The sequence below is a fragment of the Vulpes vulpes genome, chromosome X (genome assembly GCF_048418805.1).
Source record: "Vulpes vulpes isolate BD-2025 chromosome X, VulVul3, whole genome shotgun sequence".
NCBI lineage: Eukaryota > Metazoa > Chordata > Mammalia > Carnivora > Canidae > Vulpes > Vulpes vulpes.
In genome coordinates this window covers 120485459-120552067 of record NC_132796.1, presented here as the reverse complement: position 1 = coordinate 120552067, position 66609 = coordinate 120485459, and the positions used below count along the sequence as shown (strand labels likewise).

Genomic DNA, 66609 nt, shown 5'->3' with positions numbered 1-66609 from the left:
GCAGATGTGGAAGGCTTCCATCCTTCCTTTTGACAGATGTTCTGCGCGCGTCTGTTCTCTCCCAGGCCCTGGGAATACAGTCCTAAGCAAAAGACCCAGGCCCTGCCCTCGTCCAGCTCGCAGGTCCGGTGACGGAGACACGTAGCAAACGACCCCTGACGGTTAGGCTCGTGTACAATGACGCCCCCTGTAAAGGGAAAGCACAGATGTCAAGAAAGGAGGGAGGAGGGCCAGACCCAGTTGCAGGGGAGGTCCGGGAAGGGTTGATGAGGGGTGCATGGGAGCTGAGATCTGACAGCTTGAGGGTGACATCCCAGGGGCTGGGGGCCGTGCACCAGCTCGCTGCACTCCGGGGATGCTCCATCACGGGTGTTCTTGACACCAGCCAGTGTGGGAGTCCGGGTTGGAGGGTTGGAGGGCAGGCCTCGCAGAAGGAAGAGCGCCCCCCACCCCCACGAGCTGTTGTTGTCTTCACACCGCTCAGTTGCCATTGGTCTCCGGGGACAGATTGCTTGGGAGGGCGGGGCAAACACCAGAGGAAGGTGAGGTGAGCTGGGACCTCTCAGGAATTCCTAGGAATGAAATGCGAGGTCCTTTTAGCCCCCAAATGGTACCCTGATTCGGCGACGAATGTCCAGACTGCGAGGGGCATAGAGCCCACTCACCTGGCCGGGGAGCTGAGCGCCAGAGCCTGGCCCCGGAGGGGACAAAGAGGCTCTGGGTCGCTTGGCGCTGCCCTCCCCTGCGCTGCTTTCACCATCGGTAGGGAAGGGAGCAGCCACCACCGCCACCGGCCACCTCTGGCTCCTCTTCACCCAGCTCCACCCTGCCCTGGAAGGAGCACTCCCGTTCAGTAATCCCCCCGGAAGGCGCGAGGGCTGTGGCCCTGGCCCTTCCCTGAGCACTGCTGGGGCGGGGGCAGGGGCTGGAGGACTGTGTGTGGGTGCGGCCGAATCGGGGAGAGGGCCGCCGGAGGAAGGATGCCTTCTCCAAACGGAGAGCAGAGGGGGCCATGGGGATGCAGGGCAGGTGCACCCCGGGGAGGCTGCCCCGCGCCCACCGCCCCTGGGAAGTCGCTGGCAGCACAGAAATGCCATTTGTCACCCCCTCCCAGGCCCGCTCCCTGCTCTGAGCCCTCGCTGACTTCTGCCTAGACTGGTTCAGGAGGTGCCAGCCTGGCCGGGCGCTTTCTGTGTGCCACCCGCCCTCTGCCTGGCCTCCCCGCAGCAGCCCGAGGGAAGCCCCACCGTGTGGCCCAGCTGCTGGGGCTCCTCTTTCCCTCGGTGACCCGCTGCACGTCCTCCCCTGACCACGGGCCTCTCGCACGACTCCGCTTTCCCCCTGCAGCCACACTGCTTCCAACAGCCTTCTCTGTTCTCTTGGCCGGAACACTCTTCCCAAGTGGCCCCGTGGCCCCTCTGTCACCTGCTCACTTCCTGGCCACCTGTTCTAAGAGAACTCCCCCCCCCCCCACCTGCCGCTCTGACCTCACCTTGCTGTTTGCCTCCTCAGCGCCCCTTGCTCCTGGACATTCTAGTGTGTATGTGTCCACTTGTGATCTTTTTTTTTAAAAAAAAAATATTTTATTTATTTATTCATGAGAGACACAGAGAGGGAGGCAGAGACCCAGGCAGAGGGAGAAGCAGGCTCCATGCCGGGAGCCCGATATGGGACTCCATCCTGGGACCCCAGGATCATGCCCTGGGCCAAAGGCAGGCGCTAAACCGCTGAGCCACCCAAGGATCCCCGTCTGTTTTTTTTAAAGATATTTATTTATTGGAGAGAGAGGGAGAGAGAGCATGTGCATGTGTGCCTGAGCGAGAGGAGGGGCAGAGGAAGCCAGAGAGGCAGCCCCCCCTGCCCCCGCCGTGAGTGCAGAGCCCAACTCAGGGCTCGGTCCCAGGACCCCGAGAGCATGACCTGAGCTGAACTCAGACACTTAACCAAGGGAGCCACCCAGGCGCCCCCGTCCACTTGTGGTCTGCACCCCCAATCCCATCCCAACTTCATGGGCACAAGCCGCTGGTCGGCCCTCTTTGCCGCTGTGTCTCCTCATCTAGAACATGCCCCGCCAGACTGGGTGTGTCATCAACAGTCTGCAAGATGGGGAAAGCAATCAGTGTGCCTCCCTGGGGACGTGGATGGGGCTAGTAAGCAGGTGACCTGTTTGCCGGAAGTCCAGACAGTGCATTATTCCCCGGGATCCCCCGTGTGCACCTGGGCACCCAGTGGGCGGCAGAAGTGTTTGTAGCAGGTTGCTTAAACCTGCCATTCAGGCGGTTCTTTGCTTTGGTGGGGAAAGCAGTGTTGCCAAATCGAGCCAGCGATAAGGTGTCAAAAGCCAGCAGTGTGGGGGCCCCGGGTGTGGCTGTCTCTGGCGGGGGGTGGGGGTGCCCTGTGGATGGGTGATGCGGAGTGGAAACGGGGGACAGAAAACAGGCCAGCCCTGTCTGTCCCTTCGCTTGCCAGCTCCAACCAGCCTGCTCCGGCCATCGGCCCTCACTGTGGGGCTGCCCTTTCTCCTTGGGGGGCCGGGGGCAGGGTTCCCAGCTACTAAGGCCACGAGTTCGCTGCGGGTTCGGCAGGGTGCCATGGCAGCCTCGCCCCTGCGCGGCCCTGTGTGTATTTGCAGGAGAGGCCACCCTGCCTGGGGTCGTGGGCACCCGAAAGGCAGGAAGTGGCAGGGCAAACAGCTCAGGGGCTTTCCAGGAACCAGGGAGTGATGGGAAGCCGAACTGAAAGGCACCTAGCCGGGGACAGGGCAACGCGGGGCTGGGGCCACTCTGGGTTCCCGCCGCCACCACAGGCCCCAGCCCTCCCTCTGCCCCTGGAACTGCAGCCTTCCCGTCTTCCCCGGCTGGGTCCGGCCCGGCCCGTTAGCCGTAGCCCAGAGCTCCCTTTCCCCGAGGGCTGTGCCCAGCACGCGTCCCCGGCCTCGGGCCTGGTCCTCGGCCGGTCGTGGGCCTGAGCCGCCGTCCCCCGCAGAGATGCGCTGGCAGCTGAGCGAGCAGCTGCGCTGCCTGGAGCTGCAGGGCGAGCTGCGGCGGGAGCTGCTGCAGGAGCTGGCCGAGTTCATGCGGCGGCGCGCCGAGGTGGAGCTGGAGTACTCCCGGGGCCTGGACAAGCTGGCCGAGCGCTTCTCCGGCCGGGGCGGCCGCCTCGGGGGCAGCAGCCGCGAGCACCAGAGCTTCCGGTAGGTGCTCGCGGGGCAGGGTGGCCCGGCAGGCTGCGGGGCCCCGCTCCGGCCCTGAGCGCCCCTCTGCCCCAGGAAGGAGCCGTCCCTCCTGTCGCCCTTGCACTGCTGGGCCGTGTTGCTGCAGCAGACGCGGCAGCAGAGCCGGGAGAGCGCGACCCTCAGCGAGGTGCTGGCCGGACCCCTGGCCCAGCGCCTGAGTCACATCGCAGAGGATGTGGGCCGCATAGTCAAGAGGGTAAGGCCGCCTTCGCCCTGGGCGCGGGAGGCGTGCACGGCGTCGGGGTCCAGGGAGGCCCGTGGGTGTCGGGCACAGGGAGCTGGCGGAGCCTCGAGGGCCGATGGGTGGCAGCGGGGGCAGCCGCACTGGGGCTCACGCTCGGCCTCCTCGTCAGAGTAAGGATCTGGAGCAACAGCTGCAGGACGAGCTGCTGGAGGTGGTGTCGGAGCTTCAGACGGTGAGGACAGGGCCCGCCCACCCCAGCCCGCCCCAGCCGAGGGAGGCCATCCCATCCCGGCTCCCCAAACTCCCCAAGGCCGGTGCACGGACCGGACCGGACGAGGGGACGAGACTGAGTGCCTGGGAGAGGCCTGGGTGGGGGCACGGCAAGCACAGCCCCTCCCCCTGCTCTGGGCACGCGGTGGGGATGGGCCAGCTGTTGGCTCCGAGCCCCAGATGCGCTGGGGAGGAGGGGGCGGGCTGGCTGCGGCCTTGGCCTTCAGGAGGGCGGCCTGGCCCGGGTGTTCCCTGCAGGCCAAGAAGACGTACCAGGTGTACCACATGGAGAGCGTGAATGCTGAGGCCAAGCTCCGGGAAGCCGAGCGGCAGGAGGAGAAGCGGGCGGGCCGCAGTGCTGCCTCTGCCGTCGCTGCCGCCGCTGCTGCCGCTGCCGCAACCGCCACCGCCACCGAGGCAGGGCCCCTGCGCAAGAGCTCCCTCAAGAAGGGAGGACGGCTGGTGGAAAAGGTGGGCCTGGAGGGCACCTGTCTTCGAAGGTTCTGGTTCCAGCCTTTGTCCCTGGAATCCCCAGCCCTCGCCGGGGCCTGCTGGGAGATGGGGCTTGGAGGCAGAAGGCAGGGCTGGGGAGAGGAGAGCCACGGCCCTCTGGTAAGGCTGGGCCTAGTCAACTCTACTGGCTTTGGAGGGCTCCCCAAGTGGGGTGGGTGATGCGACGGGAGGGGGTGTGTGTGGTGAAACAGTCTCCCCGCCCCCCCCCCCCACTCCTACATGCTCGTAGCTCTCCCCCAGCTGGCCAGAGTGAAGAGAACTTCCGTGCTCCCAAGTTAGGAAGCCTTCCCCGCCCCCCGCCACCCCTGCCTCACGCAGTGCTGTCAGGTGTCAGAGGGGCAGCAAGGCGCATAGGATGGGTGATTGGGTGATGTGCACGGAGAGGAGGCTGGAGGTTGCCCCCAGAGGTTGGGGAGGTACCAAGCCAGGAGGAGTTGATGCAGAACTGGGGCTGTCGGCCCAGGTTGGGGGGTGTGTGTCTGTGGCAGGGTGCGGCAAAGTGGGGCAAGGGAAGAAGACATTGGGACTTCTGGGCCATGTGGTGGGAGGGGCCTGTGGGACATCGGCTGCAGGTGTCCCCGTGGAGGTGGAGATTCTGTGGAAGGCCGCAGATGAGGGCTGGCCTGCTGGCCGAGTAGGTGACCCTGCTGTACTTGTGTGGCCTTGAGCAGCGTCAGGCCAAGTTCTTGGAGCACAAACTCAAGTGCACAAAGGCGCGCAACGAGTACCTGCTCAGCCTGGCCAGTGTCAATGCTGCTGTCAGCAACTACTACCTGCGTGACGTCTTGGACCTCATGGACGTGAGTACTGGGTGGGCGGGCAGGGGCTTGGGCCCGTACTCTGGGGGCCCACTCGAGCCACGTGCTTGCCTCCTCCCCAGTGCTGCGACACAGGATTCCACTTAGCCCTGGGGCAGGTGCTCCGGAGCTACACGGCTGCTGAGAGCCGGACCCAAGCCTCCCAGATGCAGGGCCTGGGCAGCCTGGAAGAGGCCGTGGAGGCCCTGGATCCTCCAGGGGACAAGGCCAAGGTGTTGGAGGTGCATGCAGTCGCCTTCTGCCCCCCACTGCGTTTTGACTACCACCCCCATGAAGGAGATGAGGTGAGGGTCACTGCCCCGGCCCCTAATGCCCCAGGCATTGGCACAAAGGTCTTTGCAGCTCTCTGGCCTTCATTGTAACCCTCCTTAAGTCCAATGAATGCCACTTTGCAAAGGAGTGGAGACTCCTGAAAGCAGCTTATTTCTCCGACCCTCATTCAATGGCCTGGAGGCGAATGAGGCTCTCTAGAAGTTTCTCCACTGGCATTTGAAACAAGCAACCTGCAGTACTGCCAATGAATGCACCCCTCCCCCACCACCGCAAACACAGTAAAAATACCGCCAGGTGGACGCCAGATAGTAGGTGGGCATCTAGCTGTTCATACATTTTTCATCCAAATGTTCTGCATGTTTAGACATTTCATCATGCCAAGTTGAAGGGAAATAAACCATACAAGCAGTAGAATGTAGCTGGCATCCTTTTACTTGTTTACAATTATTCCTTTACTTTTCCCAGTTTGTCCACATGGGCATTGTGAGTGGACAGGGGTTTCATGGAGCTTTTAACTTTTTAATCTATATTTTGTTTTTTTTTTTTAGCTTTTTCTTTTTTCTTTTTTTTTTAAGATTTTATTTATTTATTCATGAGAGACACAGAGAGAGAGGCAGAGATGCAGGCAGAGGGAGAAGCAGGCTCCATGCAGGGAGCCCGACATGGGCCTGGATCCCGGGTCTCCAGGATCACGCCCTGGGCTGCAGGCGGCCCTAAACTGCTGCGCCACCAGGGCTGCCCTTTTTTTTTAAGATTTATTTATTTATTCATGAGAGAGAGAGAGAGAGGCAGGGAGAGAAGCATTAATCTATTATTTTGATCCGAGTCATATTTGAAAGAGTCAAGTGTTACTCAAGGCTCACGATGGCACATGGCAGTTCTCTGATTCACCTTTTCTGTTCTCGATTCCGCTCCTCACAAACGCTACTTCCCAGTCTCCTAGCTGCTGCTTCTGGTGCTTCCCTCCCTGGGTTCAAATTGCACAGCACGTGGCTAGTTGCTTTTCAACTGACTTCCTTCCACCCAGGGCTAACCCTAGAGCAGCCTGGCCCCCGGCTCATCGCCCTGCCCTCCGTCCAGCGCCCCAGGCAATCTGTGACTTCTCTTGTCTGAAAATGCCTGGATTCTAGCCTTCAAATTGATTGATAGTTTAGCTGGATATCGAATTCAGAGTTGAAAATCAGTTTCCCTTTCTACCTTAAAGGCATCGCTCCAATGCCCTTCTGATTTCTGATCCTTTGTGTGCGACCTGCACATTTTCTCCCTAAAGTTTTCAGGAGTCTCTTTCCTGCCTGGTGAAATTTTATGATGATGCTCCTCGGGAGATCCTTTTTCCTTCATGATGCTGGGCAGCCAGTGGGCATTGTCTGGAGTGGTGTGGCCCTAGGTTTGGGAATCATATTATTGCTTTATTTCCTCCTCTTAATTTTCTTTTCTCTCACTTTTAGGGATTCTTATAATTGGATGTTGGACCTCATGGATTGATTCTCTAATTTTCCTCTTTTCCCTTTCCTATTCCCTCACCTCTAGGCCTTTTAGTTCTGCTTTTTTAGAGATTTCTTCAACTATCTCTTTCAACCCTTTGTTGAATATTCTAAAAAATTTACTTTCGTAGTTTTTGTTTCTGAGAGTTCGGTTTTGTTTTCCAGATTCCTATTTAAAATGATGCTTTGGGGGTCCCTGCCTGGGTGGCTCAGTCAGTTAAGCATCTGCTTTGCCTCAGGTCAAGATCCTGAGATCCTGGGAGGGAGCCCCACGTGGGCTCCCTCCTCAGTGAGGAGTCTGCTTCTCCCTCCACCTCTGCTGTCCCCCATGCTCATTCTCTCTCTCTCAAATAAATAAATAAAAATCCTAAAATAACCCTTTGTTCTTGTTTTGTGGACATATCATCTCAAATCATTCTGAAATGTTCATTTTTGTTTTCTGGACATTTTTCTCTGCTCCCTGCATTTTCTAGTTTCTTTGCAGTTAAAAAAGAAAGAAAGAAAAGCTTGCTTTCACCTTTCTCTTTCATTTTAGAGCTTCCCTCAAATGGCTGGCAATTCTTGGCCATCAGGTCATATTTCAGAGGAGGCGCTGAGTGGTGGATTAGATATCCGATGCGCTTGAGCAGAACTTGTCAACAGGGGACTTCCCCTCGGGGACTTGGACCACTGCTTTGAGGAAGACCCCCATGGTGGGGAGCGTGGGGCATCCTGGTAAAAGGGTGCTAGAAAGGACTAGTAGGACCTGGGCTGAGGCTAGAGGATTTGGGGGAGGGACCCGGCTCCGGCTCTGGCCTAGATACTGTGGGGAAGCAGGGGTAACTCTGATTGGATGTCTTCATAAATCTTGTCTAGAAGGCAGGAGGTGGGGGGTGGGGGATGAGGGAGGCTAAAGCAGCAGTCACTCCTGTTACCTGAACAGGGGGAGGTTTGGTTATTTTTGTGGCTTGGATAAAGTTCTTGTTTTTGTCTTCACCTCTCATGGCCACCGAGTGACCTTGTCTGATGCTGATGCTCTGTGACATTCCTTATGTTCAGTATGATAACACCAAGTCCCGTCTGGACAGCTCCAGATGGCAGCGGCTGCTTGCTTCCATCGCGTCAGTAGGAATTTGTTTCTCCTTCTTTAGCTGTGACTAGTGTCCCCAAGTCCAGAAGCCCTCTGATTTATCCTTTCCAGAGGCTACATCTCTAGTTTTCTGCTAACTGTATGGGTTGAGGGGAGGTTCTTCTAATGTTAGTGTTCCCTAGGACCTGGAGAGGCTTTTTTTTTATGATTCTGGTAAAGCATATATAAGATTTACCATTTTAACTCTATATGTACAGTTGATTGTGTGTGTGTGTGTGTGTGTGTGTGTGTAGGGTTTCTTTGTTTTTTTTTTTTTTTAGTAATTTCTGTAGCCAATGTGGGGCTGGAACTCAAGACCCCAAGACCAAGAGTCACATGCTCGGATCACTGAGCCAAACAGGTGCCCCCATTTTAGCCATTTTTACCATTTTTAAGTGTGATGTTCGGTGGCATTAAGCACATTCACACTGTTGTGGAACCCTCCGTCTCCAGGACTCTTCCATCTTCCCAGACTGAAACTCTGTCCCCAGGAGACACTCACGGCCCCTCCCTTTCCCGCAGCCCCCCAGCGCCCACCAACCTACTTCCTGTCTCTATGAATCTATATCAAGACTACTCTGGGTCACTCATATGAGTGGAATCATCTGTGATTTGCTGGTTTTGCTCGGCATAGTGTCCTCGGGGTTTATCCAAGTTGTAGCCTGCGAGAGGATCTCCTTCCTATTTTTTTTTTTTTTAAGATTTTATTGAGTCACCATGTACCTCAGTGCTCTGAATGCAATCTGAAATGGCCTTATGTGCTTCTCTATTGCCTGGGCCGCACTCCTGGCACTAGCCTCCCCGAGCACAGGGATCACGTCTGTCTGTCTTTTTTTTTTTTTTTTTAAGATTTTATTTATTTATTCATGAGAGAAAGAGAGAGAGGCAGAGAGAAAAGCAGGCTCCCTGTGGGGAGCCCAATATAGGACTCAATCCCAGGACCCCGGGATCACGACCTTAGCCAAAGGCAGATGCTCAACTGCTGAGCCACCCGGGCACCTCGATCTCCTTCTTTTTAAGGCTGAATAACGTTCCGGTGTCTGGACAGAGCACATTTTGCTTATCCACTCATCCCTTGATGGGCACTTGGGTTGCTTCCCGCTTTGGGCTGCTGTGAACACGAGTGTGCAAATCTCTCTTTGAGCCCCTGCTTTCACTTCTTTGGAGGATACACCCAGCAGTGGCATTGCCGGCTCGTGTGGCAGGTGTAGGTGCGGTTTTTGGAGGAGCTACAGTATCGTTTCCCGGACAGACTTGAGCTGCTCCCGTCCCCCTGCGTCCCCCTGCGTCGCCGTGACCTGGGCCTTCCCGCACCCCTGTAGGTGGGGCCTGCAGAGAACAGAGGGGGTGTGTTTAGCCTGCCGTGGATAAGCCACGTCTTCACTCTCAATTTTCACCTGATGCCAGGGTTCTCTGGATCCCTAAATGTTCAGAGGAGACGAATTTCTCAATTCTGGGGGCCTTCTCCCCCATCCTCCACTCTGCCCCCTCCCCCCCCCCGCCAAGCCACTCACGTTTTGCCTCGGGAATCTATTTCTGCCTGATGAGAGGGGGCCGTTCTTCTGTCTCAGGCCCCAGTCCTCCTGATTATGTTTTCAAAAATAATCAACAGCGTTGTTGAGGTCTGAATCACCTGCCGTGTAATTCGCCAAGTTGAAGCGCACCATCCGATGTGTTTTGCAGTATTCGCCGAGTTATGCAACCATCACCATGAGCTCGTGGCAAAACATGTCCAACCCCCCGAAAGAAACCCTGGGCCCGTGAAGCAGCCCCTGCGCACCCCCTGCCTCAGCCCCCGGCACCCGCTTGTCTCCTTTCTGTGTCTCGCTTTGCCTCTCCTGGACCTTCCGTGGCAATGGGATCGTGTGATGTGTGCCTTCTGTGGCCGGCTCCTTTCACTGAGCAGAATGTTTTCTAGGTCCCCCCCGCCCCCCGTGTAGCGCCCATCAGCCGGGGGGCCACTCGTTTTTGTGGCTGAGTGACATCCCCTCGTACGGACGTGCTGCTCTTGCTTTTCCACTCATCATCCACTAGACACTCGGCTCGCTTCCGTCCCCAGGCCCTTATGAGTAGCGCTGCCGTGGGTGTCGGGGCGCGAGTGTCAGTGGGTGAGAAGTGCTGGGGTCCCGCGTGGGGCCGCCCCCCGCCATGCGCCCCCGCCTGTGGCCTGGGCTCAGCCTCGGCGCCCTGCATGCTGTCCCGCACAGGTGGCCGAGATCCGGGTGGAGATGGAGCTGCGGGACGAGATTTTGCCCAGAGCCCAGAATATCCAGAGCCGCCTGGACCGGCAGACCATCGAGACGGAGGAGGTATGAGCGCCCGGCTCCGGGCAGGGACACGGACCTGGACCCCTGGAGCCAGGGGGCCGCGGCCTCCATGCCCCCTTCCTCCACGACTAGGCCTTCTTGTCCCTCGCTCCTGCCCCATTTCTTCCGGCCCTGGTGCTGCCCTCTCTCCAGGTGAGCAAGACTCTGAAGGCCACACTGCAGGCCCTGCTGGAGGTGGTGGCATCAGAAGATGGGGACGTGCTCGACTCCCTCCAAGCCAGCCCCTCCACCGAGTCCCTCAAGTCCACCAGCTCAGACCCGGGGGCTCGGCAGGCTGGCCGGAGACGAGGCCAGCAGCAGGAGACCGAGACTTTCTACATCATGGTGGGAAAGGGGGGTGGGGCGGGGGGCAGCCCACAGGGAGGGGCCAGAGCTGGGATTAAAACTTTGGACTCTTCTCGGGGCTTCACAGAAGCTGCAGGAGTACCTGAGCGGACGGAGCATCCTTGCCAAGCTGCAGGCCAAGCATGAGAAACTGCAGGAGGCCATTGAGCGAGGTGGGCCCTGCCTCTGGCCCTCGACCCTCCTGCGTGGGGACCCCATGCGGCCCATGCTCCTCTCTGCCCGGAGAGCTTGGCGGGCATGCTGGCAATACCCCAGCAAGGGTCCCGGCCGCTACCCTGTGAGCCCGGCCCCTTGGCGCTGCTCAGGGCGGTGCTCACCTCCTGGCCTGAAAAGCTCACCAATGTTTTCTACGCCCCAGGTGACAAGGAGGAGCGGGAGGTGTCTTGGTGAGTGCGTCGTGCAGGGCCGGTGTGCTCTTTTTTTTTTTTTTTTAATTTATTCATGAGAGACACACACACAGAGAGAGAGAGAGGCAGAGACACAGGCAGAGGGAGAGAAGCACGTGGGACTCGATCCCGGGTCTCCAGGATCACACCCCGGGCTGAAGGCGGCGCTAAACATGCCTGCTCCCCTCAGAGCCAACTTCCGTTCACCACAGGACCCAGTACACACAGAGAAAACTGCAGAAGAGCCGCCACCCCCGCCCCAGCTCCCAGTATAACCAGAAACTCTTCGGGGGAGACATGGAGAAGTTTATCCAGGTACTGGCTTTGCCTCATGCTCCAGCTGAGTGCGGGCGCTCCCCCGCATTTTGGTTTCTGTCCAGCCCGGTGCCTGTGACCCCAGTGTCGCCTCCATTGCCAACAACTGGTCAATCGTCCCTTCCTGGATGGGCCTTTGTCAGGTCTCCTCTGATGGAAGGGAACGTCCTTAGCTAGTAACAGGCATCTAGAGCAAGCCTCAGGCAGGCGCATGTGCGACGTGGAACCCACAAGCCCCGCTTCTGGCTGACGTGGTGTGGGGGGGTGGTCCTAGAGGTCAGGGTGCGGGGGGCGAGAAAGGTCCGAGAAGAAATAGCGCTAGCCTTTGTTATGAAGCGACTATGCAGTCCGTCCGTATTCAAAAGAGCCAACGGACGATTTAAATGAACAAATTTGAGATTTGCAGTGTCACTCGATTCGAGGTCAACACGCAGAAGTTGCTTGCAGTAGGCAGACAGCAAACAATGTCAGGCGCTGCCTAAACTGGCGGATGTCACAAACCACACGCCAACCTCGTTGCCGATACCCATGGCTTATAAGAGAAAGATACAAGGGAGCGAGTGACAAGGAGGGACAGTGAGTGAACCCCCTCTGTCCGCAGAGCTCAGGCCAGCCCGTGCCCCTGGTGGTGGAGAGCTGCGTCCGCTTCATCAACCTCAATGGTAAGCCAGACCCGGGCCCTCCTGCTGCCGGCCTGGCCCTCGGCCCTGGCACCGGCCCCGGACCGCCTGGAGAGGGGACCGGCACCCACCGGCTCTCATCCTCCCTCAGGCCTGCAGCACGAGGGCATCTTCCGGGTGTCGGGCGCCCAGCCCCGGGTCTCAGAAATCCGTGAAGCCTTCGAGAGAGGTAGGGACAGGCAGGATGGGGCAGGGGCAGGGGCGGGGGCATCGCCAGAGCCGGCGTGATCGCCTCCTGCGCCCCGTGCCGCCCTCAGGGGAGGACCCACTGGTGGAGGGTTGTACGGCCCACGACCTGGACTCGGTGGCAGGGGTGCTGAAGCTCTACTTCCGGAGCCTGGATCCCCCGCTCTTCCCACCGGACCTGTTCAAAGAGCTGCTGGCTTCGGCCGGTGAGGCCGGGGCCTGAGGCTGGCCGGGTGGGCGGGGCCGCTTCCCTGTGGCCGTGGCCACACTCACGGGCTTCTCTCCCCACGGGGGGCGGCCCCGGGGCCGCAGAGCTGGAGGCCGTGGCTGAGCGGGTGGAGCACGTTAGCCGCCTCCTGGCCCAGCTGCCCGGACCGGTGCTGGTGGTCCTGCGCTACCTCTTTGCCTTCCTCAACCAGTGAGTGCTTCTTGGGGGCCACGGGGGGCTGGCGCTGGGGGTGCAGGGGACTCCAGCTGGGGAGTCCCCTGCCTGTGACCCGCGTGTGCCCGCAGCCTGGCTCAGTACAGCGATGAGAACATGATGGATCCCTACAACCTGGCCGTGTGCTTTGGGCCGACCCTGCTGCCCGTGCCCGCCGGCCAGGACCCAGTGGCCTTGCAGGGTCGGGTGAACCAGCTGGTACAGACTCTCATCGTGCAGCCCGCGCGGGTTTTCCCACCCCCGACCCTGCTGCCCGGCCCCATCTATGAGAAGTGCATGGCACCGCCTTCCACCGGCTGCTTGGGGTATGCCCGTTGCGTGCCAGGGTGGGGGGTCCAGCAGGGGGAGCCCTCTCGTCTACTCAGATGCTTCGCTCTGACCTCAGGGACGCCCAGCTGGAGGGCCTGGTTGGGGAGAACGAGCCGGAGCTGGAAGCCGGGACCTTGGCCCAGGAGGATGGTGAGGGGGGAGAGGAGGGCCCCGACCTGTCCCCGCCCTGGGTGCCCACTCCCCCTCCCAGCTCGGACCCCCTTCTCTCCCCAGACCTGGACGGCGGCGTGGAGGCCGTGGCCTGCTTTTCCTACACGGGCCGCACGGCCCAGGAGCTGAGCTTCCAGCGCGGCGATGTGCTGCGGCTGTACGAGCGGGCGTCGGGCGACTGGTGGCGGGGCGAGTGCGCGGGCGCCCGGGGGCTCATTCCCCACAAGTACATCACGCTGCCCGTGGGGTGAGTGAGCTGCTTCTCGTTCACCCGGGCCTCTGGCCCTTCCCCTGCCCGAGTCCTAGCCTCCCTAGGCCTGGGCGCCCCAGACCCCTTCTGGCCAGCACTGGGCCCGCCGGCCCCCAGAGCCTGGCCCCGGAAGGCGCGCTTTCAGCAGGCTGTCCCTCTGACCCTAGTGCAGAGAAGCACTCGGCGGGCCAGGGGCCACAGGTCGCAGCGGAGCCGGTGAGCAGTCCAGAGGTCCTCCTGGCCGTGGAACTTGGCCATCGGTGAGCGAGGGGGAGACTCATTTTGGTGGCCCCACTTGCCCACCTCGGCCTGAGCACTGCTGCTGGGGAGTGAAACCCGTCCCAGGGAGCAGGTGCTGGGCCAGGTCACAAGGGGTGGGCTCTGACTTTGGCCACGTGCAGAGGGGCCCAGGTGGGGGAGAGCCGTCCAGGTGAGGGACCCGCTGGGCCGGCCTCGCTCTTCCCCCTACCTTGGCCGTGCCCTGGCCCGGGAGGGGCCCCTGTGGGCTCACTGTCTGTACCCTGCAGGCCAGAGCCATGCACTCCGCCTGAGGCCCCCCTGGGCATACCCGGGGGGCCCTTCGGGCCCAGACGACACTGCTTGGTCCCCACCTCCCCGGAGCGATACGTGGAGGTAGACAAGGTGAGAGCCGGGACTGGCTGTGTGGCAGGTGATGGGGGCGGGGGGACACCTCTCCCGGGGAGTCTGCGTCACTTTAGAAACCAGACTTTTTTCTCCTGATGCTCGGGTCTGCCCTTCCTGGCTCCACACCTGCTGGCTGAGCCCAGCCCAGGGAGGGGCAGGCCAGTAAGGGGGTGAGGCCAGAGGGGAAGGATGAGCCCAGAAGCGGGGTTGAGGGGCCCACGGGGGCTCGTGCGGTTGGGCTTCACGTTCTGGACTGGGGAGTGGCAAGTGGGACTCGCAGGCAGGCATGGCATCTAGAGCCAGGGCGGGTGACAGGCAGTCACCCAGCAGGCGCTTGGTGCCCGAGGAGGATGAAAGGGACCGGGGGAAGAGATGCCGGAGTGGGTGGCCGCCTGGGAAGCCCGGCAGGGTGCTGGTTCTCAGCGCGGGAGACCGTGGGTGTTGAACATGGCCCCGGCCAGGGGGCACCCTGGGGAGACCCGGCTCCCTACTCTGGGGAGCGCGCCCACCTGTGGGCTCCCAGTGAGCACCGCTGGGCTAAGACAGAAGCCGTGGGGACATGCGCCAGGGAGAGAGCCCAAGAGCACGCGGTGTGCCGGTGGAGGCCCAGTGGCCGGGCCGGGAGTCGGGGACCAGGGGGCGAGCTAGGTCACATGGCCGTTAATGCCAGAGAAGCCGGAGTCAGGCGTAGGGGAGGGGTGGGCAGCCAGGACATGGAAGGGGGGCGCGGGCAGCAGGCAGGGCCAGGTGGGGTGCGGGTGGACGCCGACCCGTGAGGCTCCAGCACAGTGGTGTTCCCGGGGGTCGGGAGGTGGCTGTGACCTCAGCCAGGGAGAGAGTAGGTAGGAGGAGAGAGGGGACCTGGGACTCAGCCAGAGGGGCCCCCACGTCAGGGCTGGGCTGAGAATTGCCATCCCCAGAGGTGGCTGTGACCCCCCCCTCGCCAAAAGCGGCAGGAGGGAAACCAGGCAGGGAGGAGGGGCGGCGGCTTCGGGACCGGTGGGGAGGAGGGGTGTGGTGACAGGAAGGTGGCCAAGGACCTCGGTTGTGGAATGAGAACGAGTTCCAGCGGACGCTTGGGCAGCAGAGGGAGGAAGGCCCCACGTGTGGCTCGGGTGGCGACAGCCTGACCGGAGGGTGGGAGAGGGGGCTCTGCAGATGCTGTCCCTCGTCTTCTGTCCTCTAGGCCGTGGCACAGACCATGGACTCCGTGTTTAAGGAGCTCCTGGGAAAGACCTCCGCCCGCCAGGGCACGGGGCCCACGTCCACCGGATCCCCCGGCCCCGGGCCCTGCAGCCTGAAGCCTCCGGCCTCCGGCCGCCTGGGCAGGAGCAAAGGCTTCTCCCGCAGCTCCGGGGCCCCGGCGTCCCCCTCGGCGTCCCATCCCCAGGGCCTGGACTCTCCCCTTAAGCACTGAGGCACTGCCGGCCGCTCTGCAGCCCCCCACCCCGACGTGGCCACCTGTGGCGTCTCCCTGGCCCTGTGTGGCCGGCGCCGGGCTCCTGCTCTTGCCCCTTCGCAGAGGAGGAGACGGCTGCCCCGACGTGCCCCTGCCTGCCCCGACCCTGGCTTTGCTGTGAGGGCTTGGCGGTGGCTGCCGGGCACTGGGTGCCAGCCCGGTGGCGGCCGGCAGGTGCTGGCTGCCATTTATAAAGGCCTGCGTGTTGACCCCCGTGCAAGCCAGTCCTCTGTCTCGGGGGGCAGGCGGGGGCACCGCCAGATGCGGGGCGCTCGGCAAAGGCGGCAGGGGTCTCGGCACACGGCCGTCCGAGTGGGGGCCGTGCGGCCTGCTGAGCCGCACGCAGGGCCTGGTGTCCGGTGGGGGTCCGAGGATGCCGTTGCACGCTGCCGACAAGCGCCCTTACCCTGATCCAAGGAGACCCGCTGGGTGGAAAAAGAGCTGGATCTTTTATTAGGGACAGAGTGAGAGGGGAGGGCAGAGGGGGAGCAGAGAGGCCCCCTACCCCTTTCCTTCCTCCCGGGCTCCGGGGAGCCTCCATGTCAGGGGCAGGCACCCGCTGCGTGGAGGCCTTGTGCACCCCCCGGACGTGGCCCCCGGCTGCTGCCCTAGCGCCCCCACGCCCGGCCCCAAGGAGCTGACCTCTGGCTCCTAGTCCTGGAGCCCCCTCCCAGAGGGTCTCCTCCCCCCCAGGGGTCCGAGGGCCAGCCCCAGGTAGGCAGCCGGGCCTCGCAGAGCCTCTGGAAGGAAGGCGCCCCTTGGCTCCTCAGGAGGAAGTGTCCTTGGCCAGGAAGGAGCTGGCCGTGGCGCAGGACTCCTCTTGGGGCCCCGGGCTGGGTGGGGCCCGACTCCGGGCCCAGCAGAACAGGCTGCGCAGCTCGGAGGAGACGCTGCTGCTGAAGAAGGCGTAGATCCAGGGGTTGGTGCAGCTGTTGAGGCTGGCCAGCAACATAAGCAGCACGAAGGGGGCCCCTGTGGGCAGGGAGAGTCCGGGCTGGGGCTGAGGGTGTCCGTGCAGAGGTGCAGTGACCCCGTCTGCTCACTGGGGTGTATGTCTGCGGGGTGAAGGCGCATGCACGGCCCAGCCCGAAGGTCCCCCACCGCCCTAGCCGCAGCCACACCCACCTTCCAGGGGCGCCTGCGGGTCCCACGCTGCCCACAGCTGCACGAGGAAGAAGGGCGCCCAGCACAACACGTAGACGATCACAATGACCAGCGTCATCCTCACCGTCTTGGCCATGGCTGCGGACACCCGGGCCCCCTCGCTGGGGCTGCCGGTCCGGTGCCCTCCACGGCACCCCCCAGCCCTCTCTGCTGGCCCCGGCACCAGGCTGGCGTGAATCTCCCGGAAGATGAGCACCTGGCAGGCCGCGATGCCCAGGGCAGGTGCCACAAAGACCATTAGGGCGATCCAGGTGACATAGGCTCGGAGGCCCCAGGGCTCAGCGAAGTGGGCCCAGCAGTCAAGGACCCCACTGCCATTTCCCACGTCACGCTGGGCAAAGATGAAGAGCTGGGGCAGGCTGAGAATGAGCGAGAAGGCCCAGGCCACCAGCACCGGCCGGTTCCAGCGAGCTCCACCTCCGTGGCGGTATGCCAGCATGGGGCGGCAGATGGCGCGGTGGCGGTCCAGCGTCATGGCCAGGATCATGTAGGAGGAGGCATACATGCCCACCATCTGCAGGTACTTGACTGCCCGGCACAGGGCATCAGGCCCACGGAAGCGGTCCGTGGCATCCCACGCCAGCTGGGGCAGTACTTGGAACAGAGCCACAGCCAGGTCGGCCAGGCACAAGTGGCCAATGAAGACGTGCATGGGTGCCCAGCGACCCCGCCGGACCCGGCGCGCCAGGGCCCCCAGCACCAGGCCGTTGCTCAGGGCCACAGCCACGAAGACCGTGGAGAGCAGGGCTAGCTCGGCCTGGACAAGCAGCGGGTCCCGGGTGTCCAGCAGCTCCCTGCTGCCGTTGCCAGCTGGAGTAGGTGGAAAGAGGGTCCGGGGCACAGCTGGGCGGGTGGAGGAAGAGGCCCCGTTAGGGTATGTGCTCTGCGGGGGGCCCTGGGCCCACGGGCAGAGCCAGTGGCTGAGCCGCGTCAACCTGGGCCCCCCGCTTCCCTGTCGCCTCCCAGGCCCCGGCTCGAAGCGGAGCGCTCACCACTCCTGGCCCGTGGGGGGGGCAGCCCCCCCCATGAGCACGCAGGGCCGTGCCCGCGCCTCCCCACGCTGGCAGCCCCGACAGGGAGGGTGAAGGAGTCTCCAAAAGGGGGGCTTCTCTGCTTCTGCAAGCCCGCTCGGCCTACCTGGCTCGTCCCCGAGGAGGGATTGGTGGGGGGACGGGTTCGGCCCGGGGGCTGGAACCTTACCCGAGGTGGTGGATGCCATGAGCATGGTGGGGCCGGGGCAGGTGTCTCGAGCGCCTGGGGGACACAGGGCATCGGGCTCAGCCTCCCAACCGAGGGGCCTAGTCTCTCGACAGGCGCCCCTAGAGACTAGGTGCCAGGGTGGCGGGGTGCCTGTGTGTGTGGGTCCCAGCGGTGGGGAGGCACGCTCGGTCAGATGGAGGTCGGTGAGGTCATGGATCCCGGGCCCCGCTGTGCTCCCCAGTACCGAGCAGGTTAAGATAGAAAGGAGCCGTCGCACACACGCGTGAGCGTGTCCTAGGACCCACGTCGCAGCCCGCAGATCCGGAGCACACGTCCAGACTGCCTCCCCCCACGCACCCTCGCACAGCCCTGGAGAGGCGGCCGGTGGAGGGCTGGGCTGGGCAGGAGAGGCCACTGTCCCCGGGGCCCCCCGAAGCCCCTTACCTGGCTCGGCTCTCTGGGCTCCGGGCAGCTGGGCAGTGGCGGCTGCGAAGGTGGCCCAGGAGCTCAGATCTGCTCCCCATCCCCTGCCCCGCCCCAGCCCGGCCTCTGGGAGTGACCTGCCCAGGAGGGGACTTCCTCTCCCTCCCTGCCCCCACGTGCCTCTCCTGGCCTCCTGCCTGGGGCACCGGGAAGTAGGCTCCTGGCCTCCTGCGCTGCCCTTCCTGTCCGGGCCCTCCCGGGTCTGTCCCCAGGACGCCTTGCCCCCCACTCCCGGGTGCCTGAGCCCTCCCAGGCTGGTCCCCGGCTAGGCCTGGCTGTGACCAGCAGGCAGCCAACACCCCCAGCCGCTGCCTGTCCCCCCACTCCGTCCCCGCGGGGTCCACCTTACTGGGAGGTCAGGTCCGGCGGGGTTCTGGGAGATCGCTCAGCTCAGCAGCTCTGCTGTATAAGTGGGGAAACTAAGGCCAGAGATGGCTGAGGCTGACGAAGGCCACGCAGCTTCTTGGTGGCACGGCGCGACTCCTTTCCCAGCCAGGTTCCTTGTGTCCCTGCTGGGCCCCGGGGAGGAAGGGGTGAGAGCTCGTGGAATCCCCACTATGTGAGTGCTGGTGCCCGCCCCTCCTCAATTAGGGCCACCGGAGATGAGGGACAGGAAGGGAGGGGGTGGGGCGGGTTCAAGCCAGGGCTTAATGCACCCCTGTGACAGCCAGCTTCCTCCCCAGGATCCTGTGGGAGCCAGGGACACCCCCACCCTCTTCCTCCCCCCCCACCTGCAGCTACCTGCCCTAGGAGGAGGGGGCGCTGCAGGCCTCTGTCTCCCTCCCGCACCGCTGGACGGCCACAGGGGCGCACGCACTCGGCACCCACACAGGCACGGATGGCTCACGTCCGGGCACGCGTGTGGAGGGGCTTCCCTCCGGGGGCTCCAGGGCGGGGCCTGCAGCCCACCCTCTCCCTGCCGTCCCGGGCGCCCTCTTCCAGCCGACCCTGCTCTCACCGCAGAGCCTGGCCTCGCTCCGCCAAGGCTGGTGCAGCCCAGCCCCGCGCCGTGGCCCGCTCGCCTCGAGTGCCAGGCCCTGGGCCCACTTGGCCCTGTTTTCCTGTTTGTCCGTCTTCTCTAATGACCTGCAAGGCTGGAGGCCAAGACAGCTTCGCGCTGACCAGGCCCAAGTATGGCCAAGACTTGGGCCTCGCCTTCCTGGCCAGAGAGCCTGGGGGGGCAGCTGGGGGGGGCGGCGTCTCGCACACTCAGCACGCACCCACCCCTGCAGGGGGCACACGTACCGCATCCACACGTGCTGCACATTCACTACAATCACACACACACACATGCTACCCCCCTGCACAGTGCACACGCATATTCCAGTGGTTTCCGCTGCACCATTCGGACGCAGGTTGCAGAATGCTGACACCCGGCATCGGAACCCTCAGTCACACCTCCTGAGACCTAGAGAATCGTCACTCTCCCCTGTAACCACACTGCCATTATTAACCTAGCAGCGTGGAAACAACTTTCTTTCTTTTTGTTTTTTTAAAGATTTTATTTATTCATGAGAGACCCAGAGAGAGAGGCAGAGACCCAGGCAGAGGGAGAAGCGGGCTCCCTGTGGGGGACCCGGTGGGGGACTTGATCCCGGGACCCCGGGGTCACGCCCTGAACTGAAGGCAGATGCTCAACCGCTGAGCCCCCGGGCATCCTTAGGAACCACTTTCTGCCACTGTCCGGGTGGACAGGAATGGTCGGAAAGGGAGCTCCTGGGAAGACTCTAAAACCGATTATTCAAGGGAAAGTTTTGAGCCGCTGGTAAAAAGTCACAGCACACCCAGCAGCCTTTGTCACGCCGCCCCCCCCCATGCTAGATGGGACCTCCCTCGTCTGCCCGGGAAACTGAGGCACCCGCGTGCCACACGTGCTCGCCTTGCCCCTCTACAGCTGCGTGACCCTGGACAGCCTAGGCCCAGCTCCACTGGGGTCTCTGAAACGAGGAGCCCCCCACTGAAGGCTGCCGGGGACAGGACGGGCGAAGGCCTGGAGACGAGCCCACGGAAGAGCCCGCTTTCACGGCGCCGGGGGCCCGGCCGGAAGCCAGAGGCCGAGCCCCCGCACGGCGTCCCCGCCCAGGTCCCAGCGGAGAGCTGGCATCTGTCGCTGGCCCTGCTCCCCACACTCCTTGTTTCCTGTTGCTGAGCCCGGGGCAACCTCTGCGGGAAGCCCCTGCCCTCCTCGGTGCTGTGTCCCAGAGGCAAGGGGAGGCGGTGACGCCCAAGGCCACCACATGCTCCAGGGACACTGGGCACGCGGAGCGGCTGCTGGCGACTCCCGGAGGAACCAAGAGGCCACCAAGGCAAGAGAGAGGCTGGGGCCTTTGCCCAGAGCCCCCGGGCCTGGGGGGCCCACGGTGCAGGCGCAGGTGCGCGTGGGCGCTGGGCCAGGCCTGCTGAGTCATACCGCCTGCGGCGAGGAGCTGATCAGAGGTGACAGGCCTGTCGCAGGCCCCCCCCGCCACCCCCAGGGGACTAAAATGGGGCTGGGCAGCAGTTCATGGGAAAGAAGGCTGACGGGCGCACTCACCGGCAGGGCCACGGGGGGGGCTCGTGAACAGGACACGGCCGGGGGCCGCTCCTCCCCGAGACACGCAGGTGGCCGGGGACCCCGGAGACGGCAGAGAGGGATCCCCGACCAGAGTTTCGGGGGGTGGCCAGAGGCACCCGCACTCCCTGCAGGGAGCACCGGAGGCTGGTTGGGAAAGGCCAGAGCAAGGGCCAGGGCGCAGGTCGGAGCACACCCCCCGAGACGAGCCTGCGCGGCAGAGGACACGAGGCCTGGGGGGGCACCGAGCATCCCAGGCGCCAGCACCAGGGCAGGGCATCAGAGGCCACCCTGTCTTCCCCTAGCAGTGGCTCTCTGTCCCCACAACCCCTGGCTCAGGGCCCCCGGGGGCTCGGGCGGTGACGCGTCTGCCTTCAGCTCAGGTCATGGTCCCGGGTCCTGGGATCCAGCCCGTTCTCCCTCTCGCCCCTGCTACTGTCCTCTCTCTCCCTCAAATTAATACATAAAATCTTAAAAAAAAAAAAAAAGACCCTTTGCTCAGCGAACAGCAAGTGCCGCAGGCCCCGGAAGGAGCCAGTCCCTGCCCCTGCGCAGGGCCCTGTGCGGGTCTGGGCCGAGCGGGCTGCGCGGGGAGGCATCGCCCAGCGGAGAAATGGTGACGCCGCTAGCGGGTGGATGCCACGGCGAGGAGACATTTGTCGGGCTCCTGAACACACGCTTGAGGGACATTTCGGGGAAGAGAGAGGAAGAGGAGGCAGCCAGACGCATGGAGAAGAGGTGATAGAGCCAGGAGAGGATCTGCCCAGGAGGCTGGGGGCAGAGGTGGGCACCTGACGGGAGGGGCGCGAGCAGAGCCGCTGGGGGGTATCGGGCGAGGGGGGGGCCCGGCTGCGCGTCCCTCCCAGTGGGGTCCTCGCTGCAGACGGCCGGTGCTGCATGGCAGCCAGACTGAAGTGATGAGCAAGGAGCGGAATGAGGAGAGCCTGATGTCAACCAAACACCCAGGAGGGGCTCCAGTGGGGTGACAGGGCACTGGGGCACAGGGTGGGACCCAAAGGGGCAAAAATACATTGAATAAAAACGTGTGTGTGATATAAAAAAATACACAAAAAATGTGTGTGTGTGCGCGCGCAGGGACGTGCATGCGCCAACGCTGACAGCAAGACGGGGTGTCCACTCACCTGAGGTCCAAATTCGAGTAAATAATACTTTTGAAAATTAGGCAAAGCCTGCTTGCAAGCTTTGGGAGGGAGGAGACTGGTCCTTGGATTAGGACCCCGAAGCTTGGGAGCGGGGGGTCCCCAGCAGCCACTGGGAGCATCCTCTCTCCTGGGCTGAGGACCCGGGGGCAGAGGCCGGGGAGCTGTTGACGGCTGTGCCCCCAGATGACCGGGAGGTCCTCATCTGGCGGGAAGGCAGCCTGACAGAGGCGCCTCCTTTTTGGTCAGGGTTGTCCCGGCCTGCGGTCGAAAGGGCCACCGCCACGCGCCCGCCTTCCTCCTGCCAGCCGTCCATGCACGGCTGCGGCTGGGGCCACTTCAGCGTTGCTCAGCGCTTCCACTATTCTTTTTTTCCCTTTTTTAAAAAAGATTTTTATTTATTCATTCATGAGAGACACAGACACAGAGAGAGGGACAGAGACCCAGGCCGAGGGAGAAGCAGGCCCCACGCAGGGAGCCCGACGCGGGACTCGATCCTGGGACTCCAGGGTCAGGCCGTGGACCGAAGGCGGCGCCAAACCGCTGGGCCACCCGGGCTGCCCGCTTCCACTCTTCTTACGGCCACCACCTAGGCAATGATTTCTCTCCTTGTCCCGCCTGACTTCTTAAAATCAGACTTTTTGAAGTATGATTCGTAGCCAGGAAAATGCACAAATTGTTTCATGAGATCTGGCCCGCGTCTACGGAGGCGTGCCCACCAGCATAATCATGATGCGGAACATTTGCCTCTCTCCAGAAAGTTGCCTCGTGGCTCTTTGCCATCTCCTTTCCCCACCTGGAGCCTGGCAACCACCATCCATCACTATACATTGGTCTTTTCTCGAATTTTCTATAAATAGAGTCATAGACTATGTAGTATTTTGTGCCTGACGTCTTTTACTTAGCAGAATGCCTTTGAGTTCACATCTGCTGGTGTGTGTATTAGGATTTTGTTCCTCTCGTGTGCTAAGTAGGGTTCTGTTGTGGGGATGGGCCACAGATAATTGATTCCCTTACTAGTTGCTGAACACACGGGTTGTTTCTAGTTTGAGGCCGTTATGAATAAGGCTACTCTGAATCTTGAGTACAGGCCTTCGTGTGTGCGTGTTGTACGTCCTCAGCACTGAGGCTGCTAGCTCTGTTGCTTTGCAGCTGTGCCACCACTTGCCTCTTTATTTTTTAATTTTTAAAAGATTTTTATTAATTTATTAATGAGAGACCCAGAGAGAGAGAGAGGCAGAGACACAGGCAGAGGGAGGAGCAGGCTCCATGCAGGGCGCCCGACGTGGGACTCGATCCTGGGTCTCTAGGATCACGCCCTGGGCCGAAGGCAGGCGCTAAACCACTGAGCCACCCAGGGATCCCCCTTCTTCTTTTTTTTTTTTTAAGCACATACATTTATGTAAGTTTTACAAGACACAGGAACCCTTGTAAATAAAGGAAGACTTGAAGAAATGGTGAAACCACATGCTTCTTTATTTTTTTCTTTAAAGATTTTATTTATTTATTTATTTATTTATTTATTTATTTATTTGAGGTGGGAGGAGGGATTGCATGAGCAGTGGGAGGGGCGGGTACAGGGACAAGCACACTCTGTACTGAGCTCGGTCTCATGACCCTGGTATCACGACCCGAGCCAAAATCAAGAGTGAGCCGCTCAATTGACTGAGCCCCCCAGGAACCCCTGCCAATGGTACTTTTAATGTCATAATTTCTGGGCACCTGGGGGGCTCAGTAGTTGAGCGCCTGCCTTTGGCTCAGGTCATGATCTCAGGGTTCTGGGATCGAGTCCCACATCGGGCTCCCCGCAGGGAGCCTGCTTCTCCCTCTGCCTGTGTCTCTGCCTCTGTCTCTGTGTCTCTCATGAATAAATAAAATCTTAAAAAAAAAATAAATGTCATAATTTGTGATTGGTTGTTGCTAGTACATAGAAATACCACTGATTTTTGCATATTGACTGTTTATCCCGTGACTTTGCTAAACCTACTCAACAGTTCTGTTGGTTTCTGTAGATTTCTTAGGATTTTTTTTTACAGGGATAACAATGTCATCTTGAATAAAAACACATTTATTTCTAATCTATGTGCCTCTATATCTTTTCCTTGCCTTATCACACTAGCTAGGATCTCCAGTGAGTAAAAGTGATGAAAGATATCCTTTGTTCCTGATCAAAACAGAAAGGCAGTGAGTGTGTCACCATTAAATATGATGTTAGCTGTGGGTTTTTCATAGATGCCCTTTATCAGGCTGAGGAAGTTTCCCTCTATTCGTACTTTACTGAGAACTTTTATCACAAGTAGGCATTGAATTTAGTCAAATATTTTTCCTGAATCTATTAAGATGATCATGTGCTTTTTCATTTTTGTTGTTGCTCTGTTTTTTTTTTTTTTAATTTTATTTATTTATCCATGAGAGACACAGAGAGAGGCAGAGACACAGGCAGAGGGAGAAGCAGGCTCCATGCAGGGAGCCCGACGTGGGCCTCGATCTCGGGTCCCAGGATCACGCCCCGGGCCGAAGGCAGCGCTAAACCGCTGCGCCACCCGGGCTGCCCTGTTGTTAATATGTTACTCTGTTAATATGGTTGATTACCTGGCATAAGTTTTTCCCGGTGTTCCCTTATTATCCTTTTAATATTTGTAATGTGTAGTGATAGCTTCCCTTTCATTTTTCTTCTCTCTTTCATTTCTTGATATTGGTAATTTGTATCTTCTCTCCATTTTTTCTGATCAGACTGGCTAGAGGTTTATCAATTTCATTAATCTTTTCAAAGACAGCTTTTGGTTTCATTTATTTACTATATTGTTTTCCTGTTTTCTATTTTTTTAAAGATTTTATTTATTTATTCATGAGAGACACAGAGAGAGGCAGAGACCCAGGCAGAGGGAGAAGCAGGCTCCCTGTGAGGAGCCCAATGTGGGACTCGATCCCAGGACCCCGGATCATGATCTGAGCTAAAGGCAGATGCTTAACCACTGAGCCACCCAGGTGCCCCAGAATGTATATTTTCTTGTTATTTTCTTGATTTATAAATATCAATTAAGTCACTTTGGTTGATAGTGTTGTTCAAATCTACATTCTTGGGGCAGCCCGGGTGGCTCAGTGGTTTAGCGCTGCCTTCGGCCCAGGGCGTGATCCTGGAGACCCGGGATCGAATCCCACATCGGGCTCCCTGCGTGGAGCCTGCTTCTCCCTCTGCCTGTGTCTCTGCCTCTCTCTCTGTGTCTCTCATGAATAAATAAAATATTTTTAAAAAATCTACATTCTTATTGACTTTTTCCCTCTCTGTTTTACTAATTATTGAGAAAGGGATGTTTTAGTCTCCAACTATGTTTGGAGATTTGCCTATTTCTTTTTCCTTTTAAAGATTTTATTTATTTATTTCTGAGAGAGAAAGAGCGAGGACACACAAGCATGAGCAGGAGGAGGGGCAGAGGGAGAAACAGATTCCCTGCTGAGCAGGGAGCCGGGCGTGGAACTCGATGCCAGGACCCTGGGGTCTTGACCTGACCCAAAGGCGGGTCATATTTAACATTATTTATGTTTTTCTGACATAAATATTTAGAATTAAAATTTAAGATTATTATGTCTTTTTGATTGTTCCTCTTTATCTCCGGTAATATTCTTTGTCTTGAATTCAACTCTGATATGAATATCGTCATACCAGCTTTCTCATGCTGAGTTGGCGTCATGTATCTTTTTCCATCCTTTTACTTTCAACTTCCCTGTGTCTTTATGCTAACGGTTGGCTTCTTCTTCTTCTTCTTCTTTTTTTTTTAACTGTAGGCTTCTTGCAGTAACATAGAGCCATTTTATGTGGCCCGACAGTCTCCGCCTTTTAACCGGGGTGTGTGGCAGACCGTGTTTGTCAAAGGCATCCCCGACAATATCTACTATTCTTCTGTTCTGGGACCTTGCCATTTTGCCATCAGAAGGTGGAATTTGGGGCATCTGGCTGGCTCAGTCGGTGGAGCACGCGACTATGGACCTTGGGGTTGTGGGTCCGAGCCTCACTTGGGTGTTGGGATGACTTAAAATCTTTTTTTTTTTTTTGATGATTTAAAATCTTAAAAAAAAAAACAGGTGGAATTAAGCCTCCCTCTCCCTATAATTCGCAAGCTTGTGACTTGTTTGTCATCAACGTAACATGATGTGAGTGATGCTGCTGGATCTCTGAGGCTGGGTCAGAAAACGGGGTGCAGCTCCTGCCTCGTTAGCAGCCTTTAGCCACCGCAGTCCAACCTCCCCGAGGCTGCCGGGCTGTGAAGAGGCCCACGGTAGGCCTCGTGAGAGACTGCACGCAAGGGCTCTGAGACGTGAAGAGACGGAGATGCCCAGGCAGCTCTAAGGTGCCCGGCTCCGCGCCGTCCCGGCTTCAGCTACCGCGACCACAAGAAACACTCAGGCAGGGCTGCCCGGGTTTAGCCCTTCCTCAATTCTTCTTCTTTTTTTTTTTTTTTAAGATTTATTTATTTATTTATTTATTTATTTATTTATTTATTTATGATAGAGAGAGAGAGAGAGAGAGGCAGAGACACAGGAGGAGGGAGAAGCAGGCTCCACACAGGGAGCCTGACGTGAGACTCGATCCCAGGTCTCCAGGATCACGCCCTGGGCTGAAGGCGGCACCAAACCGCTGAGCCACCCGGGCTGCCCTGCTTCCTCTCTCTTAAACGAACAAATAAATCATTTTTTTTTTTAAATTGTGGACTTGTGATCATAGTGCCTGGGGATATCTTTCTTCCAGCTCCGCCTCACCCCTAGACTTCAGGGGATCCAGGAACGTGCGCCCCAGAGCATGTTTCGGGTCTTCCGGCTCGAGTCCTGCCAGGCTTCGGGGTAGGACTTCAGGCGCCTGGCAGGTTTGCGCCAGGCCTCCTACCTGCCCTGAGTCCTGTATTTCCTCAGCCCCGGCGCGACCTGTCCCCTGCCAACGCCCCTGGAAGGCCTGCGGTGGCCTTCCTCCCAGATCTCCTGCCCTGCACGCGGGCTTCAGCACCCCTAGCACGTGGGTGCCCAGAGACAATAGGTCAGCCCCCCTGGGCCGCCTGCAGACTTTCTTGGTGAAGCCCACGGAGAAGAGTCGGTGGGCGAATGACAGCTCTTTGTGTCTTGAGGCCCCTGGGGACTCAAAATGTCATGCCATCCCCTATGTGGCCTCTACAAATGTGTTACTAGTTCCTGTTTTCTTTTTACTCGAGCCTATGGCAGCTTCTTCCTGCTGCTGCTGCCGCTGCCAGGGACAAAAGTGCCAATGGGGCTTTTTCCTAGGAAGGGCCTGCTGTTTTTATAGATTTTGGCCCACTTTTTTTTTTTTTCTTTTTGGCAACTTCAGCTCCATGATAGGCTTAAGACAGAAACAAACAACAACAACAACAACAACAAAATCTGTGCTTCTAATATCTAGGAATGGAACCTTCCGCATCCTAGGCAGAAGCAAGAGATCCACGTACACCGACTTCCTAATTCATCCTACCGCAGGAAGCTCTTACTTGTTCTTAGAATGTGCCCTCTCGGAGCACCGTGCTCTTTCGTGAATACTCACATTCTATTATCTCCCTGAGGATGCGAAGGAGTTTTTAAGAAATCTCCTTAAGGAATTTTAAGCAAATACTTGTTATCCCTTAGGGTCCTGTTTCCCACTGATTGTCTCGTCTTCGTCTTGATCTCCGTTAGAGGCTTCCTCGGAATGATCCTTCTCGTCTTCTCATCTTTAAGAATGCGTGTTGGGGGCCCCCCGGGGGGCTCAGCGGTTGAGCACCTGCCTTGGGCTCAGGGCGTGATCCCGGGGTCCCCGGTTTGAGTCCCGCATCGGGCTCCCTGCATGGAGCCTGCTTCTCCCTCTGCCTGTGTCTCTGTCTCTCTCTCTGTGTGTCTCATGAATTAAAAAAAAAACAAAACAAAACATTAAGAATGCTTGTTGGGAGCAGTGGGTTGCCACCTATGGCCTCCAAGGTAGGTGATGTGCTTGAGGTGTTTTAGTGGAAAATCCCAATGTCACTGTCTTTAGTATGATTTTTTTTTTTGAAGATGTGAAGGAGGGAGTGCTTATGGGGGAGCAGGTGGGGGGCAGGGGAACATCACTGTCACCCACAAATCCCCCTCAGGATTTTTTTTAAAAGATTTTATTTTATTTATTCATGAGAGACACAGAGAGAGAGAGGCAGAGACATAGGCAGAGGCAGAAGCAGGCTCCATGAAGGGAGCCTGATGTGGGACTCGATCCCAGGACTCCAGGATCACGACCTGAGCCAAAGCTGGATGCTTAACCACTGAGCCACCCAGGTGTCCCCCCCTCAGGATTTTCGTGCTTCCTGAGTCCCGAGGCTGCTTCCGATGACACTGCTTCCACCTGTGGGTGCGTTGGCAGGTGCTGCACGTTGCAGCGGCCGAGCGCGCGTGGCGAGGGAGAGGGCGAGGCCTCGGGCTGGGGCAGCTCCTCCTGGGGCAGCCCGGAGCTCGGCCTGCGGCAGGGCGGGATTCGGGTCGCCCAAGCATCTCCAGGTGGTCCGGGCGCTGGGGGTGGAGGCAGCTTGTAGGCCTCTCGAGTCCTGCCGTTGGTGACCCCTGAACTCCCATCGTGGGGCAGGGGCGGCGGGGTGAGCTGGGCCACATTCGGGCTCGGGGCATCCGCAGGCCCCGCAGATCGGCTGGACGGGGCCGGGTCCACGCTCCGGCCACACAGCTTGATGGTGCGGCTGTCGGGTCGCTGCGGCCCAGGAGCCTGCCGGCCACCTCCGTCCCCCTTTCCTCCGCTGGGTGGGGAGGCGGCCGCACGGCCCTTAGCTGGGGACTCCTCTCCAGCCCACGTGGCGGGGTGGCTGCGGGCGCGGGAGCTGGGAGGGCGGAGGAGTCAGTGCTCGCCTGCCCCAGCTCCTGTCCCCAGCGTGGTGCGCCTCAGCTGTCCCCGGGGCTGGCCAGCCGAGGCACCCTTTGTCTCCTCGTCTCCAGACAAGGAACTTCCCCTTCTGCTGGGACGGAGGACAGCGTGGGGGAGACCGGCTGCCCCTTGAACAGATTTTGGTCCCCGTCGTCACTGCGACCCCTCAGTCGCGCGTGAGCCCTGCCCTGGGACTCTGCGCTCCGGCCTGCGGCTGCTGTGTCATCTCCTTTGCTTCTGTCCTCGGCAATGTTTGCTTTTAAAGAGTCATTCAGGGCAGTCCAGGTGGCTCAGCAGTTTAGCGCCGCCTTCGGCCCCGGAGTGTGATCCTGGAGACCCAGGATCGAGTCCCGCATCGGGCTCCCTGCATGGAGCCTGCTTCTCCCTCTGCCTGGGTCTCTACCTCTCTCTCTGTCTGTCATGAATCAATAAATAAAATCTTTTTTAAAAAGACAGTCATTTGCTGTAATTTTAGGAGAAAGTCAATGCCTGTGCTTAACTTAGGTCCGAGCAGCAGGTTGGAGGGGGCCCGCGGCAGCCCTGCGGGGAGCCCGAGTGACACCCGTCCCGACATGGCACTCTGTGGGGTGGGGGGGACAGTGCGCGTCCAATGGGCAGTTGGGTTTGAAGAATCACAAGAGCCACAGGAGCAGAGGTGACCTAGGAGCACCGAGACTCCCTGCCGCGGAAACACCTCTAACCAGTGGCTGGCACATGGGTGCTCTCAGCCGGCTCGAGCCGCCACAGCGAATACCCTAGACCGTGTGGCGTGAACAACAGACATTTGCTTTATCACAGCCCTGGAAGCAGGTTCTGACAAGGTTGCTTTCCTGGTGAAAGCTCTTTTCCTGGCTGGTAGATGGTTGTCTCCTTGCTGTGTCCTCACATGGCAATGAGAGACAGAGAGACAGAGAGGAGTCTCTGCTATCTCTTCTCACAAGGACACTAGTCCTGTGGGATCAAGGCCCCACCTTTAGGACGTCATATAACCTTACTTTCCTAGAGGCCCCATCTCCGGATATACTCACATGAGGGGTTAGGGCTTCAACACATGAATGGGGGGAGTGTGGGATGCCCGGGTGGCTCAGCGGGTGAGCGTGTGCCTTTGGCTCAGGGCGTGCCCCCGGGTCCTGGGATCGAGTCCCCACATCGGGCTTCCCGCAGGGAGCCTGCTTCTCCCTCTGCCTGTGTCTCTGCCTCTCTCTCTGGGTCTCTCATGAATAAATAAATCAAATCTTAAAAAAAAAGAATGGGGGGAGTGCACAAAATTCAGTCCATAACAGATGGCCCCACTGTATACCCCGTGGCCTGCCCCAACCGTGGCCTCAGCTGCTTGGACCACGAGCAAGCACCTGGCCAAGCACAACTGGAGTTTCCCCGGGGCCCTGCCCATCCATCAGTCTACCTGCACAGGAAGCTCCTCCCACCTAAGCTGGTGACTAGTGGGGCCAATCAGCTTCCTTCTTACTTAAACTGCAGTGAGATCAGAAGCCAACCGACCTGGGGAGAAAAGGGAGCCTCTAACCGACCCGAAGCAGCAGAAGCCAAGTGGAGGCAGAAATTAGGATCAGGCAGGGGCACCTGGGGGCTCCTGGTCGGCTAGGCCTTGGGCACAGGTCATGATCTTGGGGTCCTGGGATCGAGCCCCACGTTGGGCTCCCTGCTCTATGGGGAGCCTGCTTCTTCCTCTCCCTCTGCCCCTCCCCTAGCCCATGCCCCCCCAATAAATAAATAAATCTTAAAAAAAAACGATGCAAAGACAGACACACAGGAGGGTGGGATGGAGTTGGCTGCTGGTGGTAGAAGCAGCAGGAGCTGAATCACCGGGAGAGCAGCTGAGCGGTGGGAGGTGTGCCCTGCAGATAGGATCACCTGGTCCCTAGAGCTGCTTAAAATCCCGCTTCCAACTCCCCAGAGCTCAGGTGTATGACTCTGCCTGGGCTCCCGTCCACACGTCTGAGATTTTTTTTTTAAAGATTTATTTATTTATTTATTTATTTATTTATTTATTTATTTATTTATTTATGATAGACATAGAGAGAGAGAAAGAGGCAGAGACACAGGAGGAGGGAGAAGCAGGCTCCATGCAGGGAGCCCGACGTGGGACTCGATCCTGGGTCCCCAGGATTGTGCCCTGGGCCAAAGGCAGGTGCTAAACTGCTGAGCCACCCAGGGATCCCATGAGATTTTTTTAAGGATTTTTAATTTATTTATTCATGAGAGACACAGAGAGAGGCAGAGACCCAGGCAGAGGGAGAAGCAGGGTCCCTGCGGGGAGCCCCATATGGGGCTTGATCTCGGGACCTCGGGATCACGCCCTGGGCCGAAGGCAGACGCTCACCCGCTGAGCCACCCAGGCGGCCCCACACATCTGAGCTTACCATTATGATAGTTGGATTTTATGTGTCAACGTGACCAGGCCAGGGGGTGCCCAGAGATTTGGTCAAACATCACCCTGGTGTGTCTGTGAAGATCTTTCTGGATGAGATGACCTTTCAATAAATAGAGTGAGTAAAGCAGATCACCCTCCGTAATGTGGGTGCGTCTCCTCCAACCCACTGAGGACCTGAAGAGAACAAGGAGCCTGAGTAAGAGGGAACTCTCTGGCCTGACTGCTCCAGCCGAGACACTTGGCCTCTTCCTGCCCTTGGACTGGAACTTTCCCAGCTTGCTGTCTAGATCTTGGGACTTTACAGGCTCCATGGTCCCTCGAGCCAATTCCTTATAATAAACCTCTTCACACACACACACACACACACACACACACACACACACACACACGCTGTTGGTTCTGTTTGTCAGGAGGGCCTGGGCCCTGACTAATGCAAATGGTATTCCTCATTCCCCACTAATGGAGAGACTGGAGCGTGTCGAAGACGTACACCGTGAGGCATGGGTGGGACGTGGAAGAGAAGGAGGCCCGGTGGGATCTGATAGACTGGGTACAGGGGTCAAGGGACTGGAAGGATCTAGTGAAGGCCAAATGCAGGGGCGGTACAAGGGAGGACATTGGAGAACTCTGGAGAACAGGAAGGAGCGCCCTGGGAGCCAGGCCCAGAGACTCGGCATTTGGAACGTAACGTGTTGCAGCGATTCTGTGGGTGATGACGATCTCTTTAGGGCATAAGTGTGAGACAGGGAGGCTGAGGTGAGGTCGAGGTCTTTGGAGATAAGAAGAGCAGGAAACAGAGGGGTAGGCATAGGCATGCTCTCTGGGTGAGGGGAAGGTGGCGAGCCATTGGTGGGTGAGGCAGGGTGATGGCACAAGGAGGGGCAGCGGGTGGCCAGGCCCACGGACAAGAGCCTCAACAGAGCCTCGCCATAGGGCTGCTGGGGGCCCTCACAACACGGCCACGACTTGCCCCAGACAGAGCAATCCGGGAAAGAAAACAAGGAGGAAGCAGCAGGACCTTTTATGATTCCCCAAGGTTGCCCACCGCCACTTTTGTTTCATTCTACTCCTTAGAAACGAGTCATCAAGGGGTGCCTGGGTGGCGCACTCGGTCGAGCATCTGACTCTTGACTCTGGCTCAGGTCATGATCCCAGGCTCGTGAGATTGAGCCCCACGGGCGGGCTCCCAGCTCTGCAAGGAGTCTGCTTGGGGGTTCTCTCTCCCTCTGCCCCTCCCCACCTCCTCAAATACACACATACATGCATCAATCTTTAAAAAAAAATGAGTCATCAGGTCCAGCCCACACTCAAGAGGAGGATAGGAGGCAGGACCTCTTGAAGCGAGGAGCATCAAAGAATTTGTGGCCATAGGTTACAACCACCAGAGCAGAGATATTGATTGGCTTTAGGCTTTATTAGGAATGCCCGCTGAAATACCTACAGTAACTACTAAAAAATTCATACAGTGCTTCTAAACAGAAAGGAAAATGAAACGAGAAGACAAATTCAATCTGTTTAAAGATGACCAAGAGCAGAGGGAGGGGCTGGGATCGTCTTTTAATGTCTTTTTTTAAAATATTTTATTTATTTATCCATGAGAGACACAGAGAGCGGCAGAGACACAGGCAGAGGGAGAAGCAGGACTCGATCCTGGGACTCTGGGGATCACACCCTGAGCCAAAGGCAGATGCTCAACCACTGAACCACCCAGGTGGCCCTTAATGTGTCTTTGACCTTCCTGTGCAATCGCCATTTGGGGCTGGTCCCCGCAGGCCAGGCTCTGGGAGGCAGGGGGTCCCCAGTCAGGCACACTCCCCTGCAATCTGGAAGGCTGAGGAAGAGGCCACCAAGTCCGCGGCGCAGAGCTGTCCCGCTCGGTTCCCAGGACGAGGAAGCTCGGGGCTTCAGCTGCGTGGCTCCTGCGTCGGGCCTCCCCTTCTTGTGGCACCAGTGACCTCCTGGGCCCGGCTCGCTGGCCCCTGACTCTCGGCCATGGTGGGGTCTTCCTGAATCCGGCATTTACACCGGGGGCCGCCTATTCCCCACCTTGCTGACGGTGGCGGGGGCAGCTCCTCCGGGGAGCTGGATTTGAGGTGCCGTTCCATGGATCCCGCCCGATCACCCCCCTCGGGCCCCTCCAGTGGTTGTGTTCCTGTTCTTAGGCTTACAAAATCCCTTTCTGGGTAAGACGGTGATTTCTGCTTCCCGCCCTGAACTTTTGCTGATGGAAGGTGGGGGTGGAGAAAGAGACATCTGGAAAGCAGGGCAAATAGGGGGAGGCTGGGATGGGAACATTGGCCTCCCTGAGAATGAACCCACATTTTCTACAAAAAGAAAGAAAGAGAAAGAAAGAAGAAAGAAAGAAAGAAAGAAAGAAAGAAAGAAAGAAAGAAAGAAAGAAAGAAAGAAAGAAACTTAATGAGCAGGCAAGGGGCAGCTCGGGTGGCCCAGCAGTTGAGCGCCGCCTTCGGCCCAGGGCCTGATCCTACAGACTCAGGATCGAGTCCCGCGTCGGGCTCCCTGCATGGAGCCTGCTTCTCCCTCTGCCTGCGTCTCTGCCTCTCTCTCTCTCTCTCTCTATCTCTCTCTGTGTCTCTCATAAATAAATAAATAAAATCTTTAAAAAAATGAGCGGGCAAGAACAAGCCCAAGCCCCCAGCACACACCACCACCATGATCAAGTCAACCCTACGGGTAAAAAACGACGGTAGAAAAAGGCGCCGAATCCGCCAGCAATCCCACTTGTTGGTCGGGACAGAAACGCGAGCCCGCGGACACAAAAACCTGTGTGTTGATGTCTAGAGCCCTCTATTCAAAGTGGCCAAAAGCTGGAAACCGCCCAGCGGGTGTGTGGCTAAACAAACTGGGATCCATCCAAACACTGGCATCCTACTCGGTAATAAAACAGAACGAGCTGCTGACACATACACATGCGCAGCGACATGGATGACTGAACCTCAAAAACTGCGCCGCAGACCGGCGGGGCCCAGGGCCCAGGGCCACACCGAGTGCTTGCCTTCAACAGGGTATGAGGGAATTTGGGGATGTGATGGAAACCTATATCCTTTATCTTTTTAAAAGATTTTTAGGGGATCCCTGGGTGGCTCAACCGTTTAGCACCTGTCTTTGGCCCAGGGCGTGATCCTGGAGACCCGGGATCGAGTCCCGCGTCGGGCTCCCTGCATGGAGCCTGCTTCTCCCTCTGCCTGGGTCTCTGCCCCTCTCTCTCTGTGTCTTTCATGAATAAATAAATAAGATCTTTTAAAAAAGTAAAAAAATAAAGATTTTATTTATTTACTCATGAGGGGCACCGAGAGAGGCAGAGACCCAGGCAGAGGGAGAAGCAGGCCTCATGCGGGGAGCCCGAGGAGGGACTCGATCCCGGGACCCCGGGGTCACGCCCTGGGCCGAAGGCAGATGCTCAACTGCTGAGCCCCCCAGGCACCCGGAAATGTTCTATATCTTGATTTCAGTGATTGTTACAGGACATTTATCAAAAATCATTGAGCCGTACCCCTGCAAAGGACAAGTTTTACTGTGTGTAAATTATGCTTCAATAAAACTGATTAAAAAAAAAAGCCAAGTGTGGTTAGGCTGGATCAAACTGAACCCTGCTGTGTGCTGTTTTAAGAGACACACCTGAGGCAGGACGACACAGAAAAATTGAAAGGAGAAAAAGAGAGAAAGATGTCAGACTTCCCATTCCCCCCCCCTTAACCTGCTGGCACCGTCTTCCTGCTCCCCTGGCTTCGGGGACCCCCTCCCTCAGCACAAGGCCTCCGTCTTGTGGGGCTGGGGGAAGGTCTGGCCAGACCCTGGGTGGCTGCCCGGGCCCAGGCACCCACGGTGGCTGCGAGGAGCTCTGGGGGTGCACGGGGCTGAGGGGGTGACACCCAGCCGTCGGGCTCCGCGGCGAGCATGTGGCAGTGAAGGCGCGGTTCACCCCGTGTTCGGGGCCTGTGTTCGGGGCGCTCTCATTCCTGCTCGCACCCCCACCCCCCCATCTGGGCGCTCAGAAGTGGGAGGAAGGGCTTCGAGAAGCGGGTGCAAATCCCGGCTCTGCCCTTTGCCTTCTGGCCCACCTTGGGTCAGTCACCTGAGCCGTCTGAACCTCAGCTTCCTCGTCTGTGAAACGGGGGCAACACTGCACCTGCTCCACGAGGGGTGAGTGGCCGCGCGTGGACGGCTCAGCCGGCAGCCGGCCTCCCTGGACCTCGGGCTCCCGGCCTGGAGACAGGACGACAACCTCGGTCATAGGGACACGCTCAGGTGCGACCATGTGGCGGAGAAAGACAGGCCCTTTCCGGTTGTGCTCCCGGGCACATTCCTTGAGCTCTGGGCACTTCGGTCTCCTCACCTGTCACATGGGCTACTGAGCGACCGAGGTCCCCCACTGCTGTGCTCGGTAAATGACTTGAACCGTGTTCCTAACGGGACGGCGACGGCTCAAGAAATGTGATTGAGGGCAGCCCGGGGCGCCCAGCGGTTCAGCGCCGCCTTCAGCTCGGGCGTGATCCTGGGGACCCGGGATGGAGTCCTGCGTGGGCTCCCTGCATGGAGCCTGCTTCTCCCTCTGCCTGTGTCTCTGCCTCTCTCTGTGTCTCTCATGAATAAATAAATAAAATCTGAAAAAAAAAAAAAAGAAATGTGACTGAGCGTCATCATAGGAAGGAGTGCTCGGCTAATCAGGGGGGCTGAAGCCATCATATGCGTTTAGGGGGTGCGAGCTCAGGGCTCCGCGTTTCCTCCCTCCTGTCATTGCCGTCCCAGCCATCAGCCTCCCATCCCACCCTGGATTCCCGAAAGGAGTAAAGGAGCTGTGGGGTCGGGGGAGGAGGGGGAGGCCGGGATCTCTGTGGGGTGAGTGGAGGCAGAGGAGGCCAGAGAGGAGAGAGGCTAGGCCTCTCAGAGGTGGGATCAGAGCAGGCGGGGAGCAGCTAGCAGCCCAGGGCCCGTGGAAGACGCTCCCCTCCCGCGCCCAGGGGGGCCCTCAGTGTGATCCCCGCTGGCCTCCGGCGCCCCAGCGTCTGCCCTGCTCCTGAAAGGGCTGCGCCCCGGGCACAGGCGCGTTGCCAGCACTCCCACGCGGGGTGTACTGGAACCAAAGGGGGTGGGGGTGGGGGAGGCACTGGCAGCCCTGGGGGCGGGGCAGGGCTCCCTTGGCTTGTCCTGCTCCCCAGCCCTCCATCCTCAGGAGCCTGTACCCCTCAGCGAGGCTCCTAAAGGCCCCTCGGAGCTTCGCCTGCAGACCCCACTGAGGGTCCCCTTCCAGGGGAAAGGGAAGCTGGCGCCTGGGCCAGCGGGAGGGAAGTCCAGGCCAGGATGCCCGGGGCCCTCCCACCTGGGCCTCCTGCGGGCTCGGAGGGTCTCAGAGGCTGAGTGGAAGGCCCCGGAATGCTTCACTGGGCAACAGGCATGCTCATAAAAATACCGTGGCCACCAGGGCTGCAATCTGCCATCTGGGCCCTAGGCCTTCCTTGCCCTGCGGCCGGCTCGGCTCAGTCCGGAATAGCTGCGCCCTCCGCCTCCCGACGGAGGTCACGGCCGGGGTGGGGGTGGGGGAGGGGCGGGGGCTTGGGGGGCGCTCTGGGGAGGAGCTCCTTCCAGGCTCCCAGTGCCAGGCTGCCGGGGGCAGTGGGGCCTCCGGGAAAGGTCGAGATGGGGCCAACCCCCGCGACAAAGAAAGAAAACGCGGCCCGGGGAAGCTGGCAGGGAGCTGGAGGGGGATCTAGGAATGGAGAGTGGCAGCTCGAGGGGCTCCCTTCCCGGGACCTCCCCGCCCCTGGCTCCGGGCTCCCTGCGCCCCCGGAGCGTCGTTAGGGTGGGCTGAACTCGAGGCCCGCGCGCCCTACCGGACCGGGTGGCCAGGATGGGAGGGATTCGGGGAGACACCCCGGGGACTCGGGAATCTTGTCCCTGGGTGAGGGGGCGCGCAAACACCCCGCGACCAGGGCGCGGCCGGGGACTGCGTTGCGTGGAGTCGCCCACCGCTCGCCACCGCCCTCGAGGGCCGGGGGAGGCCCGGGGGAGGCCCGGGGGAGGCCCGGGGGATGTCTCCCCACCGCCCAGCCCCGCGCCCCGGGGGCACCCCAGGCCCGCGATTGCTGCCCGGAGCCAAGACTGCGGCGCGGGCGCTCCCGGGCCGGGGACTCCGGGGCCGCGGGCGCAGGTCCGGGGGACCTGGCGGCGGGGGTCGCACCGAGCTCCCGCGGGGGGCCACAGGCGAGTCCCGGGCCGCGCGCGGCTCAGCAGCCGGGGTCCGCAGCCGGGGTCCGCGGGGACGAGGGGCGAGGGCGCGGCGGGGCGGGGCGGGCGGCGGGGGAGGTGATCTCACTCCCTCCTCCCCCGCCTCCCCTGCGCTCCCCTCCCCCTCCCCGGCGCGCACGCCCGCCCCGCCCCGCCGCCGCTGCCGCCGCAGCATCGGCATCGCAGACGCGCTCGGGCAGCGGGTCCGAGGCCGGCGTGCGCGGAGGCTGGGCGGGCGGCCCGAGCGGCAGCCGCAGCGCAGGTAAGCGGGCCAGGCCTGCCCTCGCGCCCCGGCTGCGGCTGCGACGCCCCCGGCCCCGCGCTCGGCCCTGCCCGGGGTGGCTGCCCGCACTTGCGGGCGGGGTGGCCGGAGCCCCACCCAGGCCGGGCACCGGGCTCCGGGCCCCGCGGACGGGAGCCGGGCGGGGGAAGGAGACCGGGGGCCGGAGCCCGACAGGTGAGGGGTACCTGGGCGACGCCCAGAAGGCCGACCGGGAGAGGGACGCCACGCGGGGAGCCAGGCAGGGCCTGTGCGGGCAGGTGGGGGCTGAAGTTGGCACGTCCCTGCGGGTGTGCGCGGGGGTGAGGAAGGGAGCGCGGTGGGGACCGGTGACCCCCCGTCGGCCGCCGTGGGGTGTGGCCCTGGGCGTGGCTGCCCCTCTTCCCCAGTCCGGGGCTCCGTTGGGCTGAGGATCCTGCCGCCGGCGTCGTGGGGGTGGCCCGGGCCGCCCCTGCCGTGGGGGAGGGGTGGGGACGGGGCTGGGCGCTGCCCGACCCTCCGCCCCAAGGCAGGGTGGAGGGGGAAGGGGGGCTTTGTTCTCCTCCTCCTCCGTTCCAAACCCCGGCCCCGGACTCCCCGGGGCTCCCCCGCACGCCTGCTCCGGGACCGGGGTCCCCTGCGGAGGCGCAGGGTGTGTCTGGAGCCTTAATTCCTGAAAGGCTCTCGTGGCCAAGAAAGGGTGCGCTGCGTGAGGTCAGCCTGGGCGCCCGTGGGTGTGCGGCAGTGCACAGGGGTGCAGAAGGTGGGTCGGTGGAGGCGAGGCAGGGAGGGTCTCAGTGGCTCCGGGCCAGGCTGCGGGAGGCGAGCTGCCCAGGGCGCTGTCCCTGCCCGCTGCGCTCCTTCCCCGAGCGGGTCCCCGAGCCGGTCTCCGTGCGTTCCCGCCGGGAGGGGCCTGTAATTCAGCTTTCCCCCTCCTCAGGGCAGACTTTTGGGATCTCTTGGTTGGCAAGGGTTGCACAGAGCACCTAGTACAACCTGCTGCCCCCTACAGGGATCTGGAGCCCCGCTCATCCCTGCCGGTCTTAGGAGGCAGCCCCGGGGCCATCTGCCAGCCCCAAGGAGTTGGAGCCCTGACACCCCCTCCAAGTAGGTGCCCCGCTTCCAGTTAACTCCACCCAACAACGGGCAGGGGCTTCTGGGCAGCCCAGTGTCATCTCTGCTGACTCACGTGGCCCTGACAGTGAATAAGCCAGTCAGCCTTTCTTCTCATGAACGGCTGCCCAGCATCATCTTTCTTGTCCCTTATGGGGCGACTGGGGCACAGCCCTGTCTGGGGCCTCTCACTCCTGACCAGCTCCTTGCTGCAGGTGGTGGCACTCAGTCTGGCCCAGCCTCCCTCCTGGCACCGCACCCATGCAGCACCCACACGTGCACCCATGGGCTCCCCAGCCTTCAGGGGCTCTCGGCTAGCTGTGGCCACAAGGCAAGTTGGGGTCAGGGCTGAGACCCGGAAGGTCCTCCGGCTCCTCGTCCTTTCTCTTTGCTGCATTCTGGTCTCCCCCTTTCCCATCATACCTGTGTCTGCGTGGTACCCTTCAAATATACGGAAAAGAACAAAAGAAATTAAGGATTGCTGGCGATCTGATCGCCGCTCAGCACACGCCAGCCTCAGTCTCCCCGGTTTGCTACCGCCCGCTCCCCAGAGGCTCCTCCCCCAGTGCCCAGCCTCCAGCCCCCCCTGCAGAGCCCCGAGTGGGTGCACAGCGCCCCGAGGCGGCCGGCTCCCCTTTCTGCACACCGATGAGCCCCTCCCTGCCCAGGAGCTCCGGGCGGCGCGGGCGGCCCTCGGCTGGGCAGCTGCTCACTGCCAAGCGCCCACTTGGGCCGGGCTCCGTGCTACCGATGGGAAAGCCGGGCACAGACCACGCCGACACCGTCTTTGTCCTCAGAGGGAATGAATTGGTTTTCTTTTTTCCTTTGTGACTCTGAAGGGAAGAGGGAGGCAAGGAGTGATGGAGGGCCCGGTCCGAGGTCTCCTCCGGCGGGTGGGGCGTGGGCTCCTCTCCCAGTGGCCTCGTCCTGCGGCCGTGGAGGGTGGCTTCCGTGGCACGCACTTGGGCAGAACCGGCTGGGGAGCATGGACGAGGCGACCCACGTGCCATACCTGCCATTCCCCAGCCCAGTGACTTGGGGCCCCGGTCCCTTCCCTGCTTGGTCTCAGCCCTCTTGGCTGCACAGGAGGGCGCGGACTCGTCCATCTCCAGGGTTCCTTCCGAGGCAGCCTCTGTGCCACTCTAAATGGCCGCAGCTGTAAGAACGTCTCGGGGCGCTCTTGCGGCCAGCGAGGGCTGCGTGGCCTCGCCGAGGGGCCCAGCCAGGCCATGCCAGTCGTGGCCCACCGTGCCAGGCCAGCCGCCAGGAGAGCCAGGGCAAAGGTGACGGAAGCTTTTCCTGGACCCCCTTCTTGAGCAAAAGATTAAACAGTTCTGGGGCGAGGGGGATGGGTTTGTAGGGTTGTCCTGGGCTTGGCGGGGAGGCGGTAGGGGAGAATAGAGTAGAGACGGGGGTCCTGTGCAGAGGTGGGCCGAGACGGGCATCTCGGCCAGCCACCCTGCTCTGCAGGCTCCCCTCTGCAGGTGTGAGGTGGGGAGATGACAAGCCGAGTGCAGTCCCAGGGGCCCCGCCCCAGCCTGTGATTCAGACAATGGGGCACGCAGGGGGTCTGATCCTTCCCTTTAGGGTCCCAAGCAGGCGGCTGCCTTTCCCTGCCTGCTCCTCCCTCGAGCTTTGGGTCCCTGGGTGGGGCCCCCCCCCCCCGGGATGGGCCTTCAGCAGGCCCTGCCCTCCAGTCTTTCACCCTCGGGCTTGCTCCGACCCGACCCGGCCCATCCTGAACGCTTCCCTTCTGCTTCCCCTGCCCCCCACTGCTCTCTCCGGGCCAGCCACCCAGCTCTAATGCGCTCCCCCCACCAAGGTGTCGCCTTTCTCCCCGCTCAGTTGAGTTTCTCGGAGGGGAGTGCACTACTTCCCTCCTCCCCTCCCCCTGCCTCTGCCTGCCCCACCCCTCCCCGCTGGTGCCCTGGGCTCTGTCTCAGTCTCTTGCTTCCCCTTTTGTCTGTCTCCTCTCTCTGCTCCTCCCCTGCCCCACTTGCAGTCGCCCTGAGCTTGGCCCCAGCTCTGAGCCTCGGCCCCGGGGAGACAGCGCTGCAGTCCCCAGCACTCCTCCAGTGGGCTCCAGGCCTTTGGGTTGGGCCCAGACCGCCTGTAGGGGCCTCATCTGACCTGGACGGTGGGCAGGAGGCGCCTGCTGGCCACCAGCCAGAGGACTGGGGGACAGGCAGTTAGCAAGGCCAGTCTGCCTTCCCCCCACATATCAACAGGATCTTTGTGGCTCCTGAAGGCTATGGTGTGTTGGGGGGGGGTCCCTCTGCAGGGGAAGGGTCTAGATCCCTGGCCTTTCTGGAAGCTTTTCTTTGTCCAATGCCCCAGCACGCCGGGCCTCAGGAGCTTGCCTGGGCCCCTTCATGTTCTCCCCAGGTCAGGAAACCTCGGAGGGAGCACCCAGCCGCTGTCCCGCCTCTCACCAGCCCATGCCAACCTCTGGCCCTAAACCCGCCAGGGATGGCTTTGTCAGCCTTGGATTGGGTGGAGCAGGAGGGGACAGCGGCCTGGGCTTTGTGTGTTCAGCCAAGGGTGCCTTGTGAGCCTGTCCATCTTGATGTCACTCTGCCCGAGGAGCTGGACGGGAGAAGATGTGTCCCAGGAGCCCCTCCCTCAGCTCGCCAGTCCAGAGCATTTGGAGCCGGGCCGATTGGGAGGGGGCAGCCAGGCTGGACGTTTGCATGGGGGTGGTGTTGGGCCCGGGTGTGTGCGTAGCTTCCAGTAGTCTTCTTTGCATGTGTGGGGATCGTATATCTGGTTGCACGTGCGCATCTGTGTGTGTTCGTGAGGGAGCATGGGCACACGCGTCCTTCTGGGCCCGAATGGGTCCCCTCAGATGCCCCATGGGTTTGTGCTGGGAAGGGGCGGGGCGGATGGCGGTGGCAGCAGAGGCTGGCATGCCTCGACGCCCGACACACATGATATGGGGCTTCCCGTTGTGGAGGGGGGGCGCCCTCTGACCCCTCCCCCGGCCTCCTGCGTTCATGCCTTAGGAATGCTGAGGCCCTGGAGACAACAGAGGCTTCATTGTCCACCCCAGGCTTCCTGTGCCCCCTCTGCTCTTTAGCCCTTTGGGAGCGGGAGCCCTGAGGGGCTGGAGGGGCCTGGCAGTCTCTGAGCCATTTTTAGGCACCCCCTCCCCGCCTCCTCCCCGCTCCTTGGGCCAGGTGTCCCAGGACTGGCAGATCTGAGCAGCAGCCTGGGGCTCCTTGCCTCCCTTCTTTGCCTGGCACCTTCCCTGCACCGCTGCCCGCTCTGCTGCCTTCTCGTCCCTCGGGTTCCACAGGCCGGCCCTGCCAGCCCACAGCAGTGGCACGTACGCCGGGCCCCTAGCAGGGCCCCCAAAGCCCCCTCTAGTGGCAGGTTCACTTCTTAGGCGTGTGGGGGGCTATTCTGGTCTCGTTCTTAGCCCGCTTGTCAGAGCTGAAGGGAAGGCTGGGGGGGGGGGCAAGGGGGGGCAGCTTTTAGGCCGCAGGCATCAGTTTCCCCAACTGCGCATGGGAAACTTGGCTGTAGCCCTGGCATTCTCGGAGTCTGGGAGGCTGGAGTCTTGGCCCCTGCTCCACTGGGCCTCAGTTTCCCCTTCTGCACGGCTGTCCCCAGGCCTAACAGGGAAAGGAATGTGCCTTCTCTTGGATGGCGTCCTCGGAGGGGGGGGGTGTCGTGTAAATCCCAGGGCCTAGCCATGGGATGGTTTCTGCTCTGTGCTGAGGCGTGATATGGGTCACATCCTACTTCCACGTGGCCTCCTCCCAAGATTTCCCTCCCTGCCCCCCGCATTTGCCTGCCATCTGCCTAGCAAATAAGCCCTTCCCTAGGGGGCAGGACGGCTTGGAGGCTCGGAGGCCATCCTCGTCCAGGCCCCCCGGGAACACAAGCAGGTACACATGTTGGGATGCCCAGTGCCTGAGAGGTGAGCTGACCCCCCGCCCCCCGCCCCCGCCAGTGGTGTTTGGTGGCTCTGGGAACCTCCACCCTCTCTCGAAGCTCAGCCCTGGCGACCATGACCTTTCTCTGAGCCTCAGTTTTGTCATCTGTAAAATTGGGATCAGGATAGCACCTCCTTCCCCGGGGGGATTCGAAGGATTCATTGCGTGACGTATGTAAAAGTGCGTAGAAGAGTCCCTGGTGTGTGGTAAGTTGTATCCGCGAATTTATTTAATAAAATAGGGCACCTGACTGAGACACACGTGAGGGGGTGGGAGGAAACCTGTCCGGCCGCGGCCCTGAGCTCCCCCCCCACTGGAGACTGTCTCTCTTCCCTGCTCTCCCTTGAAGGGTTAACCTCTGTCCCACCCCTTCCTCATCCTTTAAGGAGAATGGTCCATTACAGGTGAGCTGCTGTTGCCTTGGAGACTGCAGCCTTGAGGGGGCTGAGGGCTCACTCTGGGGAGCGCCTTGGGGAGGGGCGAGGCAGGGGGGACCACAAGGACAAGGTGGCAATCCTTTAAGACTCCCAGGCCCCCAGGTACGCGTGGGGGCGCCCACTCAGCAGCCTCCTTTATGTATCATCTAAATAAGCCATTAGGCTGCGGCAGGCAGGCAGGCTTTCCTCTGGCTGCCAGTGGAGGGAGTTGGGCTCCATCTCCATGGAAACCCGCCAGCCACAGCCTGGGGGGGAGGGCGAGGAGGAGCCTTAAAGGAACACGGTGTACGGGGTGCAGGTGACACCCACGCCCTCTCGCACACGCCCACAGGCTCCCAGGCCCCCCGCAGCCCTGCTCAGGAGCCGGCGCGGGGACCATCCCGTCCCTGCACGCGGCCGTTCCCCAGGCCCAGGCCGCGCGGACCTGGTGCGCGCTCTCGGAGCATCTCACGCACCTGGCACCCTGAGCCCCCAGCCCTGCCCCTGCTCGGGCCTCGCGGCCTGGGGACACTGCCCTTCTCAGCAGACCCTGGGCTGGAGGGCCCTCTCGCCACGTGTCCCTGGAGCAGGTGCATTTTTATCAGATGGAAGGGGCAGAGAGGACGGGACAGTCAGAGAGGACAGGAGGCCCGAGGAGAGGACTCCCCAGGGGACCGACCGAGGACCAGGATCCAGCCAGGGTGTGGCAAGGGGCGGAGCTCCGCGGGCTCCAGTGGACCCCAGTCTGCCTCGGTGCCTGCCGCGCCCTTTCTTCCTGCCTGCGCAGGGGGGCCCTGGGGAGGGGTTCCCGGCTGGACCCCCTCCTGAGCAGCCTGCCTTTGTGCGTCCCCCCTGCCCAGGGTGCAGGCGTGCACGCAGACAGTCGCCGTTGGGCCTGCGCGGGCACTCTGCCCTGGCAGAAATCTTGGAAGGACCCCACTGGGATCCTCTGAGTGCTTCTCCCTCCCTACTGCGGGGGTCCCCGCCTCCTCTGGGACTCACTCATCTTGCCCACGACCGTCTCCTAGCCCCAGTGCCACAAGTGGCCAGGGACCTGCTGCTCTGTTGTCTTGGGCTTTGTCTCTGTGGCCCTGGCTCAGCAGCATCTCTGCCATTTGTCTGTTCGTCCAGCCTGAGCTGCAAGCCCATGAAGCCCCCGTTCTCAGGCCCATCTCCCTCCTCGTCCTCTGTCCCTTGCCTGGCACACCCCCCAAGGCACAGGGATGCCCAGGGAGGCAGCACTCGGCCCCATGCACATGCGCACACACACCACTCACCCTTCTTGGTCTTTGGACCATTTCCCATCTGGGCTCTCTGCAGCCGTCTCTCACCCTTTGTACCCCCTTTTCTCCCCCCCCCCCACCCCTTCCAGGGCCAGTCTCTGTTGCTGGATTTCTCCATCTTGGCTACTGTGGTGGTGGTCCAGCATCCTTTGTCTCCCATTCCCTGTCCTCCCTCCCCCAGCCCCACTTCTCAGCCTCTCCTGCTCCCTCCTGCCTCTTTCTCACCCTGTCTGTCACCCTTCAGTCTTCCCCAGCCCGGCCCCACCCCTCGCAGACACGGCCTTGGCTCCATCTGTACACCAGCTTGTGGAACACTCTCTTTGCCTCCGTGCCCCTGGAGGTGCTGATGGGGGTTGGGGGGCCTGCTGAGCTGACAACCTGAGCTGCTTGCTCCGTAATTGCCTGAGGAATGATGAGAGATCAGAGATCCAGCAGCAGTGGGAGTGGAGGAGGCAACCCCCTCCCAGCTGTCAGGGGCCTCAACCTTCTGGCTCCCGCCTGTCTGCGTGCCCGGGCCAGTGGCAAGCGGGATGGCAAATGCCAGGAGACTGTGGCGCGTTGGGACGGGGCGGAGCATGGGGACCAGGGGCTCGGAAGTATTGTATTGATCCTGCATATGCACCCACAGTATGTATGCCGAGCCCCATTCTGGGAGCCTGGATTTTGAGGACAAAGAGGAGCCACAGTGATCGTCATTCCTGCGAAGGGAACACTCAGGTCTCCTCCAAGCAGGAAGGCCCTTCTTTGAGCTTCCCTTCCCTGGTTTCTCTCCCCTCCCCCTCCTCAGACTAGAGTGCTCAGAGCTCCCAAGGTTGTTGTTTGATCGCCTGCCCTCTGATCTGAGTCTCCTACTGTTTCCTACAGGCCTTGAAGTGGAGGCCAAGGCTGCCTGGGGCCCACCCTGCTTGTACTGGCTTTGTGGGGGGAAGGTGGGGGCAGAACAGGTCTGCTGTTGCTCCACCCTTCTGGGCCCCAGCTCAGTTCTTGCAAGTTGGGAATTGGCCATGTGTTCACCACTCCCTGCCCTCCCAAGTCATTCTCTTGGCCTTCAGCCCATCCATGTTGGCCTATCCTGGCGCTTCTCCCCCTGGCCCTCCAGCTCTGGATGTGGGAAAGCTCCAAGCTGACTGCTCTTCACCACCATCCATCTTCCCTACCTACTCCCTAGGCAGTCTGTTGAATCACCACCCTTATTGGGTCACCTTACACAAGACCAATTCATGGCTCCTGGTTGCCTCCTGACCAAGTCTAGATGCCTTAGCATGGCATTCCAGGCCTGCCTACCCGCTTCTTAAGGCATTTGCTGGGCACAATGAAGCTGTCCAATACGGTCTTGGGGAGGGCATCCGGACCCCAGCTCCAGCCTCAAGCTCTCTTGACAGACCAGAGACCAGCAACCTACTTTTACAACCCTCTTGCACTTTCTCTGTTTATCTCTTTCTCACACCGCTTCCTGTTTGGAGTCAGAGTCAGCTGTGTGCTTGGGAGTGTGTTTCCTCTTCTAGTCGTTAGCAGAGAAATCCCCCTTCCCTGGGCCTCCAGTCTTCGGGGCTTCTTGCATACAGGTGGATGTGGGTGTGGCAGTGTCCTTGGGCTTGGGTGGACATATCTTGCAGCTGAGTCCTGAAAACTCAGAAAAAGACCTGGGCCTGCCAGACACTTGGGAGGTTACAGAAACACTGACCCAGAGCTCCCCTGATCCCTGCCCTGACCCTGGCTTGCAGCATCTGGAAGGAGAGAAGCCACAGTCACTTTTCTTGCCCCCCAGGGGCCTGAGGGACAGAGAGGTGCTTTCCTGTTTTTTTTTTTTTTTTTGAGAGGTGCTTTTTTTAAAAGATTTTATTTATTTATTCATGAGAGAGACAGAGAGAGAGGCAGAGACACAGGCAGAGGGAGAAGCAGGCTCCATGCAAGGAGCCTGATGTGGGACTTGATCCCGAGTCTCCAGGATCACGCCCTGGGCTAAAGGCGGTGCTAAACCTCTCGAGCCACCTGGGCTGCCCCTGAGAGGTGTTTTCCTACTTCTCTTTGTCCTGCCAGTTCTTGACGTCAGGCTTCCTTCCCCCTTCTTTCATTTCCTCAAACTGCTCTGTGAAATGCCACCTTTCTGGGCTCCTTTCTTCCCTTCCTTGTCCCCACTTCCCAAGATCCCACTGCCCCCCACCAGCTTTTTAGCCCTGAACAGCACCCAGAGATCAGTTGGCTCTGAAACCCAGAGCAACGGGACCGAGAAGAGTTCTCTACTTACATGTGCAACCGCGCTTGTGTGCACACACAGAGATGGCAAATGTGAGGGTTCATCCCCCCACACATGAGAAGACACACACATGCTCCTGTGTGCACACACAGCTATCTAGACGCATGCATTGTTTCTCCCACATACCCACTCGTGAGTGCACTACCTCTCGGAGAAGACATACACAAATGTGCTCCTGCACACACACACACACAGCTGCATAAATACACATGTGCGTATTTGGCTACGTGCCCATCCACATCCACACATGCAGAGTGGCCTGTGGCATGCCCAGGGGAGCTGATTGGGGCAACAAGTTGATGCTGGAGAGGCAGCTGTTGCGGAAGGCACAGACAGGAGAAAGGGAATGGAAGAGCACCTGGAGGCCTAGCCAGCGCTAAGACTCTTCTAGGTTTCTCCCTCCAAAGTGCGGGGGAGGGAGAGGTGGGGGAACCGGCCAGCTGGGGGCGGGGCGGGGGGCGGGGCCAGGAGCCCGGGCTCGCCCAGATGTTAGTCACTAAAGTCGTCCGTTCTCTCCTCTCTCCTCCCCCACCTTTCCTTTCCCTCTTCCCTCTTCCAGCGCCCCCACCCCCGGTTCCCGCCCCAAGCCGCCCACCGGCCCCCTTCTCTCCGGCCGGAGCCTGAGCCGAGCCCGGCCGGCTGTGCCGTGCCGAGCCGCCGGCGCCGCCGGGAAGATGGCCGTGTCGCTGCGGTACTTGTGGCCTCTCCTTCTCTGCAGCCCCTGCCTGCTCATCCAGATCCCCGACGAATGTGAGTAGCTCGAGGGAGCCTTCACACCTCCCTTCGCCGCCGCGCTGGCCTCCTCGTTATCATCTGCCTCCTCGCCTCTGCTGGCTCCCACTGTCCTGGGCACGGACTGGGCGCATGGTCCCCGGGCCCCCGGAGAGGGGGGCGGCGGGCGCGCGGCGCGTCAGCACCACGGACAGGGGACGGGCGGTTTCAGGACCACGGACAGCGGGCTCGGCGCGCCCGGGCCCGCCCTCCCCCACCTGGCGCCGCGTGGGGGCAGCGGGAGGTGGGGGGCGCCCCTGGTCCCCGCTGGCTTGTGAAGAGGCCTGCATTCAAGTTTCGCCCTCCTGACGCGGGTAATCCCGTCTCGGGCCTTCGGTAGCCCTGTCTGTGAAGGGAGATGGGACAAAACTCCCCGTACAAAGGCCCAGCCACTTTCTGGATCCTTAGGATTCGGTGGGGCCGAAGGGTGGGACTGCTGGAACCCTTCATTTGTGGAGTGTGTAAGTGGGTAAGTGTGTGGAGGTTGCGGAGTATGGCTGGAGGCTTGTGAGAAAACATGAGTGTTTGCGTGTGCTTGTGAGTCGCACAGACTGTGTATTTTGTGTGTGTGGACGTGGGTGGTTGTGATTGACTAAATATGGATTTTCTTGAGTGTGACTTCGATTTCCTATATGCGTAAGTTTGTGAGTCGCTATAACTGTTACTTATTGTACTTACTGGTCAGGTGTGTGAAGGTCTGCAGGTATTTCACTGTTAGCATTTGATCCTAGTAGCTGCATGTGACTTGGGGTCACGTGTGAGTACCCGTTTGCGTGTGGGGTGTGTGTTACTGTGATGATGTTTATCCTGTGCCTGCTCCTTGGTAGTTCGAGTCCTTTCTCCCTCACCTTGCCACCTTTGTCTCTTGAGTCTGGACCTGGAGCAGGCCAGTGTCACCGAGAGATGAGCTGGGGGCTGGCAGTGGGGAGGACTGTCTCTGTCTGTGCCAGGAATGGGACAGGGGCCAAGGGAGATGGGCTTGGAAGGTGCCTGGCTTTGGGGGAAGGCAACCAAGGGTGTGGAGGAGGTGGAGAGGGAGCGACAGGACAAAGAGTGGGGATGTCCCCTTCCATACGCACATGGAGATCCACGAAGTCATGCCTATGCAGACTCCCATTACAGATGCACGCAGATGCACGTGTGGGTAGACACAGAGAAGCCACCTGTATCCAACCAGGCACAGATGTACAGAAGGAACAGAGACCCTCAGAGGATGCATAGGCAGCACACACACACACACACACACACACACACAGAGTCACACACAGGCGAGGGGTTTAGACACAAAGGAGCAGAGCCATCCACACAGACGGAGGCAGGTGTGCAATACTGAATGCAAGCACGCGCGCACATAGCCTTCAGATGTACTGTGGCAAGACACACCCGTGTACAAACACGCTGGGAGGCAAACATACCGCATGCAGTACACCCAGGAGCATTCACTTGTCTGCCCGGAGTCCCACTTTTGCACGGTCACACACATGTACTCGTCCTCCTTCCCCTCTGTCTCCTCTTGGTTGCTTTTCAGGCCTGACCCTGGGCACCAGTCTGGCCTGCCCTGCTACCTCGCCGCAGGCTGGGCCATCTGGCCCGGTGTGTCTGCGTGTGCAGGGCAGGGAGGATTTGGAGAAAGGGAGGAGTGAGGAGAGAGAAGGAGGCTGCCCTGGGCACTGGCCGGTGCTTGTGACTGACCCCAGTGCAATATGATGGGTGGCCTGGTGCCTCCCTGTTGGAATCTGTCCTCCAGCTAGAGCTGTCTCCCTCCCTGCCCCTCCAGGCCCCTTTGTCTCTTTTCCTGCTTTCTCCACCCAGGCGATTTCCCCCATCCCGTTCCCCATCCCAGTCACTATCTCTTGCTCTTGGGCTGCCTGTACTGGCCCCTCCCCAGCTCAGGGCTCCCGCTGCAGTGTCCCCAGGAAGCTGCCTCCTCTCTCCTGGGGGCCCTTAGTGGAGGTCGCTCTGCAGAGACAAAGCGCACTAGTGCCTCCCCGCCTCCTCTCCCGTCCTCACAGCCGCCCCGGCCCCGGCCGAGTCCTGGGGCAGGGAGGCAGCAGCTCTGGCCTCCGTTCCGGGGAGCTCGGTGGCAGGTAGGCGGGGAGGAAGGAAGGAGAGAAAGGGGGCTGGCGTCAGCCCTGCGGGCGACGGAAAGTCGGAGGCAGCCGGGCCTTTGGGAGGCTTCGGGGGGAGGGGCAGCCGGCTCGGAGGGCTGGGCCTGGGTAATTGAAAACACTGAGCTGTGCTAATTGGATTAGGAGGGAAGTGGGCTGCAGCAGGGGAGGGTGCCCTGCTGCTGGGCTGCCTGCCCCCCCCTGAGGCACCCTAGGTGGAAGCGGGGTCAGTTGCAAAGGCCTTGCAGGGTGGGGTGTGGGGGGGATTCAAGGGCCGGTCCAAAGGGCAGCCTCATAAGAGGCACAGGTGTCTCCAGTCTTGGCTCCCTGTGGGCATTACCCACCGGGAGACCAGCCATCAGGCTGCGGCCCGTCCTCTGGGCCTCCGCCCGCCACAGGTCCAGCCTGGCATGGAGCCCCCACGTTGGGGGGTCCCTCCCTCCCTGTCCGCAGGGGGCCTGCGGGGAGCTCAGGCCCCCTGGGGCCTAGTGTCAGCATTTCTCTCCGCTCTCTCCCTTGCTGCCTGGACTTCTTAGATGAAGGATACCGCGGTAAGTTGGGGCCGGGTGGGGGGGAGTGCTTCGCAGAAGGCCAGGGAAAGAGGGGTGCAGCGGGCCCCCTCTCCCCATGAGCCCTGTGCCCGGTGCGGGTCTCCCGTCGTTTCTGGCTCTTGGCTCCCTGTCCGGGCTCCCTGACCCGTGGGCCATCTTTGCTCTGTCTCCGCCCTGGCCGGGGTTTTCTTGCTCCCTCTCCTGTCCTCTGCTCCCCTCTCTCCCTGTGACTCCCCGGTTTCTGTCTCTGGCTTCATCTCTCTCTCAGGTGTCTCTCCTTGTACTTCTTGCTCCTGGTTCTCCCTGTTGCGTCTCTCTCTACCTGTGCACCGTGTCCCCATCTCTCCCTCTGTTCGAGGCCCAGCCTGGTTCTTCGCACACACACCCCCCTTAGCCTCGGGGCCTCTAGGGGTTTCAAGCCCTGCTTCCCTCGCGGTGGGACAGGGGTCGCGGCCGTGAAGCCAGCCAGACACCATCCTTACCACGTGTCTGCCTATCCTGTCCCCAGTGATGGAGCCACCTGTCATCACGGAACAGTCCCCACGGCGCCTGGTCGTCTTCCCCACAGATGACATCAGCCTCAAGTGTGAGGCCAGTGGCAAACCGGAAGTACAGTGAGTGACCTTCACCTTCCGAGCCCCGGAGCCCCGGCGTTGGCTGCTGAGCTCGGCGTCTAAGTGCTCATGCCCCCCCGGGCCACCAACTTCTGCGCCCAGGCGTCCCCCAGCCCCGCGCTCTCTCGCTCATCACCCTTGGTCCTTGCCCTGGCCTGTTCCAGCCCCGTCTTGGGGTCCAGCGCCTTGGGCCTCTGAGCCCTTTTCTGCCCGCAGGTTCCGCTGGACTCGGGATGGCGTCCACTTCAAACCCAAGGAAGAACTGGGTGTGACCGTGCACCAGGCGCCACATTCTGGCTCCTTCACCATCACGGGCAACAACAGCAACTTTGCCCAGAGGTTCCAGGGCACCTACCGCTGCTTTGCCAGCAATAAGCTGGGCACGGCCATGTCCCATGAGATCCAGCTCATGGCCGAGGGTGCGAGGCGCTGCAGGGGCCTGGGAGGGCCCGGGGCACATGAGAGGGTCCCCGACAGGTCTCAGGGAGCCCTGCACCCCCAGCTGGTGGCTGAGTGTGGGGGGGAGACTGGGTGCCCTGCCAGCCCAGCCACCTTCCTCCTTTGCTCCCCAGCGGTGGCCCCCTCCCGCGCTTTGTCCCTTTCTCCACTGTCTTCCCGGTCACCTCTAGCTCCCCTTCTGTTGCCACTTCTTCCTCTGGCCTTTGCCCCGTCTTGGCCTCGGGGCCTGCCTCGTCCCTCCCTGTGTCTGTCTGAGTCACTGCCTGGGCTTGGCCTCCCATCCCCTCTGCGCCTCTGCAGTCCCGTCTCCTCCCCGTCTCCGGTCATGTCCACCTCCCCCATCACTCCGTGGCCTCTTTCCTCCGCTCTCCCTCCTCCCTGCTGCCCCGTCTCCACCTCCAGCCTGGCCCTCCTTCTCCCTCCTTGCCGCTCTGCAGCTCTGTCTTTATCTGCGCCGCGCTCTCCCTGGGGTTTTCCCTCTGCATCCCATCCTCCCTGAGCTTTCTGCCTCCCGAGCATGCTCCTCTCTCCTCTCCACCCCTCTGGTTACCTTGGGAACTGTTGCCATGGTTTCCGTGTCAGGATGATGGAAGGGTCTGTGACTCCCACATCCTTCCCCGGCTCCCCTCCCCCATCACTGCACCACAGCCTCCCCCCCACCCCCGCCCATGCTAGGCCTCTGGGTGGGAGCTGAGAATTGTGAAGGGTTAACCCTTCGCAGCCATCTGGTCCCCTGCCCAGCCTCCGCTCTGCAGGCAGCCGGCCTCAGCCTTGAGCCCAGAAGGCCCCCCCAGAGCGTCTGCCTCCGGATGCGGGGACTCCCTCAGCCGCTCTCCCTCCGCCTCTCCCCGGGCCCCGCCCTGCCCCGCCCCGGAGGAGAGTTGGGACCCAGTGCCAGCTTCCCTGTCCCTTCTAGGTGCCCCCAAGTGGTCGAAGGAGACGGTGAAGCCCGTGGAGGTGGAGGAAGGGGAGTCGGTCATTTTGCCTTGCCACCCACCACCCAGCGCCGAGCCGCTGCGCATCTACTGGATGAATAGCAGTGGGTGCCCGCCAGGGGCCCCCGACGGGGCGGAGGTGTCAGGGGGTAGACTTTCCCGGATGGGGCCTGACCCTCGCCTCCTTGCCCCCTGCCCGCCCCACAGAGATCTTGCACATCAAACAGGATGAGCGGGTGACAATGGGCCAGAACGGCAATCTCTACTTCGCCAACGTGCTCACCTCGGACAACCACTCAGACTACATCTGCCATGCCCACTTTCCTGGCACCCGGACCATCATCCAGAAGGAACCCATTGACCTCCGGGTCAAGGCCAGTGAGTCCCAAAGACTCATGCACCTCCCCCCCTTCTCTCTCTCCCCCCCCCTCAGGCACCATCCACCCCAAAGATCAAATGACCTCAGTCTTCCTCCCAGGCCAGATGGCGCCCTCCCTTGAGCAGAGGAGGGGACACAGGCCCCAGGGCCTCACAGGGGAGTCCCCTGCTTGGTAACTTCGACCAGAGAGAGCGACCCTGAGAGAGCGTGGGCCACGCCACCCACTCCCTTTTCTCCCCCCAGCCAACAGCATGATCGACAGGAAGCCTCGCCTGCTCTTCCCCACCAACTCCAGCAGCCACCTGGTAGCCTTGCAGGGGCAGCCACTGGTCCTGGAGTGCATCGCCGAGGGCTTGTGAGTCGGGGTGCCCCGGGTGGGGGGGGCAGACCCTGGGGCCCGTGTCGCGGGGCCGGGCTGAGCAGCCTTGTGCTCTCCCGCCTGGCCTTCCTCCACGTCGGCCCCCCGCAGCCCCACACCCAGCATCAAGTGGCTGCGCCCCAGTGGCCCCATGCCAGCGGACCGAGTCACCTACCAGAACCACAACAAGACCCTGCAGCTGCTGAACGTGGCAGAGGAGGACGACGGCGAGTACCGGTGCCTGGCCGAGAACTCGCTGGGCAGCGACCGGCACACCTACTACGTCACGGTGGAGGGTACGCTGCCTCCGCTGGGTGGCACGGGCTCCCGGAGTGGCCTCGGGTGACAGCCGTCCGCGACGCCCACTGTCCCGGGGCTGGGTGGGCGCAGGGGCTGGGGCTGGGGGAGCGCTGGCTCAGGGCAGCGCTCCTGCCCCCGCAGCTGCCCCCTACTGGCTGCACAAGCCCCAGAGCCATCTGTATGGCCCCGGAGAGACTGCCCGCCTGGACTGCCAAGTGCAGGGGAGGCCCCAACCCGAGGTCACCTGGAGGATCAACGGGATTCCTGTGGAGGGTGAGTGCGGTCCCAGGCAGGGGCAGGGACTACGGGAGCCCCTGGGGGGGGGCACGGCGAGGAGGGGCCTCAGCGTGCCTCACTGCTCTGCCCTGCCCCCCCCCCGCCACCCGCTGCCCCCGCAGAGCTGGCCAAGGACCAGAAGTACCGGATCCAGCGTGGGGCCCTGATCCTGAGCAACGTCCAGCCCAGCGACACGATGGTGACGCAGTGCGAGGCCCGCAACCGGCACGGGCTCCTGCTGGCCAATGCCTACATCTATGTCGTTCGTGAGTAACCCGTCTGTCTGTCTGTCCGTCCTGCAGCCCACCCGGCGAGGCCACCGGACTGACTCAGCCCGCGGCTGCTTTGTCTACCGTGGCTGCCTCTCGCCGCACCGCGGCCCTTCGCCCAAATCTCGCCCGCTGTCCTCAGCAGTGCGGGGTGGGGGGTGGGGGGTGCACACCATTTACAGATGAAAAGGTGGCTTCAGAGAGTGCTCTGGCCACCACATGGCCCTGAGCGGAGGCTCACCCTGGCCCGGATGTGCCGAGGCCGGCCTGGTGGCTCCTCTCCCGGAGATGGGCCAGGAGGGCCTTCAGGAACAGGTGGACGGTCACTGGGGCATCAAGTAATCGGGAAAACCTGGGTGCTTGGGGTGGGAGGCGTATCTGAGGCATGTCAGAGGGCAGAGGGAAACCAGACGGGCAGGGCTCTTGGGGACCCGAGGATGCCCAGAGCGTGCCTGGGAGAGGCCGGCCTGAGCCCTGCGCCTGGCCTGAGTCCTGCCCTGTCCTCTGTAACTGCTTCTCCCCCAGAGCTTCCGGCCAAGATCCTGACCCCTGACAACGAGACATACATGGCGGTCGAGGGCAGCACGGCCTATCTTCTGTGCAAGGCCTTTGGAGCTCCTGTGCCCAGTGTCCAGTGGTGAGTGACCCCTCCCCGAAAGGGGCACCTCCAAGTCATCCGGCCCCCCGGGGAGCTGAGGCGTGGGGCGACCAGCCGGATGGGGTCTGAGCCGGGCCTGCCCTGCCCACACTAGGCTCGACAAGGAAGGGAAGACCGTGCTACAGGATGAACGCTTCTTCCCCTACACCAACGGGACCCTGGGCATCCGGGACCTCCAGGCCAATGACACTGGCCACTACTTTTGCCAGGCTGCCAACGACCAGAACAACGTGACCATTGTGGCTAACCTGCAGGTCAAAGGTCAGGTGATACCCCCCCCCCCCATGTGATCGGCAACACCTCCGGGAGGGAGGGTTAAGGCCTCTGGAGGACACAGGAGTGACCCTCCCTTTCCATCATTGTCCTCAGATGCCACTCAGATCACACAGGGGCCACAGAGTGCAATCGAGAAAAAAGGCTCAAAAGTGACTTTCACGTGCCAGGCCTCCTTTGACCCTTCCTTGCAGCACAGCATCACCTGGCGAGGGGACGGTCGAAACCTCCAGGAGTTTGGGGACAGTGACAAGTGCGGGCCTGGTGGAAGGGGGCAGAGTGGGGAAAGTGGGATGTCCAGGCCTCCTGGCCTCATCCACGGGAGAACACCCCTGCTTTGAGCAGGGACGGTCTGGCAAGAGAGGGAGGGGAGGGGAGGGGTGGCAGCAGAACAAACGGGCAAGCATGCCCCCCCCCGGCAGGTACTTCATAGAGGACGGGCGCCTGGTCATCCACAGCGTGGACTACAGTGACCAGGGCAACTACAGCTGCGTGGCCGGCACCGAGCTGGACATGGTGGAGGGCAGGGCAGAGCTGCTGGTGGTGGGTGAGTCCCGGGACCAGTGGCACGGGGGGCACGGGGCCCTCTCGAGCTGGGGAGTGGGGTGCTCAGCCAGCGTGTGGGCCGGGGAACCCACCCTCTGTGACCCTCAGGGAGCCCCGGGCCGGTGCCTCACCTGGAGCTGTCCGATCGCCACCTGCTGAAGCAGAGCCAGGTGCGCCTGTCCTGGAGACCCGCCGAGGACCACAACGCCCCCATCGAGAGTAAGAGGCCCGAGCACGGCACCCCCCACCTCCCTACGGCCGCCCCTGCTAGCCTTCCTCCTCCTGGGGCCTCCCTCCTCCCACGACCACGGCCCGGGACTGGCCACCTCACTGGGGCACGCGCCTGTGTTTGGGGCGCACAGTTCCTCGCGGGACTCTGGGAATGCCTTCCGCGGGGAGAGCCGGACTCATACCCCCATCGAGCCCTCCCCCACGTGCCACCCGCCCAATCGCCGGTTCCCTTCTTGGCAGAGTATGACATTGAATTTGAAGACAAGGAGATGGCGCCTGAGAAATGGTACAGTTTGGGCAAGGTGCCCGGGAACCAGACCTCCACCACCCTCAAGCTGTCGCCCTACGTCCACTACACCTTTAGAGTGACGGCCATCAACAAATACGGCCCCGGGGAGCCCAGCCCAGCCTCTGAGACTGTGGTCACACCCGAGGCAGGTGAGCCGCGTGGGGCACAAGGGGAAGAGATGACTGAGCCCCTCTGCTTCTAGGCTCCCAGCGGGAGCTGGGAGGCAGGGTTCCCCCAGAGCTGCTGGCCCTTGACTTCCAGGCCATTCCTTCCTCCGTCCTTGGCCTTCACAGCCTCGGCAGGAGCCCACAGCTTTGATGTGTTAACACATTACTTTCCAGCCCCAGAGAAGAACCCTGTGGACGTGAAGGGGGAAGGGAACGAGACCAGCAACATGGTCATCACTTGGAAGGTGAGGGGCCCCGGGCCGAGCATGCCCCGGGACATCAGGCCAGGATCCAGGCGTTGGCTGCTCCCCGCAGCTGTGCTGGGGACCAGAGGATGACAGGACATGAGGCTGGGCTTGGGAGCGGGCCAGAGAGGGGGTGCTCCTGGCCAACCAGTTCTTCCGCCCACCCCCCTCTAGCCGCTTAGGTGGATGGACTGGAATGCCCCCCAGGTTCAGTACCGCGTCCAATGGCGCCCTCAGGGGACACGGGGTGCCTGGCAGGAACAGATCGTGAGCGACCCCCTCCTGGTCGTGTCCAACACCTCCACCTTTGTGCCTTATGAGATCAAAGTCCAGGCCGTCAACAGCCAGGGCAAGGGCCCTGAGCCCCAGATCACCATCGGCTACTCTGGGGAAGATTGTGAGTATTGGGGTGGCCCACGGCCCTCCCTCCGCGCCGGGGCTCTTGGTAGAGCACTTCCCAGGAGTCAGGACAGTTTCTTCTATAACCAAGTGCCCTCGTGAAAGTACAGAGGTTGGCGTTGACACCCCGTGGTTATGTAGCGGGCAGCCGATGTGCCAACCGCGTCAGTGGGGATCCAGCCCAGGATCCCCCTCAAGTCTGGTCGTCCGGCTCCTTTCCTTTCCTTGCATCTGGAACACTACCCCATACTAATTTTGATCGCCTGGCCGAGATCCTTTCTCCCTTGCAACCAATAAACCGTCTGCGAGGAGAGACCCTGACCCCAAGCACATGCCCTGCTCACCAAACTGCCTGCCCCGCACTCAGCATCCACATCCATCTTCCTCCTGCGGGAGGGTTGTGGGCTGGCCTCCGGCTGCCGCAGACCGACGTGCATGTCACCGGCTGTTTCCAGACCCGCAGGCAAGCCCTGAGATGGAAGGCATCAAGATCCTCAATTCGAGCGCCGTGCTGGTCCGGTGGTGGCCTGTGGACCCAGCCCAGGTCAAGGGCCACCTCCGAGGATACAATGTAAGGAAGCGTTCAAGGCGTGGTGGTGGGGGATCCCCAGGGTGAGGTGTGAGGCCGCCAGGAGTAGCAGGATTTGGGGTGGGCCTGTGCCGCCTGTGAACTGCTCTCCCAGGAGTCCTCGGGGTGTGAGGGAGGGGTCCCCACGGAGGGCAATGGGAGGCCCGCACCGAGGTGTGCAGTGCCGGACGCCTTCCGCCCCTGTGGAGTCTCCTGTCCCCCACCCCCCACAGGTGACGTACTGGTGGGAGGGCAGTCAGAGGAGGCACAGCAAAAGGCATGTCCACAGAGGCCACGTGGTGGTGGCCGCCAACACCACCAGCGCCGTCCTGGGGGGCCTGAGGCCCTACAGCTCCTACCGTCTGGAGTTGCGGGCCTTCAATGGCCGAGGACTGGGGCCCGCCAGCGAGATGACCTTCAGCACCCCGGAAGGAGGTGAGCCGTGGGCCCCCTGCCCCTGCGCCCGCCCTCCCCCACCGCAGGGCAGGCCCGGGCAAGGCCCCCACCCGTGTCTGTGCCCCACAGTGCCGGGCCACCCTGAGGCGCTGCACCTGGAGTGCCAGTCGGATACCAGCCTGCTGCTGCACTGGCAGCCCCCGCTCAGCCACAACGGCGTGCTCACCGGCTACGTGCTCTCCTACCACCCCCGTACGTGGGTCGCGGGCCCCGACTCGAGCCCCCGCTGGCCTGACGGGTGCAGGGGAGCTGGGCGGGTGCGCAGAGCCCGAAGGCCCACTCCCCGCCTCTCCTCGCAGTGGACGACGGGGACAAGGAGCAGCTGTCCTTTGACCTTCCGGACCCCGAGCTGCGGACACACAACCTGACCAATCTGAGCCCCCACCTGCGCTACCGCTTCCAGCTGCAGGCCACCACCAAGGAGGGCCCCGGGGAGGCCATCGTGCGCGAGGGAGGCACCATGGCCTTGTCCGGTGAGCCGCGGGGCCCGGGGCGGGGGGGGCGGCCCCGCGCGGCCTCGGGGTCCCACAACCTCTTCTCGCTCCCCAGGGACCCCGGATTTTGGCAACATCTCGGCCATGGCTGGCGAGAACTACAGCGTGGTCTCCTGGGTCCCCAAGGAGGGCCAGTGCAACTTCGGCTTCCAGATCTGGTTCAAAGCCCTGGGGGGTGAGCTCGCAGGGGCCCCGGGGGGGGGGCGGGGCGCTGCACGGCCGACCTGCTTACCCCTGCCGCCCGCGCCCCCGCAGACGAGAAGATGGGCCCTCACCTGCCGCCGCAGTACGTCAGCTACAACCAGAGCTCCTACACGCAGTGGGACCTGCAGCCCGACACCGACTATGAGATCCACCTGCTCAAGGAGCGGGTGCTGCTGAAGATGGCCGTGAAGACCAACGGCACCGGTGAGGCTCGGCAGCGCAGGGGGGCGGGCGCAGGGCCCCAGGCCGGAGCAGGCCCGGCCCTAAGTGGCCCCTATCGGATCCTTCCGTTCTAACTGCTTCCGGAGTAGTCATCTTCGCCAAAGGTCCTGCCCCCCCCCCCTGCCCAGAGGGGCCCCCCAGGTGTCACTTTCATTTTTTTTTTAAGATTTTATTTTTTTATTCATGAGAGAGAGAGGCAGGCAGAGACCCAGGCAGAGGGAGAAGCAAGCCCCATGCAGGGAGCCCGATGTGGGACTCGATCCCGGGTCCCCAGGATCACGCCCTGGGCCGAAGGTGGAGCCAAAATGCTGAGCCCCTCAGGGACCCCCCAGGTGTCCCTTTCAAGCCTGCTTCACCCCCAGGTCATCGCGGCCACCCCCGGCCCCGGCTGTCTGCGGGCTGGCCCTCCCTGCCCTGCCAGTCCCCAGGGCCAGAGGCCTGAGAGCGCGTGTGTCCCCGGCCCCCGCTCAGGGCCTTGCTCCCCGACCTCCCGCAGGCCGCGTGAGGCTCCCACCCGCCGGCTTCGCCACGGAGGGCTGGTTCATCGGCTTCATCAGCGCCATCATCCTCTTGCTCCTCATCCTGCTCATCCTCTGCTTTATCAAGCGCAGCAAAGGGGGCAAATACTCAGGTAACCCCTGGGCTGGGGCTTGGGCGAGGGAGGTGGAGCTACAAGCCCTCCTGGGTCCCCCCGCCTCTGGCAGGGTGGCGTGGGCGTGTGGGGGCGGGCGGGGCCCGACGGGGCTTCTGAGCCAGGCAGCAGCAGGTGGCACCGAGGCCCGCGCGGGGTGAGTGCTGCGCCTTGAAGGCTTCCGGGGTGCGGAGGGCACTCAGAGGACAGAGGGGGCGCCTCCCCCGTGTCTCTAAGCTGGGGATGGGGCCCAGTGTCCGGAGTCAGGCGGGGTGAGAGACAAAGCGGGGCCTTCTGTGTCTCCAGTGAAGGATAAGGAGGACACCCAGGTGGACTCCGAGGCCCGGCCGATGAAGGACGAGACCTTCGGCGAGTACAGGTGAGCTGGGGGTGAGAGCACGTGCCGCCCGGCCGCCCCGCACCCCCTCACTTTTATGTCTGACCCTGTCTCTCTTTCTTCTTTGTGCTGCTGGGTGTTGTCAGGTCCCTGGAGAGGTAAGACCAGGGTGGTGGGAAGATCCTGTCAGAGCCTGATGGCAGGGACCCTCCTGAGGGTGCCTGGGAGTGCCACTGGGCCCTGCTTGCTGGGGCTCGGGGCTCCCCCAGCCTTCTGGCCTGGCAGCGCCCTGTTTCAGGGAGAAGCCAGCATGCTCCACCTGGTCCCCACACTGACACCCCATTTCTGGGCCTGCCTGTCACCTTCCCAGCTCCACGCTTCCGCGGGCTGGGCAAGGGGTGACAGCTGGACCAGGGCCCCTGTCTGGCTCACCTACAGGCTGAGCGCCCACTTGCTTCCTCACGGCCCCCGGGATCCTGGGGTGCGTGCCAAGGGGGGAACTGGTTCCCCAGTGCGTTCAGAGCAAATGAAAGGCAGGTGGAACCCGGGCCCCAGCCTCCTCCCTCCAGCCAGCACGCGCCAGCTCCCGCCGGGCAGCCTCCCACTCCCTCCTGCCCTCTGCCCCTGCAGTGACAACGAGGAGAAGGCCTTTGGCAGCAGCCAGCCGTCCCTCAATGGGGACATCAAGCCCCTGGGCAGTGACGACAGCCTGGCCGACTACGGGGGCAGCGTGGACGTGCAGTTCAACGAGGACGGCTCCTTCATCGGCCAGTACAGCGGCAAGAAGGAGAAGGAGGCGGCAGGCGGCAACGACAGCTCAGGGGCCGCCTCCCCCATCAACCCTGCCGGGGCCCTAGAGTAGCGGCTCCAGGCAAGGCCAGGCAGGGCCAAGGCCAGGGCCGGGCTACGGGGGGTCCGAGGCCGAGACCTCCAAGCCCAGCACCTGCGCTCACCTTGGGACTGAGGCTCCGTCCATTCTCTGTACCAGGCCCGGGCCCCGGCCTCCGGCCCTGGGCCTGGGGGAGGCTTGAAGTTGGGGGCAGAGGAGAGGAACTCGCTGCCTCCAAACCCCTTCTGACTCCCTGGTCCCCACTTTATTGCCAAAACCCAGCTGCACCCCTTCTTGGGCACGCACTGCTTTGTTCCAGCTTGGGGGCCGATCACCCACACAGGAGCCTTCGGGGGCCGCCTCGTCAGCCTTTGAGCCGCGGTTGGGCCGAGAGGACGTAGGGGTGGCCGCTCCGCGGATGGCCCGGCCGGGACTGGGGATGGGACTGGGCGCCCCACCATCTGCTCCAGCCAGGTCGGGAGCTGGGCGAGCTGGCCGCGGCTGCAGAGGAGGCCATCTGGAGAGCCCAGGGTCCCCACCTGCCGGTGCCTCGGTCGCCGGCACCTTGCCCCCCTGCGCCCCGCCCCGCGGCCGGCTTCCAGGAGCTCCATACACACGCTGCCTTCGGTGCCCACCAGACAACATCCAAGTGGCCTCCGGCACCGCCAGGGGGTGGGGGGCAGGCACATCTCCCCGCTGCCCCGGCCACCGCCCGCAGCCCAGGACCCTCCAGCCGCCCCCCTGCCGGCCCGAGTAGTGCCCTCCCTCGCCCCCCTGCCCCTCAACCTCGGGAATGTAAATACACCGTGACTTTGAAAGTGTGTGCTCTTGCCTTTCCCCATATGCCGCTAGTGTGTAGGCAGATGTCTGAGTCTCTAGGTGGTTTCTAGGTTTTATAGCAATTAGCTTTGATGATCCCATCCTAGGAAAAATAAAAACAGACGCGGAAAAAAAAAAAAAAGAAAAAGGAAGAAGGAAAGATTGGTCTCCCAGCTCCACTGCGCTCCTGCCTGGCAGCCAAGGTCTCCCTGTTTGCCTTTGCTTGGTCTGTTGATGAGCCCTTTACAAAAAACAAAAACAAAAAAAAAAAACAAAAGAAATATATATATATGTACATAAATATCAGAATTATGACAGGCAAATAAAAACCTGCGAATGAAGAGGAACTGTGGTCGTTTTACTGAGCACCATCTCCCGGGCCAGGTCTCCCACCGGTGGGTGCAGGAGCCAAGGAGGGCAGCCCAAGACCCATTCGTGGCCTCTACCCTGGCCTCCGGGTCACCCGTGGGCGCACCCTACCGTGGGGCAGACGCAGGAGCTTCTCTTCCCTGTGTAATAGGACGGAGCCTACCTGTGCCTGGCTGCCCGCTTCAGCGCCCCCCCCAGTGGAGCCGTCCTTCCTGGGGTGCCTGTCCCCTATGCCAGTAAAACACATTTTCTTAATGATTTTATTTATTTATTCATGAGAGACACAGAGAGAGAGGCAGAGACACAGGCAGAGGGAGAAGCAGGCTCCATGCAGGGAGCCCGTCGTGAGACTCGATCCTGAGAGTCCTAGAGCCAAAGGCAGAGGCCCAACCGCTGAGCCACCCAGGCGTCCCCTAAAACACACTTTAAATGAATGACCATCTTGGGGATCCCTGGGTCGTTCAGCGGATTAGCACCTGCCTTTGGCCCAGGGTGTGATCCTGGAGTCCCGGGATCGAGTCCCGCATCGGGCTCCCTGCATGGAGCCTGCACCTGCCTGTGTCTCTGTCTCTGTCTCTGTCTCTGTCTCTCTCTCTCTCTCTCTCTGTGTGTCTATCATGAATGAATAAATAAAATCTTTAAAAATAAAAAAAATAATAAATGGATGACCACCTTAGTTGGACCCACAGGGCTAGGCGGCCCGCCTCGGGGATTCCCAAGCCCACCTGCGCCCCGGCTCTCCCAGGTGAGGTCCTGTGCAGTCTGTGCTTCGTCTCTGACTGAGCACGGAGAGCATGAGAAGAGCATTTTTTCCCCCAGATTCCCACCTTCCCACGGTCAGATCAGTCCCCTGCCCTGGGTGCTTCGCCCTCCCTGGCCCCGGGGCTGAGCCGCAGGCCACGGAGCTCAGTCCCTGTGCCCAGCCTGGGCTCCCACCCCCGTGACCCGCTCAGGGGTGGTCGCTGTCTCTTCTGCATCTCTAATTTATCTGTCCCTGTTGATCAGTCCTGTGCCATCACAGCTTCCACCCGAAAAGCACCCGCCCCTCTCACCGCAGCCCTCCAGCTTTGCCCGCATCTGTGCTCTGGTTAACGGCAAATCCCCTGGAGACTTGTCCACACTCGTCATCCCGCTTAATCTCCAGCCGTAGCAGTCAGCGTCTGCTTCTTGTCCGCAGGATCTGCTTATTTTGACATCACAATAGGATTTTGCTCAGCTGAAGCTCCATTTCCCATCCGTTTTGCACCTAGGCGGGGCCCGCAGATTGTGAGTGGATGGGTAGCCTCTAGGCTGCGCCCTCAGAGAAGCAGAGCGTGCCCTTCCCTGCCCCACTCGGCTCCTCACTGCAACACAAATGCCCTGGTGGCCTGGGAGGAGCCATCCTAGAGCTCGGACCCACCATGGGGTTGGCCGAGCAGCAACGTGAAGGGAGCCTGGGGTCCTGAGGAGCCGGTGGAACTGCTGCACCGGCCCTGGGCTGCCTCCCTAGATGTTGTTCTTGTTGCTTAAGTAGGCCCCATGCCCGGCACGGAGCCCAACGCAGGGCTTGAACTCAGGACCCTGAGATGGAGACCCGAGCTGAGATCAAGGGTCGGACCCTCAACCGACTGAGCCACCCAGGCGCACCAGAGTTTGGTTTTTCAAGTAAGTTTAGGGGGGGGCGCCTGGAGGGCTTATTCAGTAGAGGTGCGACTCTTGATCTTTGGGTTGTGAGTTCAAGCCCCACATTGTGTGTGGAGTCTCCTTAAAAAAATTTTTTTTAAATCAAGTTTAAGTTTACAGAAACACTGAGCCGAGGAGAGTTCCTACAGAGTCCCTCGCTGCCCAACCTCGCAGTTCCCATCCTGTGTTGGTGCCGGACGCTTCTTTCCACCAACGAGCCAGGAACCGTCTGCCATTAACTGGAGTCCACAGCTCACATTAGGCTTCACTCTGTTGTGCGTTCGGCGCATTTGCACAAACATATAATGACATCGATCCACCTTTACATTATCATGCAAAATTATTTTGCTGTCCTGAAAAGCCCCTAAAGAGGTCTTCGTTGAGACCTAGCATGCATGAAATACAGTGCACACCTCCATTGTCTACCTGCAAATCCGCCGCTCAGATCAAGCTATGGAACATTCGCATCAGGGAACCCTGGGGGGCTGAGTGGTTTGGCACCTGCCTTTGGCCCAAGCGTGATCCTGGAGCCCCGGAATCGAGTCCCACGTCGGGCACCACGTCGGGCTCCCCGCAGGGAGCCTGCTTCTCTCTCTGCCTGTGTCTCTGCCTCTCTCTCTCTCTGTGTCTCTCATGAATAAATAAATAAAATCTTAAAAAAAAGAAAGAACATTTGCATCACTGGGGATAGCCCCTGCGTGCCTCCGCCCATCCAATATGCTGCTCCAGAGACAACCTCTCCTGCGACATCACCCGTGCGGCTGTGTCAGTTCTTCCCTCCTCTTCACTGCCGAGCGGCGTCCATTGTATGGCTACACCACAGCTTACTTATCCGTTTTCCTGTTGGTAGACATTTGGGCGGTTTCCTGTTCTGGCTTATGGAGAAAATGGGTGCAGGCAGTCCCTCCTAGAGGTGCGTGCCTTGGGACGAGAGGGGCTGACCCAGAGAGTGAGTGTGCCCGTTATTAAGCTTCTTGTCTTTTGGGTCTCAACCTACTTTGTTGTCATCTGCTTTGTGATGCCAGAGTGGGGATTGTGCAAACCGCATTCGTGCTTTGCCAGCTGGCTCCATCCTAGGCTCTGCTACGAGAGGGGGTTGTTAGAGGGACACTGCAAGGCTGGAGGAGGAGGAGGGGACATGCCCCTTTCTGCATGTCCCCCTGGGAGTCTTCTCTGCTCTAGTAGCAAGAAGTTTAGTCCCATGGCACCAGCTGAACCAAATTTTCAAATTTCCCAACACTTCCAAAAACAGCTTTGGTGCATCCCACCTCTGAGGCACCATCACCAGGCAAGCAGTGCCCCTCTGCTCAGAAATCTGGGTCCCAGCCCTACAGGGCCCTCTTCTGAGCTCGGGAACCCCAGCACTAGCTAGACCCTGCCCCCGTCTCTAAGTTGTGAAGTTTGAGGAATTGTAGCTCTTACCCATTGTTCCATGAGTCTGCAGGGGCTGCTGGAACAAAGGACCTCCAAGCAGGGGGCTTGAACAACAGAAATGTATTGTCTCCTAGTTCTGGATCCCATCTTGGGATCAAGGTGTCGGCCGAGTTGTGCTCCCTCTGAAGACGCGAGGGAAGTGTCTGTCATGGTTTCGGCTTCCTGGAGATCCAGGCTGATGGAGAAACTGGTAACAAGAGTGGTGTCAGGAATCCTATCCCAAAAGAGGGGCCCTGTGGATTGGTTTGCTTGCATCTTCAGGCTTGAAAGCACCACTGAGTTTGAGGGTGCCACTCCTCCCACACATTACTCTGCCTTCCACATGAGAAACGTGAAGAACCTGGGAATTCAAATGACATTGGGATTCTGAACCTGCACAACTGAACTTTGTGCCTGATTTTCAGCCCCAGCAGCCCTGTGGCTACAAAAAGGAAGAGAATTGTTATTTATTTCTTTTTTTTAATTTATTTACTCATGAGAGGCACAGAGAGGGAGAGAGAGAGAGAGAGAGAGGCAGAGACACAGGCAGAGGGAGAAGCAAGCTCCATGCAAGGAGCCTGACATGGGACTCGATCCCAGGTCTCCAGGATCAGGCCCTGGGCTGAAGGCGGCACTAAACCGCTGAGTCACCGGGGCTGCCCTTTTTTCATTTTCTTTTTTTTTTTTTTATGTTATTTATTTCTTTTTTTTTTTTTAAATTTTTATTTATTTATGATAGTCACAGAGAGAGAGAGAGAGAGGCAGAGACACAGGTGGAGGGAGAAGCAGGCTCCATGCACCAGGAGCCCGATGTGGGATTCGATCCCGGGTCTCCAGGATCGCGCCCCGGGCCAAAGGCAGGCGCCAAACCGCTGCGCCACCCAGGGATCCCATGTTATTTATTTCTTTGAAGATTTTATTCTTGACTAATCTCTGCATCCAACGTGGGGCTCGAACTTACAACCCGGAAATCAAGAGTTGCGTGCTCTACCGACTGAGCCAGCCAGGTGCCCCTTAAAAAGTAAGAGAATGTTTAGGGCTTTCATGCAAGTTTTCTGGTGCCTTGCAAGGGGGTGCCCATTCTTCTCAAGACACGCCACGCCTCAAGACACCATCCCCTGTTACCATTAAACCCATAGCTAGGACCTGCCCTCAGCAAGCTCCAGGAGGACGGGCACACACTGAGACCCAGGGGGAAACAGCTTACACACCAAAAGAATAGCAAGATTTTTCCAAGTACTGGCAGAAAGCTTGGAGAATATGTGTGGGAGTGAGCTCTAGAAATGTTATACCAAAGAGGATGGAATGGAACGTTGAGTTAGACATAATTTTCTTTTTAAAAGGCTTTATTTATTTATTCATGAGAGACACAGAGAGGGAGAGAAGGAGGCAGAGAGAAAAGGCTCCATGCAGGGAGCCCGACACGGGACCCGTTCCCAGGACGCCAGGATCGTGCCCTGGGCCGAAGGCAGGCGCTTAAACCGCTGAGCCACCCAGAGATTCCCGGGTTAGACGTAATTTATTGAGCTGGATGCATTTACCAGAGTCTGTATTCAATGTTAGGTCATGCAGCCAGGAGGGAATGCAACAGCCTACTTGGATGGTTAACTTGAACTTGAACTCAATCCTGGCCTCATTTCAATGATATCATGATGTCAGAACAATAGAAAATTTGAACAGACTGGGACGCCCGGATGGCTTAGCCGTTGAACGGCTGCTTTTGTTTGGCTCAGGGCATAATCCCGGGGTCCTGGGATCGAGTCCCACGTCGGGCTCCCTGCGTGGAGCCTGCTTCTCCCTCTGCCTGGGTCTCTGCCTCTCTCTGTGTCTCTCATGAATAAATAAATAAAATCTTTTTTTTTTTAATCTTTAAAAATTTTTTTGAACAGACCAATCACCAGCAAGGAGATTGAATCAATAATAAAAAAAAAATCCCAACAAACAAAAGTTCAGGACCAGACAGATGGCTTTACAGGCAAATTTTATCAAACATTTAAAGAAGAGTTAGTGGGCAGCCCCGATGGCGCAGCGGTTT

The 66609-nt window shown here is 60.7% G+C and overlaps 3 protein-coding genes across 14 annotated transcripts in view; 2 read left to right on the top strand and 1 right to left on the bottom strand.

Annotated features, from left to right (window-relative positions):
- Positions 1-15609, top strand: part of ARHGAP4 (Rho GTPase activating protein 4) — a 17169-nt gene extending 1560 nt beyond the window's left edge. The window contains exons 2-22 of the mRNA XM_072744865.1: positions 2986-3193; positions 3269-3431; positions 3589-3651; positions 3948-4160; positions 4874-5002; positions 5083-5304; positions 10093-10194; positions 10345-10536; positions 10625-10709; positions 10916-10943; positions 11156-11258; positions 11860-11920; positions 12030-12107; positions 12196-12330; positions 12437-12542; positions 12638-12871; positions 12952-13025; positions 13110-13293; positions 13464-13556; positions 13824-13938; positions 15128-15609. Coding sequence (XP_072600966.1) covers positions 2986-3193; positions 3269-3431; positions 3589-3651; positions 3948-4160; positions 4874-5002; positions 5083-5304; positions 10093-10194; positions 10345-10536; positions 10625-10709; positions 10916-10943; positions 11156-11258; positions 11860-11920; positions 12030-12107; positions 12196-12330; positions 12437-12542; positions 12638-12871; positions 12952-13025; positions 13110-13293; positions 13464-13556; positions 13824-13938; positions 15128-15358 — 2819 coding nt within the window. The 3' untranslated portion in view covers positions 15359-15609. The remainder of the gene's footprint in view (positions 1-2985; positions 3194-3268; positions 3432-3588; positions 3652-3947; positions 4161-4873; positions 5003-5082; positions 5305-10092; positions 10195-10344; positions 10537-10624; positions 10710-10915; positions 10944-11155; positions 11259-11859; positions 11921-12029; positions 12108-12195; positions 12331-12436; positions 12543-12637; positions 12872-12951; positions 13026-13109; positions 13294-13463; positions 13557-13823; positions 13939-15127) is intronic.
- A 221-nt stretch (positions 15610-15830) lies between these two features.
- Positions 15831-18800, bottom strand: AVPR2 (arginine vasopressin receptor 2). 4 transcript variants are annotated; one of them, XM_072744891.1, is made up of 4 exons: positions 18597-18800; positions 17702-17818; positions 16526-17407; positions 15831-16372 (listed from the first exon to the last, which is right to left on the bottom strand). In XM_072744891.1, exons 2-4 carry the CDS (start codon positions 17787-17789, stop codon positions 16167-16169), a joined length of 1176 nt encoding a protein of 391 aa, XP_072600992.1. In that variant the 5' UTR covers positions 17790-17818; positions 18597-18800; the 3' UTR covers positions 15831-16166. The 4 variants fall into 4 exon arrangements, with proteins under 4 accessions (XP_072600992.1, XP_072600993.1, XP_025843851.1 ...); XM_072744892.1 differs by having other exon boundaries at positions 17765-17818; positions 18597-18799; XM_025988066.2 differs by lacking the exon at positions 18597-18800 and adding an exon at positions 18209-18302.
- An 18049-nt stretch (positions 18801-36849) lies between these two features.
- Positions 36850-61471, top strand: L1CAM (L1 cell adhesion molecule). Of its 9 annotated transcripts, none has more exons than XM_072744068.1 (29): positions 36850-37051; positions 38748-38842; positions 47302-47492; positions 50158-50172; positions 50681-50786; positions 51003-51205; positions 52162-52284; positions 52388-52558; positions 52803-52914; positions 53029-53213; positions 53359-53490; positions 53616-53759; positions 54288-54399; positions 54515-54681; positions 54790-54946; positions 55116-55240; positions 55348-55458; positions 55711-55908; positions 56101-56171; positions 56346-56568; positions 57026-57141; positions 57372-57573; positions 57664-57786; positions 57894-58067; positions 58144-58263; positions 58344-58496; positions 59011-59145; positions 59452-59524; positions 60113-61471. In XM_072744068.1, exons 1-29 carry the CDS (start codon positions 36965-36967, stop codon positions 60342-60344), a joined length of 4056 nt encoding a protein of 1351 aa, XP_072600169.1. In that variant the 5' UTR covers positions 36850-36964; the 3' UTR covers positions 60345-61471. The 9 variants fall into 9 exon arrangements, with proteins under 9 accessions (XP_072600169.1, XP_072600166.1, XP_072600167.1 ...); XM_072744065.1 differs by lacking the exons at positions 36850-37051; positions 38748-38842 and adding exons at positions 37615-37738; positions 59629-59640 and having other exon boundaries at positions 60113-60879; XM_072744072.1 differs by lacking the exon at positions 36850-37051 and adding an exon at positions 37631-37738 and having other exon boundaries at positions 59452-59535.
- The last annotated feature ends 5138 nt before the right edge of the window (positions 61472-66609 follow it).

What these genes read in the sequence shown, in the direction of transcription:
- AVPR2 (XM_072744891.1), bottom strand. Translation starts at nt 17,789, where the DNA reads ATGCTCATGGCATCCACCACCTCGGGTAAGGTTCCAGCCCCCGGGCCG. An exon ending in CCTCCTCGGGGACGAGCCAG is followed by an intron (nt 17,408 to 17,701) that starts GTAGGCCGAGCG and finishes CCACCCGCCCAG; the next exon opens with CTGTGCCCCGGACCCTCTTT. An exon ending in CCCGCAGGCGCCCCTGGAAG is followed by an intron (nt 16,373 to 16,525) that starts GTGGGTGTGGCT and finishes CCCTGCCCACAG; the next exon opens with GGGCCCCCTTCGTGCTGCTT.
- L1CAM (XM_072744068.1), top strand. Translation starts at nt 36,965, where the DNA reads ATGGAGAGTGGCAGCTCGAGGGGCTCCCTTCCCGGGACCTCCCCGCCC. An exon ending in GCCCCCGGAGCGTCGTTAGG is followed by an intron (nt 37,052 to 38,747) that starts GTGGGCTGAACT and finishes TGCCCCCTACAG; the next exon opens with GGATCTGGAGCCCCGCTCAT. An exon ending in TGACCTCCGGGTCAAGGCCA is followed by an intron (nt 52,559 to 52,802) that starts GTGAGTCCCAAA and finishes TTCTCCCCCCAG; the next exon opens with CCAACAGCATGATCGACAGG.